Source organism: Rhinolophus hipposideros (assembly GCF_964194185.1).
Source record: "Rhinolophus hipposideros genome assembly, chromosome: 20".
Classification (NCBI taxonomy): domain Eukaryota; kingdom Metazoa; phylum Chordata; class Mammalia; order Chiroptera; family Rhinolophidae; genus Rhinolophus; species Rhinolophus hipposideros.
In genome coordinates this window covers 16,855,701-16,927,789 of record NC_138066.1, presented here as the reverse complement: position 1 = coordinate 16,927,789, position 72,089 = coordinate 16,855,701, and the positions used below count along the sequence as shown (strand labels likewise).

The 72,089-nt window shown below is 37.5% G+C and overlaps 2 protein-coding genes across 3 annotated transcripts; one reads left to right on the top strand and one right to left on the bottom strand.

Moving 5' to 3' along the window:
• Positions 1-3,511: 3,511 nt before the first annotated feature.
• CRYBA1 (crystallin beta A1) lies at positions 3,512-10,148 on the top strand (the record flags this gene model as incomplete). The annotated part of the gene is made up of 6 exons (XM_081027994.1): positions 3,512-3,640; positions 5,006-5,070; positions 6,049-6,167; positions 7,666-7,807; positions 9,215-9,357; positions 10,001-10,148. Exons 1-6 carry the CDS (start codon positions 3,610-3,612, stop codon positions 10,146-10,148), a joined length of 648 nt encoding a protein of 215 aa, XP_080884120.1. The 5' UTR covers positions 3,512-3,609.
• Positions 10,149-16,622: 6,474 nt separating this feature from the next.
• NUFIP2 (nuclear FMR1 interacting protein 2) lies at positions 16,623-40,137 on the bottom strand. 2 transcript variants are annotated; one of them, XR_013992048.1, is made up of 5 exons: positions 39,788-40,137; positions 33,399-35,117; positions 22,668-22,750; positions 21,971-22,003; positions 16,623-19,705 (listed from the first exon to the last, which is right to left on the bottom strand). XR_013992048.1 is itself a non-coding variant. In XM_081029812.1 (4 exons), the coding sequence occupies exons 1-4, from the start codon at positions 40,065-40,067 to the stop codon at positions 19,653-19,655; spliced, it is 2,085 nt and encodes a 694-aa protein (XP_080885938.1). In that variant the 5' UTR covers positions 40,068-40,137; the 3' UTR covers positions 16,623-19,652. The 2 variants fall into 2 exon arrangements, 1 of the variants encoding a protein (XP_080885938.1); XM_081029812.1 differs by lacking the exon at positions 22,668-22,750.
• Between the last annotated feature and the right edge of the window lie 31,952 nt (positions 40,138-72,089).

Here is a 72,089-nt window from a genome sequence, read left to right as displayed (position 1 = left end):
GGCCTGTGGTGCCTCCCGATACTTTCCCAGTGCTTGTGCCTTCTCAGGCCGCCCAGCGCTGGCTCTCCTGCTTGTTTAAAGGGGTAGCAAGGAACAGGGCAAAAATGGTTCCCCAGAAGCATTCCCTCGTGGGAGAGGTAGGTGATGGCTGCATGCTGACTAGGCCCTTTGCTTTGTACCGGTCCTGCTTATTCCCAAACAACAGAAGTGCTACTCAGCCGCCTGGTCAGCCTCATTCTGTTCTTGCCACAAAGTGCTGAGTCCAGGGGCTGTCCTGGCCTCATGATGACCTCGCCCTCCCACACTGGGCCTCATCCTGTGAGGCTCCCTGGGCCCAGAGGCAAGGCTGGCGGTTCAAGCCATCCATAAAATTCTACTGAGCATCTACCATGCTTTGCACATAGCCCAAGTGCTGAGGAGTCCAAGGTTCAAAGTGAATGTTACATTTGGGGGGTCTTCTCATTCCCCTTAATGTCAGTCATCACCTTCAAATCTAATAGCCCATCCCACTGGACAGCCAGTTGCCCCACCTGCTTACGCAATAAGTGTGTGGACTGAGAAGATGCTTTGAAATCCATGTTCCCAATAAACCAATGGCCTTTGGAGAATCAGGCTGACATCATGCACTGCTAACACTGAATAAAGAAAAATACTGGAAACAAAGAAAAACTGAATGAATGTGGTCTTTCCAGATTCAAAGCAAACCTTTTTTTTATCTGATTACTTTTCTAAAATCTTTGCTGCTTGCTCCCACTTGTCTCTATAAAAATCTGACAGAAGCTGGGTATCTATTTGGGATAATTAATAATGTAGTGACCATTTATTGAGCTCTAACTGAGTACTCATACTGCCCTAAACACCTTCATTTCCCTTCAGTGGTAGGTCAGGTAGATATTATCATCCTACTTTACACCAGAGAGACAAAGTGGCCCAGAGGAAAGAATACAGAGTTTAAGTCAGAAAAACATGCATTCAAGTCCCTGCTGAGTTTCCTAGGCCAGAACTTGGTCCCTCAAAACCTCAGTTAACTCATCTGTAAAATGGGTACGTTATAATGATCTACTTCACGGAGTTGTTGTGAGATTCTATCTGCTTCACAGTAAATGCTCAGTAGACAGTAGTTATTGTTATTATGGATGACCAGGAGAGACCCAAACTCAGCTTGGGAGAAGGGATTACAAGCTGGTTGCTCCCTTCATTGTCACTCCTGGAATAGCTGTATCCTGACCTTCCTGGGAAGAGATGGTGGTGGGGGCTGGAGCTTCAAGGCCAGAACCAACATAGGGCAGGCAGATGAAGCAACAGTTCCAGACAATGTCAGAAAGGGAATCCTCTAGAATTTGGTTAAAAACCATATTGAGGTGATATTTGGAACGCATGATGGTTAGGACTGGACATCTGATAATCCTCCAACTTCTTCAGACGTAAGGTAATTGAGGAAAATGGAGGGAAGACAGGCTGGTGCTGTGTATGACTCCAAGAATATTGGATGGATATTCGTAAATTGTTTTCACAATAACCCTGATTTCCTCCCCACAATAGTTTTGTGTATGTGTGTTTGGACTTCAAAATCAAACATAAAAAAGCTCTACTTTTCTGCAAAAATAAAAAACTGGCTCATCAATCTTCACCATACTAGGTAGGGTGTAAAGCTCCTAAATCAAAATGCTGAGAGTATATGAAGCACAAATACAACACAAGTAGGTCAATTGTGGGTAGGGTAACTATGGGCTATATCATGGTGACCTCTGTGCCTCCAGAGTCAAAAAACCCCATCATAAGATGGCATTCATTTATTCCAAACATATTTATTGAGCTAGAAGTTATGCCCAGAGATGAAGATATAACGATGTACAAGACAGACAAAGTCCCTGCCTTCGTAGAGCATGAAGTCTAGTGGAAGAAGAAGATAATTAAGCATCCCATTTCTTTATTTTCAAAGATGACGTTGTTTTCGTAGAAAATATGTCACATTGTTCAAAATTCAAAAAGTACAGAAAACAGTGAAAAGTTCTGTTCTATACCTGAGTCCCAAGTGCCTCAGTGCTCCTCCATGGAGCCCAATATTTCTAGTTTCTAAAGTAATTTCTGCAGGATGATCAATGCAATAATTGGAGAAGTACAGGGTTCTATGAGAGCTCATGGAGGGAGTACTTACGCCAGTCCAGGGGTTAGGGAATGAATGAATGAACAAATGAACAAATAAGTGTTTTCCTAAGACCCTAATTCTATGGAGGAAGAAAATGTGAAGAAGAACCACCAGCCATGGACAGCTGATGCCTTAAGCCCTTGCATAGCCACCAGCCGGCCAGAGCCAGTCATGATCAGGCGACTCTGTCCCTTGCCAGCCATTGATCCAGACATCACCAATTAATTAAGCAGCAGAAATGTCTTGGGGTGATGTATCATGCTTAGCATCAGTTCTGTATGTCTGAAATGTTCTGCCCACATCTACAAATACTTACGTACATGCCAGAACTCACCCTGTGATTTTTGGTTCTGAGAAAAGGGAACGCCAATGAATCTTGAGTCACCGGCTGGCGAGAGTGGCAGAGGGATTGAGAGAACTTCACGAGGAAAAGTTTCTTTCTCTCCCAGCTGCTAGGAGATTTTCTTCAGTATCTGTCACCAGAAAAAGCATAGGGTAACAAGTAATAATAAACCTACAATGTATCAGGCAGATATTATCTCCTTTTGGGGGATTAAGAGAGGTTGAATGACTTGCCTAAAGTCACCCAGCCAGGGGAGCTGGGATTTGAACCCAATCTGCCGGGCTCAAAGCCTTCCCCACTCACTGCACACTCCTGCTTCTCACAGTACTTGTGAGCCTCCCCTCACAGCCCCTGGAGAAGCCCATGATTCCCTTACCAAGTGCCCTGAACTTCCAGAGAGAAATCACTCTACCCTTTAGGGTACCACAGGTCCAGTACTTGGGCCTGTGAGACTACCAAGGGTCTAAAGCAGTAATTAAAAACCCCCAACATTTATTGATTCCAAATTTTAAAAAGAAAACTGCAAAATTAAAATGAGTAAATATTTAATAAAATAGCTACTGTGAGATTCATGTCTACTAGTCAACTGTAATTGAATTTTATATATACATATAAATATATATATATACACACACAAAGATTTCCAAGAATAGAGTGAACCATTATTTTTCTTAATAAAATTCAGAATTGTAATAATCCTTTATATTTTTTTAACAACAAAAAATGTTTTCTGTATGGGAAGCGAGGTGTCTTTCCATGTATTCAATATGACATGGGGTCTTAGGAAGGTCCTTGGGTGATGTCAGGACGCTGGAGAAGGACAGGAGACAAACACTCACACAGAGACCGGTCCTCACCTCCAAGCTGCTCTGAGATGGGACCACAGCAGCCAAGGCAGGCAGCAGCCGCCAGCCTCACCCACAGAAATCCTGTCTGGATTTCTGTTTCCGAGTTTAAACAAAGGCCAGACGGATGCCTGCCCAGCAGGCTGAGCCACCAAAGCTTTGGGGATCAAAACAAGAAAACAAAAGCAGAGAGAAAGAAGAGTGCTGACAGAGCCCGAGACCATCGGTCTGCAGAGCTATAAAGAGCAGGGCCACAGAGAAAGTGGCACCAGATGGAGACCCAGACTCTACAGCAGGAGCTGGGTGAGTAAGGTCCTGAGGGGCACTCTGGCCCTTCCTTTCTTTCCCCGGCAGAGACAGGCCCAGGAGGGGGCCTAATTCTCCTGCCTTGTGGTCAGAGCTTCCTAGGATGGCTGCAGAAGAGTGGGGAACTCTGTGAGGAGGCAGCCTTCTCTTGTCACCCCAAGAGGAGACAGTTATATGGCAGTAACCACTGCCCTAGTAATCACGGCTGGGAGGGGGAGTGGGGTCCCAAGAATGACAGGCTCCTGGGACACAAGGAGAACGTGTGGTGGGGGTGGGGGTAGGAGCTGGGAAATGCTTATTCAGAGGGTCAGAATGGAAAGATACATCACAGAATTTACATGCATCAGTCCCTGGGCCTGACAGCAGCTTGAGGAAAGGGCCATAAATGGCTGTTCTGAACCAAGACACCTGATGCACACCTGCCGGACATTCTTCCCTCCCCTCTCCCTTCCTGCTTTACTCTTCCTACCATCTTTTCTGTATACTCAACCTCTATGAGCCTCAGTATACTCATCTGTAAAATGGGGATGATGGTAGTACTTACCTCATAGGCTTGTTGTGAAGATTCAATGTATTAATGCGCATTAGATGTATTAGAACATTTAGAACAGGGCCTGGCATAGAGTGAGCCATTGTTAAGTGTTAGCCATTATTATCCTCTTTTTTCCCTCACTTTCCTTCAATAAGTCTTTTCCAATGGCGCCCATTCCCCTACTTCCAATGCACCACAGTCCCAACATGGGCTCAGCTGGCTGCTACATCAGTCACTCAGGAGACCCAGGCCCTGCCATTGAAATTTTCACCAGGACATATTCAATAGGAACACAGATAAGTCCTGTGATGAGCGCTAGAAATCGGGAAAGAAAGGCTGCAGGCTGGGGAAAGCAGCCAAGTTTCTGCGAGGAGGCAAGACCAAAGCTGGGTAGGTCTAGAAGACAGAGAAGTAGAAAGGGGGTGGCAGCATGGCCATACACAGCCGGTCAGGTTGAGGGCTTGGAGGAGTTTGCTGAGTAATATGAGGGGTCTGGATTAGATGGTTGCCAAGGAGTTAATATTGAGGTTGTGAGACAGAGGTAATGCTGCTACCTGTAGGGGGCGCCTGGAGGCAGGCCAGAGAACTACAGTCATCAAGAGGCTTGATGCTTGTGCCATGCTTTACCTGCAGTACTGTTTTTAATCCTTACAGCAACCCTGCACGTATAAGCTCTACCGATAGAAAACAACCGAGACTCGGCTAGTGAGAGGCAGAGCCAGGATCCCAACCAAAATCTATTACTTTCAAACCTCCTTTACTTTCCCCTGTGCTCCATCACCTCATCCCCCACCTGAGGCCACGCCATTGGTGTGTGTTCTGTCTTCCAGAAACCTTTCCGACCACCAAGATGGCTCAAACGAACCCCATGTCAGGGTCCGTGGGGCCTTGGAAGGTAAGCTCATGGAAAATTGAGGAATCCAATAGGGCAGGTGGTGAGATGCTGCAGGCTGTTTCTCCATGGGGCAGTGACCTACCAATGAAAACACGTTTGTAGGGGAAGGGGCCCATCCAGGTCCAGATGCTCTCTCCGGAGGGATCTCTCAGGATGCCCCATTTGGGCAGAAGAAGGATGACCCTGGAAGCTCATGATTAGTGGGAGATTATACCTATAGTTTTCTACTTCAGCATTCCTCTGCTAACATCATCTTGAAACAGAGCAGCCGAGTGGACTATGCCACGGAGAAGCCGAGGGCCCAGAAATGAGAGAAATTTGCTGCCAGATCCCAAATAAGTGATAGCACCCTGGTCTCCTCACCCCCGTCCTGACATTGGTTGTAACCATTGTCTAAAGTGGCTGCTCCTCAGGCTTTTCTGTTTTCCCCAACACCCCTACCTGCTTCATTGGGTCAACTTGGAAGGCAGTCCACAGCTTTGGGAGCTGTCTTCTAGCCAGGATCATGAGCCAAGTTCTAGTTCAAGGTATGAAAGGGGTTTATTACAACTCTCTCTCTACCTCTTAAGTTTCATAGCAAGTGTGGCTGAAGAAGCTAAGAAATAATTGACAGGGAGTCCCTGGGACTCCCAGAATCCTGGCCCCTGGGCCATACTTATGTAGGAAGCATAGTGAATAAGTGCATGAATCTTTGGTCTGTCTGCTGGGCCAGCTGTCGTCCGTGGCAGACTATTCCTGTCATAAACCAATCCCCCACACCTCATCCTTAGTATGGGCATATGAACACCACCAACCAGTGGTATTAATTCAAACCCCTTCCTACCATGTCTATACTGGAAGAGACCTCATCAGGCATCGTGGTCTACAACTAATGATGAAAAACATAGGGTCAGACACATGCTAAGCTGTTGACCAGGACCTCAGTTCTTCCTGATGTACCACATTCTAGCTCTCTTTTCCAATTTAATCCTATTTCAGATAACCATCTATGACCAGGAGAACTTCCAGGGCAAGAGGATGGAGTTCACCAGCTCCTGCCCAAATGTTTCTGAGCGCAGTTTTGATAATGTCCGATCTCTCAAGGTGGAATGTGGCGTGTGAGTATGGACCTCAGTAGAACCTCAGGCCTCTTATTTCCAGTCCCTTCAGACATGGGACCATAAAACTGGGGACCAGGGAAGAAAGGTGTTCCCCCAGACTCCAATCATTTCCAGGAGAGAGGCCTCCAGACTGGTGTAATCTCCAAAGAAATCACTACGTGTGTAATTTAGTAACTCAAAGTTAGAAGGAACATGAGGACCTTAGTGGCTTGGTACTAGATTTGGGGGGAATTGAAGAAATACATATCATGGGGTAGGGCAGTGACAGTTATCAGATCTGTGCTTCTGAAGCCCATAGGCTGCTACCTACCTCAGAACAGCCACAGGTCCCTGGAGATTTTCTTGCCTGCAGAAAAGAGAGGAAACTGTCAAGGGGCAGTCTCTTTCCAGCTAACTCCCCTCCTCCACCTCCCAGCGCAGACACCACTAACCAATGTCTGTGGAAAAAGGAACTCAGTCTCAGGACTTGAGAGCCATATAGGTTCCTAGCAAGTCTTCCAGGAGTTTTTTGTTGATGGTTAATCTCCTTGGTGAGGAAGACCTCTTGTTTTGTCTTTTGACTCTTGGCAGGGTGGTTGAGGCCTTTTTCATTAGCCTGAAAACGCAGAAAGGAAAGGACTCTCCTTTGGCCTAGGCAGAACTGGCTTTGCATGTAGATAGGGTCCCATAAGTTGCCCACCACCATTGAGCTCTTTAACCCTTTAAAAGGAGTAATACTTTAAGGTGTCACCAGTAACTGAGACCTGGTTGTGAAAAATTGATCTGAGATGTTTTAATAAATAAGGTATAGGTATGTAACAGCAGAAAGAAGCCACAAAGTGACAAGGAAAACAAGAGACTGGTAATCCATCAGCTGCCTATTCATCCCTTTGCTTCCTTAGGAAGAAGCCGGTAGGTTTGGCTGGAGGCAAAGCAATAGTCAGTCACTTTTATCCTGAACCTGGAGCTCCAAGTAAATAAGGTAACTTGGAAAGAAAGGAAATATAACTTTAGACTGCTAATACCATTACTCAGGCCAGTGAACTAGACCCTTTCAGTGGATAATCCCAAAACGAATATCACAACTACAAACCTGCTTAGTGCAGCTGCTGTGTTTCCCCGAAAAAAAAGCCCTAGCTGGATAATCAGCTCTAATGCATCTTTTGGAGCAAACATTAATATAAGACCCGGTATTATATTATCATGATGTTATATTTATTATACTGTTACTATTATATAAGACCTGGTCTTATCGTAAAATAAGACTGCGTCTTGTGTTAAATGTTTGCTCCAAAAGACGCATTAGAGCTGATTGTCCGGCTAGGTCTTATTTTCGGGGAAACATGGTGCCAGCTCATTCTCTACCTCTTGTGATAAATGCATTACTTTATATGGCTCTATTGGAATTGGCTTGATATTTTACCCACTATTAACATTTAAAACAGAAGATGCATTCTCCCTGAGACCACATAGGCTCTGAGCACTGCAAACACACACCACTACTTGTCTTTGGCAGCTGGATTGGTTATGAACATACCAGCTTCTGTGGGCAACAGTTTATCCTGGAAAGAGGAGAATACCCTCGCTGGGATGCCTGGAGTGGGAGCAATGCCTATCACATTGAGCGCCTCATGTCCTTTCGCCCCATCTGTTTATCTGTGAGTCTCTGAAATTTTCACTTCTGTGCATGTGGGGGGGAATGGGGCAAGAGAGGGTGCATATGGACTGACACTTAATGTTACTTCTCATCAGTTTTGCTGACATGTGGCAGCAAGAAGGCTAAAAGTAAAAAAGAGAAAAAACACTCCTCCCTGTGTCTAAATCTGCCATTTTTTTTTCTCCACTAATGGTATTTTCATTAAGCTAAAAGTAAAGGCCTTCTTATACGTAGCAGGAAATGGACACTCAAGAGCCCAAATCTTCAAAAGTGCAATAGGATAACTAGTGAGAGCACTTACCTTGTAGTCCAAGATAAATCTTTGGCAAAATTTAAATCTGTATAACATTTTACCTAGAAACAGGGAAATACTGAAGTAACCCTTGTTACTTCATGGGTTACTTCAAGGTTACTTCAAGTTAGAGGGATGACTGAAGATAAAGGCAAGTCTTCCAGTCTTATCTTTGATTCATAATAACCTTATTTATAATACCATGCACATTATTCAATTCTCCATCTGACTAGGATGCTTCTAAAGTCTTTAGATTGTTCAAGCAGAAGCAGGGTTCAAGGGTTTGTTGAAAATGATCCCTATATTGGGAGAGTAAGGCTAGGCTTCCAAATATTCATCTATATCGTGATTTCTTCAAGATTTTAGTTGTTAATGATCTCATTTTAAAGTCCTATCAAAATTCAAGTAGTGAAGAAGTTATAAAGTTATAGATCTAAACAGTTAAGGCCTAAAAAGTAGTCCTATCTGAATGTGTTCTCATCCCACTTGAACTCCACATTTTACCCTCTAATACAATGCACAGATCCTAAGTGTATATGCTCATGAGTTTTGAAAAATATGTACACCCATGTAACCAGCACCCTATTCAGATGTAAAACAATTCCATCACCCTGTTCAAGTTCCCTGGTGCCCCTTTCCAGTCAATTCTCCTCCCCACATTCTATCACCAGGGCTAGTTTGGACTGTTTTTGTACTTCAGATAGGTTAGTCTCTGCCTTCTTAATGTTTGTGTAGTATTCACTCCCCCTACTGGACTTTAGATTATTTCCAACACTGTACACACACTCACACACACACACACGCTTACTTTCCCTATTAATTTGCAGGATCTTTTTCTACATTAGTGAATATTAATCCCTTGGTTGGCTGTGTGTCCCAAGTATTTTCATTAGTCTTTCGTGTTCCAAAGTATTATATGTTATTTGTACATTTTAAGTGCTATGGTATTAAACTGGATTAAACAGGATTATGGGTAAATTTCTTATAAGTCTCTACATTGCCTGAAAAATTTGTATAATCAATATCATGTACTTCCTTCTGTATTTTTATTTTGAAAAATACAGTAATTAAAAAATTAAGATAGCCATAACAGTTAAAAAAATTTTGGGGTTATAGAATCAGAAGGAGTCCAAAATTACCATCTTTGAGAAAGAAAACTTTACTGGACGCCAATGGGAGATCTGTGATGACTACCCCTCCTTGCAAGCCATGGGTTGGTTCAACAACGAGGTCGGTTCCATGAAGATACAATATGGGGCGTAAGTACAAGAACAAGGTTGTAACTCATTCCAAAGTAACTCTTGCAGGTGTAAACCTTGTATTAGTATCAATGGTCACGTCTTACCAAGTTTCATACATCAACATCATATTGATATGGCTGTCCGACTCATTAGTAATTTTGAATCTCAAATTCTTGGTACCAACTACCACTTAAGGTCACTGTTTTTTCTCCTCCACATTCTTCTATGGAACCACGTACAATGTTACCTCGGTTTTCGAACGTAATCCACAAGTTCTGAAACGTTCAAAAACAGCCGACAGTTAGGCCTTAGGATCTTGCACTCAGCGGAAGCCGTGTGACATGTTCGACTTCTGAGTTGTGTTTGAAAACCGAAGCATTTACTTCTGGGTTTAGGGCATTCGTAAACCAAAATGTTCGTCAATGGAGATGTTTGAAAACTGAGGTACCACTGTATATTGATTAGTCTTGTACTTTTTCTCATGATCAAGGTTAAATTTCAATTAATTATAACCATATTATGCTCACAAATTATGCCTAGCACATTTTCTAAGCCTCAAAGAATTCCATACCAATTTTGTCGAGGAAAAAGGCCCAAGTTTTGGGGTGTTGACCAGGTTCCTCATTAGTTTCAATAATCCAATGTGTTTTGGATTTTCTAGCTGGGTTTGCTACCAGTATCCTGGATACCGTGGCTATCAGTATATCTTGGAATGTGACCATCATGGAGGAGACTATAAACACTGGAGAGAGTGGGGTTCTCATGCTCAGACTTCCCAGATTCAATCGATTCGCCGAATCCAGCAGTAGACTGAAAGCTCTAAGAGAATTCCTCAAGCATGAGACCTTGCGAAGCAATCTAGAATGAGTTTTATGTTCTGCTCAGACATTTCTTCCAAATGTTAGTTGCTGAAATCCACAATAAATGTCATTAAAAAAAAATTGTAGACTGAATTAACTACCATGCTTTATATGACTCACACTTATGTGGCTGAGAATTTTTAAAGACAAGCTTTAGTAAAACCCCCAATTCCCTTTATGTCCTTGAAAGTAACTTACCAGGCCACGGACATTTATTCCCCCTCAAATAACATTAAAGCATACACAACCCAAATGTATCAGTCTCTATAGTCACACTCTTGGTAAATGTTTCTGCATCTTTTATTCTAGTAATGTTGATGTCAGCATTGATTTTTCACCTTGTGACAAATCAATCCTCAACAAACTTAGGAAGATTCTCAAATATGCATTGCCACATATTTCTACATAAAAGTTATGAATAAATCCAGAATATTGGCAACTTATTCTAGTTGCTTAATTGCTTATCTCAGTTTTGGTTTCTTATTTCAACTGGAAGAACATTAAGGCTCAACATCATGTAAAAAGACAGCATAGCTGCTCACAGCTGATTTTTCAAAAAACATGCTATTCTAAGCCCCTTAATAACCTGTTCACCTCAGACCTACAGAATCAGACTTTTGGGGGGAAGGGCCTGGAATTGTATGTTAAACAAAGTTGCCAGGTTATTTTTATCATGCACATGGTTCTGTATTCAAATATTGACTTTTTCACATGTTAACTGGGTGATCTTGAGCAAGTCAATTAACCTAAGATTCAATATAACCATAATATGGGATCATAAAAACACACCAAACTCTTAGAGTTGCCATGAGTAATAAATGAAACAATCCATGCAGAGAGCTTAGCATGTGGCCTGGCAGTATCTTAGCACTTATAAAAAAAGTCATGACATATGACCATGGTACATTTAAGACTTAAATTGGTACATTTAACCCTTTGAAAGTGTATCATTATCAACGTCACAATATTAGTTTTCAGTAATTTTTGTTAATTAAAGCACACAAAAGATAACACAAACATCTCAGAAACTTTAAAATTTTTTATTCAACAATGTACACTTATTGTCTCTTAATTTGATCTACAAATTTCTTGTCTTTTTTTTCTGATAAAATAAGTAAATCTGGGTATGGATGTAGAGTGTTTGTAATTTGTATTTTTAAAACACTGAACATGAAGACATTAATAAAGGAAGATCATCACGTTAATTCACACTTCCTCAGAATCCATAACGTCAGAAACAGCTATGCAAATACCTAAGCATTTAGCAAAAGGGGAAATTTCTGGCCAGTGTTCTTTCACCTAGAAAAGGCCTATCTTTTTGACTGGGCAAAACAAACATTTTTTTTTTCTTAATTGGGAGAGGGAAGAAATGACATCCTCTAACATAACTGTAGTCCACTAATTATCCTTTTCTCCAGATTAAGAGGTAACGCAGCTCCTAAACGCCAATGCACAAAACACAGAAATTACTTTGCTCCTCCAACTACGTTCTAAGACTGAACATAAATGAACTGACAGATGCTGATAGATGGCCAGAGCCATCTCTCTACATTTATGCCTTTTAAGGCCATGCATGATGGCCACCTTTCGAGTCTTGACTAGCAGACTTCGTTCCTGTCACTTGCAATGAAGATACAGAAGGGTTTTGCTGTGTTTTCAAAGTCAACATACATCAAGAGCACACTTGATGAGCGAGAAGTAACCCTCGTCTATACACAGGAAAAAGCTATAAAACAAATATTTTTTATATCTAGAAGCATGGGGGAAATACCATTAGCATCATCTTCTACTTATTAGCCTCTTCTACAAAGGTCCTGAAGAGATTACAAAACAATCTTTAAACGATGATTGACAAAAAACTGGCCAGTACATCTACACAATCTTTTATGTATACATACATGTGAAGTAAGGCTATTTATTTAGTACATGCAGACTGCAGCAATTTAACCAAATTTGCCCAAATTCTATATTTGTTCTAACTGGGCAATTTTTAAAAGACATACATTAACATTAAAACAACCTGTGCTTAGATCTTTAAAGAACCTAATGATTCTAATCTCGTCATTCATTCATTAAACCAAATTTATGCTAAAGTGATAAAGGTAAAAAGGTTATCCTACCTTTAAAACAGGTTTAAGTCATAAAATTGTCACAGAACTCTATGTGGCAATGGTCCTTCCTTCATTTTAGTTTGAATTATTTCCCATTTCTATTTGAATAAACCAATAATTTCACTGAGGAAGAGTCCAACAGTTTGTAAAACTGATATAACTGCCCTGTTTCAAGAAAAGCCCTTTAGTAGATACAAATCAAGCTCTCATTTAAACTGAAGTTTACTAAAATAGGTGTCAGTTTTCCTCTTTTCTAGTTCCACTGATGAGCTAGCCCAGAACTATAAATTTGAGCCATGTATCTAAAGATGGTGAAGCCAAGAACAGCAAAATAATAATAGGTCACTTTTGGTAATGACACACAAATTAAACTTTCAAAACATGTGCATAGCTTTATTCATCTACTTAGATCTAACCTTTTCATGGAGCTTCAGCAAAATTCTAGTGTGCAAAATGCATTTCTAAAACGTAATGCAAGCAAAGCGTTTCACATTTACACTGGCAGAAAATACAGAAAAACTAACAAGTCACATTAGGGAGAGTTCAGATTTTTTTTTTTTTAATGACAAGAATTGCACAGTTCATTATTTTGAGACAATTGTTGCAGACATAAGTATTTAAAATTTTCTAAGCAAGGTGCTTTAACAATAAAAAATTTTAAAGTTGGAAAGAGCCAATAACTTGGATCAGAGCTCACATAGAATTTCAAATTAAAGCGGACTCCATTATCTCCCTAGATTTTGCAAACAATGCTTTTTATAACACTTTTTTTTTTTAACACTCAAGGAAACTGCAAGATGAAACTTTTTTCAAAGCACACAAGAAATGGTGTAATCACATTACTTGAAGAAGGTGCTGAGGGGGAAGGGAAAGGGAATGAAGAATCCTTTTTACTATTTCCCACTACAGAACAGCCACTAACAGACTAAGAAAAAAGAAACAACAAAAAAATGTAAATTAAATCACTTCCCCAGTTTATAAAATAGTTCCAGTTTGTGATAAGAGCTATAACTTTAAACAGAGAGCACCAGTTGGGCGATAGAATGAGCATTTCATACTGCATAAAAATCAGTGAGGTGGTAAGAACCATCAACTATCTCAGGCATTACTACATGGCCTTCCCAATGTTTATTTTTTTAATATACATGCAAGGCACATTGATATAAAAATAGATCTCTGGCCAACAAATATATTAAATAAGCAAATTAAAATTTTGGCTTTGCAATATTGGCAACATCAAAACATAACCAGATAGCTTTGGACCACATCTTTCTCATATTCCTCCACCCCATTTGGTGTTTTCTCCCTCCATTATTTTGGGTTTAATCTCCTTCAAGTTTGGGTATGTGCTTGAGAAATGACTTTCCTTTTGTCAAGTAGCATTCCTATTAAAGTTTAACTTGATTAAATAAAAATATACTAGAGAGAATAGTTGGAATTTTGATTGATTTGATTAAACTAAATATGACTGGCTTGGACATTATTTCTTCTGTATACAAACAAAAAAATAAGTTCCCAGCTTATATAGTAGACAATTGTTTTCTAAAATAGATCAGCAACAAACCAATGATACTACTCCCTTTAAGCCATTCTTCCCAACTCCTCTTTCTGAGGCAGAGAGGAAACAATAGAAATAAAACTAAGATTTAAAAGATTTTCAGTAGTAGAAGACATTTTAAGGCCAAAAAGTGTAATACTAACAAAATTTTTATTTTCCTAAGTTATTATCCTTCATAGGCCAATACCATAAAGTTATTTGTACTGATTCCCTCCCAAAGAGAATTTTTAAATTCATTCACTTGTTAGTGGCTGTGCTACAGGAAAGGTATCAAAGCAACCTATAAAGGTATGGTATATCGTAATGTAAAAAGTGCATCACATTCTTGATTTTCAGTTTCATAGCAGCAGCAGGATTAATCCAAGACAGAAAACAGTTGTATTTTCATTCTAAAAATGCAACAAATACCTAATGAAATGTATTCAAGATCATGAAAGGATCCTCCTGTATAGAGGATAAAAGACCAATAATAGACAAACAGGGGCAAACTAAAGGCATTCATTCATATTTACACATTATTAACCATTTTTGTTAACACCAAATCTTTACACAGAGCAAAAGAAATACTTTTAATAAAGCAGACATTACTAAAGCAGTATCCATTTTGGGGGCCTTTGTTTAGCACCTGAGGAAAATAAGGGTATATGGAAAGCTATCTAATTCACCTCAAGTTGGTTTGTTGGTCTGTAGAGTAAAACTTTGATATACAATGAAAGTGAAACTGAAATGGAAGATAAATGTTTGTAGCTATTTTAATAAGGCTGTAGAAAAGGGATACTGCATTGGAAAAAAAATGTAGCTATTTTAATAAGGCTGTAGAAAAGGGATACTGCAGTGTTATAAAATGGCTTTAGAACTCTGGACATAAACAAAATTGTATGGATAAATAGGGAAGTCTGTATCAGCAATCCCATCACACGGGGAAGGCTGTTCCATAGGTTTCTAGCCCATAACTGCTATTTGACACTTCCAGTAATGGAAAATCAACATACCACTCATGCTTCACTGGGTGTTTTGATTATACAGACAACTTAAAACACTATGCATTCATAAGACCTTTCTTGAGTAGCAAAACTGAAATTTAACTCATTAAAGCAATGCTTTTGAGTGGAGCCAATGATTCATCACTCTTTGTATCAACCCAGGGTGATGCTAGTTTTCACATCTGACCCAATTTAAGTATATTTAACAGAAACATTTTGATACTCAAAGCAGAAGCCCATCTTTCTCACCATAAAAGAATCCTGGTGCTGTCCATTAATTACATTAAAATAACATCGATATTAAAAACTAATAACCTATGTCTCTCTGCAAACGTTAAGAGCAGCTATACTTCTAGTCTTGTCCCCTCTCCTTTAAATATGAATACTTTGGGGGGTAGGGAACCCTTTTAAAACCCAGCTGTTAAGTTCTAAATCAGAATCTAAACTAACTGGTGCAGCATCAACATACCTGATCATAAAAACTACTGTCCAAAATATGTACTTATCCCACTATAGTGCTGCAGTTAGCATAGGTGTGCTAGAGGGATCATAGGTGTGTTATTTGAGAATACGGTCCAGTGGCATAACTATACTCATAATCCTTGGAAATAAGATTTTTAATCTATTTCTCTAAAGAAGAAAGCCTTGAAAGAACGACTCCCTTCTTATTCAGCGGAATTTAAAGTCAAGTCAAATCTTCTTACAGATTTCCTTGCCTGTGGCCATTTGGTACATGACGTATGACTTCACACTAAATGGCTTTTTCATGTTTAAAAAAGTTTATAGTGAAAGATAAACCATTAGATGCCTCCGATTGGGTTAGCAATAAGCCTAACAACCAGGTATGAAACTACCACTACTATGTAATGTTTTGCGAATAAACACATTTTGTATTATGGACAATACTCTTAACTGAGGTTTGTAATATTTTCCCTAGAAACTTATTGAAAAACCAATGCACTTTTTTTCCTTTTGATTAAGGAAAAGAGCAAAATCCTAAAATGGAGATAACCTCTCCAGCCATTTATTTCAAGAAAAAACAAACTGGCATTAACAAATTCCTAATTATCTATCCCCTCCTAGAAAGGTAGAGGAGGAAGGGTTAACTACAGATGCTGTAAATACACTTTATGTGAAAGTTCATTACTAGGTCAGAGGAAAGGCTATGCAATTAACTTTAGTTCAGCAAAGTGGGGGTGAATAAGGAGATAAATACACCCTGTCTTTTGTGGGGAAGGGGAATTATTCAAGACATCTACAAGAGAGTGGTATGTGACACAGAAGCCTACAATCAAGACAGATTTAAAAAGAAATCGTCACCCATAATTAGTATCCTCATAGCTATTAAAAAAATAGGTCATGATTTCATTCTTAGTGCCATTTTTCAACTACCCTTTTAAGGATTAAAACCACCTGACTTTATTCTGTGTAATGAAAACAAATGGCACAAAATAAATACAAGTTCATTCTCTGAACACTAATATAATGTCTTACACACATTCATTTACTCATTTTTAGTATCTGCTTTCCCACCACACACAAGCATTCAACAAACACAGACACACACCTTTTTCAGTCTTTATAATGGAGGGATGTTAAAAATCCCCTCTAGACTGTATTTGGTTTATGCTACAGTACTAATACTCTGAGTTGAAGGAAAATTCTTTATACCAAACAATAACACATTAATGTTATTTAAATGTGCTAAATTGATCACAGCTGAAGTTTGTTTAGAAGCTTACACAAAAATAATCAGAAAACAGATCAACTCTTAAGATTTTTGTTTTTTTAATAAGTGCTCTGTAAGGAATTGTGTGAGGACCTAAGGAGAAAGATTATGACAAGTAGAGTTAAATGTTACCAAACAGCACAAAGGATATCTGTCCCAAAGTCCTGCTTGTACCTAGGCAATTAAGTCCATTAACCCAATGCCCAAAAATACTGACAGTTAATATGATGGGGCACTAGGATTCCCAGAAGGTTAAGAGAAATTTCTAACTATATACCTCTAACCATATAATCAAGGAAATTTCAGTGGAAAAATCAAAATGAAATGTTGCATTGTTTCATTTAGAAATGAGACTCTCAAAAACCTTTGGACAAACAGAAGGGGTACATTCTCTTTTTGGCTTCTTTAAACATGGAGGCCTGAGGGATATGGAAGGGAAGTAGGAAAGCAACAACAGCTTTCTGGAGATAACTGTCTAAGTGTTGCTTCTAAATTTAAACCAGCCCCATTCGGACGGTGGCTGGTTTTTCTTTCTTTCTTTTTTAATATATATTCATTCAACCTCTGTATGTCACAGACCCAGAAAGTGTCTTATGAGTTGTGAGACGAAAGAGATTTAAAATTCCAGGCAAGCAAATTTGACATTTAAAAAAAGTAGTGGGGCTTGGGAGTAGGGTTGGAATCTGGCCCTAAGGCGACAAGTGGTTACACAAGGCAATTGAACACACAGCAGAACTTTAAAACCTATAAAACAAACTGGAGCCTTTTTTTTCCCTTTAATCAACCTTATATCTTTTTTTCAACTTTTTGAAAATTTTTATTTAAAAAAAGTAACACAAAAACACAGACTTCTTTCACTTCAGTATGTGGTATGTTGCATTTTCCAGTTTGTTCAATGCTTTAAAGCTCAAAGATGCCTCTACTTTTAATTGTACACGGGCCTGAAGCATCCTAGCTTTTGGCAAGCAGGCAGGAGACTCAACAAAAATCAAAATAGGAACAAGGCAGACTAAATGCAGGGCACATCTGTAAACATATTATACATTGGAAAATTACAATTATCAGTAAAAGTGATACAGTTTACAGGTGAAATGAAACTATCTGGAACTGGCCTACCACAAGTTTCTGAACCTGGACTGATACAATAAGTTATTTGTGTGTGTGTGTGTGTGTGTATATATATACACACACACATACATATATATATATATATATATATATATACACACATATATATGGTGTATAAAGTTTTGTTTACATCAAGTGGAATTGGCAATCCATGCTTATACTTTTAAAATCTAAGCAGGGCAGAAATCCAGACTATAAAGATAATTTTCTCTATTCTATGTTGAATCCAACAGCTTCTTTCACAAACTACTTGTTAAAAGCCTTAAATAGTCAACAAAACAAGAAAATTCATCCATACTACAGTCGCTCAAAACTGGGTATTTCTTAAGCAAAGGGGTTGAGCAAAAGTAGCTACTTTCTCCCCAAATACCCCAGGGGATCCAGTCTACTTTTATTAGAAGACTACTCTTCTCTATATAAATGCCCTGCTATTTTAACCTGTATTTGACATACATGGATATACTAATTTCTTCTCTCCGTGTGTGTGTGTGTGTGTGTGTGTGTGTGTGTGTGTATGTGATGCTACGTAAGGCCAGAGAACTTGTTTTTATGCCACTAACATCATCCAACCATAAATTGGACCCTTCAATTCTCCACACACACAAAAAGCTTATTTTAGCATGCTATATACAAGCTGCAGTGCAACAGGATGGCAATGTGATGATAAGACAGGGCTAATGCTCTTCTCTGCCCAAAAGGAAATTTCCAGAATTTCACATTATTTTCTTTAAAAAACCCATTTTGCTCTAGTAATAAAATATATTTATTAAGATATAATTAGAAGCTAATAAGCTCAGAAGTATAGTTTGCATGAAAACACACCCTCTATAGGCAGGGTTTATTACCTCCTCACTGGCTAAAAACATGAAAAGTTTTATAGTTTTCATGGACTTTTTTTCTTCCCCTTTTAGGCAATTCTGAAAAATTAAAAGAGAATTTACAGAAAGGTACAGAAGTTTCTCTTTAGATGTTTGATGAAAAACAAGGAAAACAGCACATTTAGTGTTAGTGACAGAGCAAGTCTGGAGCACCTACAGTTGAAAAGCAGAATATATTTTTGCTCCCACTTACACAATTACATTAAAATATGGGCATAGGAATATTTTTCCATATTAAATCTCTAAAGCCAATTATTTGTTCTGTAACTTTTAAAAAAATTACTCTCATGGATTCTTCACTTGTTAAGTCCAATATGTAACCAAACCCAAGTGAATTATGTACCACCAACTATTCCAGAATTGTAGAACTTCAATGCCCTCCCCTGTCCCCACCCCAGAAAAAAGAAAAAGAAAGAGAACATTTCCCCAATACCCCACAGAGGCTTCTTAACTCCTGGCAAGACATGCAAATCATATTCGCTAAAAAAATACACCCCTGCAAACTTCAAAGCATTTATCCAGCATTCTCGCAGGGCTCAAAGGATAACCAAAAGATCAAGGGAGGAATGGGGGAAAATGTTGAATCATTCTGGGTTCCCCGTGATTAGTGTATCACATTAGTCACAGAATAAGATACAGAGATCTTTTAAGTGGATTTGCCTTTCCAGTGGGTCATTTGTTGCCCAAGTTGATGACAGCAGAACTTTAGAACCACGCTTGTTAACAAGTCTATATTCATTAACCACTTGCATTCACACTTAAAAACAAAAATTAACAAAAGGAAAAAGAAAAAAAAACTATTCAGTACCGGAGATTAAATAACCATGTGTAGTCTCTTGAAATAAATTTGATTCCTTAAGAAGTCTAATTACTTTCAGTTGCCTTTTTTTAAATAACTATATATATATATGTATATATATATATATATATGTATATATATTATCCTGTGATTCTACTTATGGTTCCTCTGCTGCGTTGAAGAGATCTAGGAGCATAAAAGCCTTGTGTCCCCCATGAACGGTGGCTCTAATGCTGCAGAAAGGTTACAAATAGGCAGTCTGGTCCTTCATTGATCTGGACTATCCATGGCTTCATTGTAAGTGATTATCCTTTTGGGATCTGGAGGGAAGGTTAAAAAATAAATACATAAATAAAAATAAGATCTGGAATCCCCAAACGTCCACATTCTAATAATAAATTCCAAATAACCATCATCATTTAAAACTACCCACTTTTTAATGAAAATACAATTTAAAGACCATTTCCTCTCTGTATTAACACATGTGTGATCCACTTTTTCTCAACCCAACAGTCCAGCAACTCAATGGATTCCCAGCAACAGCCAATGAGGGCCTTAACTCCCACAGATTAGAGTGTTGAGTTCAGTTAACAAGGGTTTTTCTTTAAGAGTTTCTCCTGATTATGAAAGTAGTATACTTGAAAAAAGCAGACAAAGAAAAAAGCTTAAGTCATCATAATTCAATATTAAAATAAATACCTGGATTTATTTGTTCTTCTCAGCAAAATGAAGTCAAATTTTATTTTAACCAGTGTGGATTGCCTAGTAAGGAATTGTTCAAGTAACACCTAGCACCAAAAACTTCAGGTTAAGTCAATTTGGCCATACTACTAGTTTAGCCCTAATCATGACTTATTTCCTCCTTCTTCCTAATTTCCCATAGCACCACCAGCCTTTATTCTCAGAAATAGCAAAAGCCTGTGGTCCTCCTGCGTTCAAAGTATAAAAACAGAAAGTATCTGGACAAAGACTCCAGTGTTATTCTAAATTCCTACTATTTAGCTGTATGCTACCTTCTTCTCAAGAAGCAATGGTGGTTGTTTTTTTTTTGCATACTACTTCTACCTATCACAAGAACTTTTAAAAGCATACATGCTTTAATTAAAAAAAGGAAACCAAAAAAACTTGTCACCTAACAGAAAACTATAAAGGCCTGAAAATAATACTGAGGCACTCAAGCTCACCTAAGCCTAAGAATCAATCTAACTTAGTCCAGAGATATATAATATCCTTTCTAGCACTCCAAGGGCCATCCACTAGCAACCTGCCATGAAGATAATGCTCATTCTTAATAGTTAATAGCCATTTTACAGTAAAAACGGAGACCTACTTTTAAAGACACACAGAGCAACTCAAAATAATTTAAGAGCTTGCTAGTTATCTTCAGGTCACCACTGTGTTAGACAGAAAAAGACCTGGCCCTAGAACAAGAGTGTGTTGGAAGAAGGAGCAATGTTGGGAAATCAGGAAAACCTACATTCTAGTCCTGCCACTTTCTAGCTTATATAGTAACCTCTCTGGGCCTCAGTTTACTAACTGAAGAGAATTTGTAACATCCTTCAAGTTCTGAAATTTTACGAATTTCACATTCATCTAAAATCCACTCATATTAACTAGCAAAGTAGAGAGGGAGTGAAATACAATTCAGTTGCAGGGTTCTGAAAGCCCAAATCTATTAGTGTGATCACCTCTCCAAACAAAATCTCTCACTTCATTTCAGGTATTTCACAACTATTTTACCGTATTTAGAAAGAAGGCACACAATAATTAGGATAACCAATTTCAATTTTTTTTTTTTTTTGCTTTTTCATTAACATTGGATTTATTTATTTAGTAAAGTACACAATGTCATGTGATAATCAACGTAGTTATCTGAAAAACTATAAAGGTCTTTTTTTTGTTTGTTTGTTTTATTATTATTTATTTATTTATTTATTTATTTTTTATTTTATTTTATTTTTTTCATAAATTTATTTATTTATTAGTTTCAGGTGTACAAAACAAGGTAACCAATTTCAATTTTTTGAAAAATCTAAATAATCCAGATATGGATTATCCAGTCCCTCTGTCCTGCTGCTAGTCACGTCTTATTTATTAGGGATGGGAGGGTGTGTGTGTGTGTGAAGGAAGCTAATTTGCTATTCTTTAGATTTCTAACCATCTTTTCAGAGAATATACAGCCCAAATAAGGTTTCTAAAACAGGTAATTTTTTTTCAACTATGAATTTCACTTCCTAGGCTACCTCTGGTCACACAAATACAGATAAAGACTGGCCATACGTGGAAACACTTACTCATGTTGGTTTCCTGGCTTAAGAAAATATTTATGGTCTGCTTTACTTTCATCATCAAGAAAAATTTCATATTCTTCGTCTAGCAGATGAAGAATATTTTCATATTGTTTTCACTTACAGTGTTACCCCATCCTTAAGTAGTCCTGGTACAGTAGCTAGTGCCTTTTGATTGCAGTTATTAAATAACACAAAATACAAAATCTGTTTATTTCGTAGGCCACTACTCATATTTTGGCCACCCCAAAATAATGCATAGTAATTAGTACTAACATTTCAGGTAACCATTCTTACCTTGCTTCTGCAAATTCCAAACAGATTCCATTTCTGCAAAGAAAAAAAAAAGAATGACTTTATACACTAAGTTTTGTAGAGCAAATTTTAAAACTTTTCATTTTAAGTCTAAAAAACCCTTGTACTGGTTATTGCTGGGCTGAAGGCAGGGTTGAAAGCACAATTCTATGAAGCTCAGACAAAACAATTCTTATTTTCCTATAATTCAGATTGCCTTAAGTGTTCATGATGACAGAAAGTCAATTATCTGAAATCTAATTGCCAAGAGAACAATTTTGTCTACACAAACAGCACAGATATTAAGAAGCATGCTATTCATAAAATATTTCTCTATATCATCTCTAACAATAGCTCATTGTTATTTTAAAAAATCAAGTATATTTGGGGCAACCCACCACGCCTCCATAAGGTGCCTAAGTCTGCTGAATGAAGCATTCATCAAATGATTAAGCTTGATATTTAAAATGCCTTATTAAAATTTTACTTAACTCTTTACAACAAGCAAATGGTTCTGTTCTTCAAACCACATCTACTCTTATGCTTAACCATATCCATCAATAACATACAATTCCTCATTTGCTCCAATTACATCCAAATGTGATTATCCATAATGTGCTTACTCTGGTGTCTTACAATAAGGGAAATATGTACATGACCAAACAATAGTAACATACAGAAAGGAAGCAAGAAAAACTACCTGGAAGCACACTAGAAAGCTTCAGAGGGGATATTTGAAGTCTTGATGAATAAGACAGTAGATGACTATTATACCGCAAGAACCTAAGAATTGGACCACGAAAGGAAATATTCTATGAGGATATTAATATAAACAAAAACTACTTAGTAATAGGAACGAGCTAAAAATAACACTGAAAGTAAGTAAGTGCTCTTCCCGTGGCCATACAACTACCATTTTGAAAAGACAAAAAGCTGACGATTCTATATAACTGGATGCTGTGTAATTGTTTTCTGTATTTATCAGTAACCAATTATATTAAAAGAAAGCTGGAGCTCATTAAGATGGCATATATCTGGACATGGGTTGTAGTTTTAAGGTATAACATAATCCCTCCCCGAGGCTAAAAGAAAATAGGTGTATAGATCTAAGATTAAAATCACTCTCTCTGACCAAGTTCTCCCACCCCCATCAAAGTTACTTTCTAAAAAACTGCTAAGATTTTTTGAAAATTTGTAAGAACTGGATATTTGGAGCAATAGGTTAATTATTCAAAATGATCAAAGTAATTATCCAGATAAAATCCCATTAAAAGTATCACAGCAATTCTGATTAAACCAAGACTGGGAAATAATACACTGGTTGCTACTTGGTCCACCCAAGAGCTTAGTTGGATGTTATGGCCTTTAAACTGCTGGGCAGATGCCCACCACAGATTGCCAGGAAAATTCCCCTCTCCTATGGGGTCTGAGAAGGAGAGAGAATTGTAACCAATTTAATCTGGAAAAAAAGAAGACACACCAGAAAGGGAATTCTAATGAAGGCACTCATATTTAATCACTCCAAAATAATTTCTAATTCCATTAGTTTCAGACAGTTAGGAATAGTTGATCATTAGAGCTGTTATCCTACAAATTTCTGTATCTCAGAATGTCTTATTTTAAGAAATTCAAAGATAAGCATTTCCTTGGTTGACGTGACTGTAAAAAAATCAATCCAACACAACCAACATTTTTTCTTTTACTGAAAGTACAGAAATGTCACATTTTGCAACAAACACTGGAGTTCTGTACACACAGATTGCTTGATGCTCATCATTGTAAGTTTACTTAATGCAAAGATAAATCTATACTTAGTTGAATGTTGAGAAAAAAAGTAACAATCAAACTTTTCATTTTAGCCTGCCTATGCTATAACATTTCCTTTCCTCTTCCTCACAGCAAACCCCAACTAATCCCTGGGCTTTTTGCTGGGGTGGAGGTGGGGGGAACTATACTCAAGAGTCCCAAAAGCAACCAAACTACTTTAGGAATAAAGACAAAAGTATCTACAGTTGATCCTTGGAACAACGTGGGGGTTAGGGGAACCAGTCCCCTGTGAAGTCAAAAGTCTGAGTATAACTTTCGATTCCTCCAAAATCTAAGTTGCTCCTCAGTATCTGCAGGGGATCGGTTCTAGGACACCCTGCAGATGCCAAATTCTATGGATGCTCAAGTCCCTTATATAAAATGGCTCATATCAATGTACACAGTCAGCCCTCCACATCCATAGACTCCCAACTGTGGATGAAAAACAGTACAGTATTTATTGAAAAAAATCCACATAAATGGACCCGTGTAGTTCAAATTCATGTTATTCAAGGGTCAACTGAATTTGCAAACACCCATTTTCTTTAATGGATTGTAGACATTTCTTTAGCTCAAACTAGAACATTTCACCTTTAGGTTTTACTCTACTATTATAGATTTTAAATGATTTCTGGTAAGAAAGTTTTATTATCTTCAAATATGGGCTCTGAATTAGTAAATCTGATCATGACTTTTGAGGGAAAAGAGAAGTATGACCAAGCTAAAAAATTAGCCATTGGCCAGCCTAGTTTCTACCTAAGAAATAAATCGGCATTATCTGCGTAGTACAACGGGAATGCAATTTTCATTCCTGTTACTTAATAGTAATTACTTTTATAACTAGTAGCTAAATAATTTCCTTGATTAGAATTCAAGTTTCCATGAAACAAAGTTAAAATCAGAAGGAAAATTAATCAACTATTGTTTGCATGATTATATGCCATGTTTAAACAACCCTACTGAGACTAACAGAACCTAGGCTAGAGAACACTTAGGAAAAACATTTTTCCCTCTTTTAGGCTACAAAGTTTCAATTCAGATACTAAACATGAAATGAGTTACTTTGTATAATTTTAACTATCACAAGAGAAGCTGAACAGATGAAGAATATAAAGGCTACAGAAGGAACATTTAACTATACAAAATCATAACATAGTAATTAATTTTTCCTTTTACTACCTCCCTCTTCTACACACACAGTCTTTAACCTCCCAGTTCTTTTTAAAGACAGATCACAGCATCCAATTATGCAAATAATTACTGAGAAACGGCCACAGGGCTAAACCCGCTAATATAAATAAAAGTTTCTTTTCTTAAGCTATACTAAAGTACACAATTTGGTTAAAATTCTGTAATTTAGACCACCATCCAAATCTGAAATTTTACTGTATCAAAATTTTCAAATATTTAGTTATGCCTCTAACCCACTTAAATGAAGTTGAATATTCAATTTTTAAAAGAAGATTACTTTTTTACATAGCTCCCTATCATAATGCTTCTTGTAGTAAATGTCCAATTACCTGCAAATTCTTAATTCCCAGTGGATTAAAAAGTATTATCTAGGGGCTAGGGAGGAAGCAAAAACAGAAAGACTCTGCCTCTGTGAGCTTATTAGAGTAAGGCAGCTTTTCTAAAGAGAGAATAGCACAAAGGCATCTATGAAGAAGTTTATTATTTAATCATATAGGCAAAGGGAAACCACTGAAGAAATCTAAGGTTATTGTACTAATTATTAGTAATGAGTCCTTGAGGCAACTGAAGAAAATGGATACAATGACAATACAAAAAGCCCAGTAAACGTTACTGCAAAAGTAGTTAGGACAGTTGTACTAGATGGAAAATAAAAAAATGGAGATGTTGGAGACAGGGCATATATAACCTAATGATAAGGGTTATATGTTAATTCCCACCGAGAAAGGAAGGCAGGAAAGAGCAGGTTTTGGAAAACAATTCAGTTTTATATATGTATAACTGGAGTGGTGATACTGAAAATATGTGGTCTGAACTCAGTAACAGCAGATGAAGAAGTGGTAAATTTACTAGGGATAGAATTAGATGAGATAACCCAGAGGATAGAATATCATAAAAAGGGGGCTGAAGGAACATGAACATTTGAGGGAAAGAGAACGATACCAGAAAGATTATTATGCTGAAAATGTAGAAAGTAGGAGAATGGGTAAAATTAAAGAAATGCAAACTAGAGAATTTAGACAGGGAGTGTTACCCAAAGTTAAGACACTTGTAACTTTTTAGTCACTTATCCCTTTTTCTCTAGCCCAGTACCATTGCCCTGGTCTACCGAGTGGTATCTTATGAACATTTCTGTAGCTGTCTTTTAACTGGCCTCTTCTTCCATCAGTCGAGCCTCACTTTTGACACAGCGGTTGGTCTATCAATAAACTAGATGACCAAATTAAAGTTTAACCTTGTACCTTTTACCTTCCTTGAAACAAATTGAATTGGCAATCTTCAAACATTATTTCCTCTACCTAAAATATTCTGACTCTCCTTATACAATAAATAAGCCACTAATATATTTCTTTCCATCTAGATTTCCCTATTAGAGTTGTTTAATGACACGAACCCTCTTTTCATCTACTCATCACCAATGCTTCGCACAATGCTTGGTGAAATAAATAAATATTAAAGCCAAGTAGAGGCTTATTTTTTTTTTGCCTTTACAACTGAATAGAACATTAAAAAAAAAATCATTAAACATTTAAAAAACACATAATGGCTCTCTCCACTCCCCCCACAAAAAGAAACACAACAAATGCAAGGATAAACAAGCTGACTCCCACAATTGAGAACCTCAGATCAATTTTCCACTCATCATGTCTTCCAACCCTTTATTAAGCCATTTTACATCAAATTTTGTAAAACTCGGCAGGGGAGGTGGCACAAATTTAAATTGTTTTTTCCTCCTCCTAATCCAGATTTGCCGATCTTTTGATGATCACTAGCTTCACCGTGTTTTGCTATTCTGATTTCCTCTTTTTCAACCAGTTCATTGTACCTGCAAAGTTGTCAGTCAGAAATTTCTCCCCACCCTTTTCTTTTACATTTGACTATACCCATAGAGAAATGCAACATGTTTTTAGCAAATTTCATTAAGGTAGTTAGAAATGACAGCCTTTTCAGTAAATGCTTAACAAACTCTTCAGTTTATCAATTTCAATCCTATATTCCCAATTTGGAGCTACACAAAAGCAGACTAAACAGAAATGTCTGGACCACCTCTTAATACACACAATAGAAACTCAGAGCCCAAGGGTTTGTGCTTTTTTTGCTCATTTCTACTGCTATAATTCTACTGTTCTAATCCTGTTTACTTTTAATAAATAGACAATTTCTGTTTTATAGTATGGGTGGTTACTTCCCTCACCGTCAGGACTTACGCTAATGAAATCTGAGGATTAAATTTTAGCTTCCATAAATTCCTTACAAGCTACCTTTTAGACTAATACTGAAGTAAATTCATTATTATTGCACTCCTAAAGGAGACTTAATGAGAAATCAAGCACCCAGTATAGATGTTAAAATGGCAAGTCACTGGGGAAAAAAGGATCTTCTGTCATAAGAATTACTTGTTAGATACATTCCTATAATCTCAGAGGAAAAAAAAAAAAGGATCTTTCCCAAATCTAGTAAATTGAACTAGGGCTGAAACCAAACTCAAATCTGCAGGCACTTATTAATAAGATTATTAGAAAGACAGCGGTGAAGAAATCATGGAGCTAGTGTAATAAAATGAAGGTGAAAATACTTATTAAGCATTGTTAAAAAGGAGAAAATTTAATATTCAGATTCTTCTGTGAACTCTTGTCTCTTCATATCCTGAAATATTTATCAGTTTTTTGTGCCCTTACCCAACCTAAAAAAATAAATACATTCACATGACTGCAAATACAAAGGGGAAAATCTTGGTTATTTCTCTCCCTGAACTATTCCAAGAGTCTAAATCAGGGGTGTCAAAACTGCGGCCCACGGGCCAACTGCGGCCCGCAATCCTTTGTTAATTGGCCTGCAGCAAATTCCAAAAACATATTTAGTTTACTTAAATAAACCAGGTGAGGCAATACGCACTTCACCTCGAGTGAGTGGCCTGGCTGTTTGTGTATTTTATCGCATATGGCCCTTGGTAACAAACGGTGAAAAAAGTTTTGACACTCCTGGTCTAAATGATCTTCTATTTCTAGTCATCAGAAAAATGGCTTCCAATCTACCTACCAATTGGTAACACAGATCTACAAGCCAGTTGCTTAATACCAACTCATTTTTAAAGCACTTGACTACAATCTGATAGGACAAAACAAAGGCTGATACTTATTTTATAAAATCAGGAAAGCCAGGCTTAAAAATGATAAATGATTTCCCCAAGTACACAAGAATTGGGAAGAGCAGCATTAAAACCCCTATCTTCTGTTAGTTTAAATTACTTCCATTCCACCAGCCTAGCTCCCTGATATTCAATGACTCCCTCTGCCTCCAGACTGAAATTAAAAACCTCCAAGATCTGGCAGCAACTTATCTTCCTTCTCTTTTACATCCCCCTCAGCCCATCCAAAGAGGATCTCGTCCAATGTTCACATTTACTCATGATTCTCCAACTTTTCTATTCTTTATCTTCCTCTTTTCTGCATTTCTGTAAGTAAAAAATGTCCCCTATCCATCAACACCCAGTTTCAAGGCTGACTTTTCCCATGAAAACATACTGTGCACTTACTCCCTTTTTTACTCCATTAAATTCTTTCTCCACTGAAACCTTCTAGTTATTTGTATCCTTCCTTATGACATTTAAAATTTTACCATATAAACTTGTATATTGTTTTCTCCTCTACTTGATACAGTTCTTTAAAGGAAAAGGCTCACCCTGTCAAAGTAAGTCTTCCCTAACTAAAGTACTTTGCCTATGGTAGGTACATCATAAGGGAAAGGAAAACACACACACATTATAGCACAACTCCTTAGTAGTACAGAAAATTGTGGCAAAGGGAAAAGAAGATTAAACTGAGGAAAGTTCTCTAGACCTAGAGTTCTCAGTCCTAGATGAAAATTAGGACCATTTAGTGAGTTATTATTTTTAAATTCCAGGGCCCAACCCTGACCTAGTGAATCAAATCACTTATGCCAATAACCTGCCTACTGAGGAGGCAATAGAGAAACAAATGTTTAAAATTTCATGCAATAGCCTAGAGTTGCCTCAGGGATATTTTATGCTAAACAGCTTTCATGTTCACTCACCCCAACCATCAAGGATTAAATCTTATTTTATTCATCCCCCTTGAGTCACTATTTGCCGGGTAAAATTTACCATATCAAATTACCTTTAATGAATATTCCAAAATGTCAGCATTTTGAATGCTTGATATCCTTCAGTGCAATGTTAGCCAGGCAAGATAAATCAACCTGGTTTAAATTAACACTGACCAAACACACAACTCACACCAATTTACCTTATTTCAACAGACTTGGCTTCAAGTGACTTAAAACATTTCAAAACCAAAGATTCACCTCAGAAAGTTAGAATCTAATGCTATAAGCATGTAACAAATCAAAGAGTTCCACTAAACTAAGAATTCTGAGTAACTACTTTAAATGAGGCAACAGTTTTTATGTCCTGGGTATGTGCATTAAAAGTTATCGCTCTAACATACTCAAAGTATCATCTAGTCAAATGTTACGCCTGAATTTGCTTTTAAAAACTCCTACCAAAAAAAGTGTGAAGGCGGGGGGCCGGCCCAGTGGCTCAGGCGGTTAGAGCTCCATGCTCCTAACTGGGGCTGCCGGTTCGATTCCCACATGGACCAATGGGCTCTCAACCACAAGGTCGCCAGTTCAACTCCTCCAGTCCCGCAAGGGATGGTGGGCAGCGCCCCCTGCAACTAAGATTGAACAGGGCACCTTGAGCTGAGCTGCCGCTGAGCTCCCAGATGGCTGTTGGTTGCGGGTTCGACTCCCGCAAGGGATGGTGGGCTGCGCCCCCTGCAACTAGCAATGGCAGCTGGACCTGGAGCTGAGCTGTGCCCTCCACAACTAAGACTGAAAGGACAACAACTTGAAGCTGAACGGCACCCTCCACAACTAAGATTGAAAGGACAACAACCTGACTTGGGGGGAAAAAAAAAGTGTGAAAGTGGATAAGTGAAACAAGAATGACAATGCTTTTTAATGTCCAAGCTAGATGCTGGATACATTGTGGTTCATTGTACTATGTAAAATGGATTTTATGTATACTTAAATTACTTCATAATCAATTTAAAAAGATTATCACTTTTATTAAAGTTTTGCCTCTTAAGTGTCACTTTAGATAAATAAGATCTACCTCTCACCTCAAATAGTGGTACTGCTATTTAATGTTACTACATGCCCCTAGATAACAAAGATTAGCAGTCTTATTTCTTAAGTTAGTAGCATAATATATATCAAAAACTAAAAGAAAAATTCCAAGAAGCAGAATTCCCACTGAACCCTTTTTACACCTCGATGTACCTTCATTTCATACCCTCAATTATTAAAAATCTGCAGTACTTCCCTTCCAAGGCTGCAATTGTTTAATATAAAAGATGCACCATTCCTACTGAACATAAAGCACCCTCTTACCTATTTCCAAATAAAGTTGTTGAAGGGCTTATTTGTGAAGTTAAGAGGTATGCATAGAATTTCTAAGCCTAACTTCAAATCACTTAGTAAGAGATTACTTTTGAACATTTAAAGACTGCATTAAAGGTCCAAGAAAATAATACAGATGCTCTTTTAAAGAACCTTCCAAATATGCCCAAGTGATTATTACTTCTTTCAGAGTTTCAGAAAACTTTTGTTAAAAAACAAAATAACAACAAAAAAACGCAGGCCTTCACTTATGAAAAAGATCTGCAGATCTTCAAAAAGGTTGTGATTCAAAACAAATTCAAAGACAAATTAGTGACCTAATGAACCAATCTACACTTGGCAGGAATTCAAAGAACCTGCCACTCTGGGACCTAATTGAACTGATTTAATTATGTTATTGGGGGAAGGGGAGTGGTGTGAACAATCTATACCAATTTAATCTCAATAACATCCAACTACAAAACTTAAACTGACACACTTTAGTAAAGCAAATTTTTCAGTAACACCAGCAAAACTAAATAAAACTGCACCCATGTAGTTTATTTTATCTAAATAAATACCACTGATGTCATATTTAGCCTATCCATAGGGAGAATGCATACGGAATACTTAGAAGTTAATACTCCCATTTTAAAAGGCCTGCAGTTCTCCATAATAAAAATTACACACCAAACCACCAACCAACCACCTAATGGAACAAGCTGTCCCAGCATCTTTTGCAAGATGTGGGAGAACCTAATAACCAAATATCTTCTCAATCTCACACAATTACCACCAGTACAAAATACTTTGGTAAAGATTTTACAATTAATGGTCTCTAAAAGGCAGATAGCACAGAAAATAACACCAAAAACACCCAACAGAATTTACCAGAAACAACCCGGCAGAATTTAACTCATAATTAACCATGTGTCTTAAACTAAGCATCTTTCCCCCCCTAACTTTCCTAAAAACATCCAGCTAGCTCCTGGTTAACTCATATTTACTTCCAAAGAACAGTGCTGGAATAGTGAAGACAGGTGAATTTTGTCTGCCAAGATTTCTACTCCTAAACTCCCAAAAGGCAATTCTACTTACTCTCATGTTTTAAAGGAAGAAAAATAGAAAAAGGACATCTATTTATTTCACTGCCTTAGTTTGCAGATAAGGTATGCAGAATAGGTAATTTGCTTGAAAGTCACATAAACAATTTTGTTACTGATATCTGAGGTAGTTTCTTCAAGACAGTAATTACCTCAAACCCACTGTATGATTGATTATATGTTGCCCCTACCCTGCAGCTGCAAGTGACTGCCTAAATCAGCCACTGTTAAAACGGGAATGTGCATGAAACTAATATAATATTGTATGTTAATAGCAATTGGAAAATAATTTTCTAAAAATTGAAAACTTTTAAAAAGGGAATGTGCAGTACATACTAGGTGTGTGCGTGGGGGTATGCAGGAGGGGGTTGGGGGGGATGAAGGTGAAGACTGAAAACCACTGTTCTCAAAAGCATGGAGGTTGTAAACATTACTCATTAAACCTCATTATTAGCTTTATGGATTTAAATCAGTTTATGCCACACAGGAAATTTTTCTTTAGGAAACAAACCATATTTTAAGAAAGTTATTAGCATGGAACTCGAAACATATCTGGCTTCTTTTTAACATGGGCTTTGGGGCTATGAGAAGTACAGCCTCCCAAGAGCTTGGTCCCTACAATGCTAATTGTGCTTGCCATTGCAGTTTGTCTAAACTATTTTCTAGTTACCATTCGGCACCCATTATTCCTTCTTATAAAAGAAAAAAAAAATAGTTCGACACTCCATCTTTTTGGACTCCTCAAAAACACTGCTCCTACGCATTTTAAGCAAATTAAAACCATTAAGTGAGCTCACTAAAAAAAAGCATGATATAAAAAGCGAAAGAGCGGGAACATCTGTTCAAAGAAAAATTTTGAAAAGAACTTTTAAGAGTGTTCAAGAGAAAATATAACATCATCCCCTTAGGCACCCTTTCACCCCCACCCCCTTTATTCTTGGAACCAGGCAGGGGGTCAATTATACTTGTCTGTATAAAAAGAAATGTTTAAATTGGAAAAGTGAACATTCCTTCTAAACTTGAACCATACTATTTGCAAAGACCCTGATTAGTTTATCAGCTGCTTATTCACATTATTCTCAACTAAGCTCTGAAATTCTTAAAAGTCTCATAGTAATTTCCAAAATTCACCATTAACACAACAGTTAATAAATGTATAAAAATAAGAATGTTTGAAAGGAACCTTCATACACTGTTGGTGGGAATGTAGACTGGTGCAGCTGCTATGCAAGGCAGTGTGGAGGTTCCTCAAAAAATTAAGAATAGAATTACCACATGACCCAGCAATCCCTCTCCTGGGTATCTACCAAAAATTCTGAAAATGTTTATCCATAAAGATATATGTGCTCCGAAGTTCACTGCAACTTTATTCATGTTGGCCAAGACATGGAAAGAACCAAAGTGTCCTTTGATAGATGATTAGATAAAGAAGATGTGGTATATATACACAATGGAATACTATTCTACCATAAGAAAAGAGAAAATAATGTCATTTGCGACAACATGAATGGACCTTGAGATTATTATGCTACGCAAAATAAGTCAGACAGAAAAAGTAGAGAACCATATAATTTCACTGATATGTGGGATATAGAACTGAAAACAACAAACGAACAAGACAAACAAATGAAGAAACAAAAACTCATAGACAAAGACAATAGTGTAGTGGTTACAAGAGAGTAAGGGGGGAGGGGTGGTAGATGAGAGTAAAATTGATCAAATATATGGTGATGGAAGGAGAACTGACTCTGGGTGGTGAACACACAATGTTATATATAGATGATGTAATACAGAATTGTACACCTGAAACCTATGTAACTTTACTAACAATTGTCATCCCAATAAACTTTAATTTTAAAAAAGAAAAAAAAAAAAAAAAAAAAAAAAAAAAAAAAAAATAAGAATGTTTGCATAGGAAACAAATGAGTTACCTTTAGTGTGATATACAATAGCAGCCCTCAGGTCAAAAGAACCCCAGCTATCATTCCTTTCTAGGCCTCTCTGGTATCTCTGTTCTTTGGCGGAGCCTAACAAAGTGTTCGTAGGAGATGCCAGAGGATTTTGATTTTCTATCTCGTAGTCCTTTGAGAGAAACACTAAAGCACCTTGACTACTGGTGTCTGCTTTTTGCAGGTCACCTATATGACCAGGTTCCAAAGATAAGGCTCCACTCTCATTAGTCGTCCCAGATTTTAGAATGCTACCCAGAACTTGAGGACTAGTCCGTTTTTCCAGCTCATAAGCCTTGGGAAACACAGGATGCTCAGTTCCTGAGGGGATTATTTCAGCACCCTGTGAAACCAAAGTGGCAGGATATTCCCCTTGAAATGTCACCTCCATCACTTTATGATCTGATGACTTCCCAATAACAGTCTCAGGGCCAGCACTGGGCTCATTTATAAATGATAAACCCCACTGATTCTGGAAGATATCCCCCAGGTTTTGCTGATCTGTCTGAGAGGGTAGATCCACTTGTGCTGTGCTCAACAGCACAGTTTGCATATTTGATGGGTAGATAAAAAGGCTAGACTTAATTTGTTCAACAGCTGCTGAAGTCAGACTCATGTCCTGCAGGACTGAATCAGTCCCAGAAGAGACGGGAGTTAGTGTATTAGCAGCAGTGCTTAGCAGTGGCTGACCCCCTGGAGAATATACACTCGCATCAGTCCCTGCTAAAACAGGCCCATTAGAAAAGTTGGCTGAAGTAACAGATTTCAGCGCTGACATAGGGACCTGTGATAACCGACTTGAAGACTGGGTCTGAGTTTCCCCAGTAGACGATGAAGATGATGAAGATGAAGACGGTGACACAGAAGAGTTCTGTACACTTTTGTTGAGGTTTTCCTTAACTTTGCTTGCATAACTTATTTTAGGAACTATTTTAGCACTGCTATTGTCCACTGGAAAAACTGGGGGTGGTTTAAATAGGGTCCACGAATCCTCTTTGGAGGCAACAGCAGAAGCATGCTTTCCTTTGGGCCGATCATCAAACTTTTTGCTGCTCACACCAGGTTTAATATCAGAGCTTTTCCGCAGCATGTCACCCACAGCAGGTTTTCCTCGACTTGTTCCTCCAGGCCCAGTTTCATACTTCCAAATGGGCTTTGAACCATCCACTCGATTTCCCTTTTGTTCATTGTAGTCAGGCTTGAAAGTTTCAAGTCCCTGTTTTAAGGTTGGGACACTGGTCTCTTGCATTATTTTGTCCTGCACTAAGTTAAGGTTTTCACATCCCTTGGCACTATTGCGCCTAGCTTTCCTTTTTTTAGGAGTGGTATATCCGCTCTCAGATCCACTTCCATCATTATCTGCTCCTTTGCCCATATAACCATTAGTAATATAGCCAGAATTATTTGTTACACCATTTGGAATTGCTACAGCATCACTCTTATCTACAGACTGGTTCTCTCCAGATTTATTTTCATAAGCCTTTCCATTCTTTTTGTCCATACTGTTTTTCTGAATGAAATTCCTAGTTTTAATTCCTGCTTTCCCAAAGGTGCTGGTCTTTACAGTCTGCTTCAGATTAGTGTCTACAACTTGTTGGTTGCCATTGAGGACCCTGGAAATAGGGTTGGTAGCTTCATCAGAACTGAGGTTCTTTAAAGGTACTTCTCTTTCTCCAGCATTACCATTTAGTTCACCATAGCCTAGGGAGGAAAAAAAAGTCTTTTAAAAAAATTACAATATGAAAATTATAGTACCTAATATTTAAGGAATATTTACTGTGTGCTAGACACTATGCTATGAGCTTTAGCTTTGTATGTTATTATTTCACAGTTCATCAGAAGACTTTTTGTCAACCCCATTTTACAGATTAGGAAGTCCACTACGCAAGCGACAGAACTAAGCAGGCATTCAAATCAAAATCCAAGATCAGAAAGAACATGACCTCTTAAGGAGCATGCCTCTCATCTAACATAATCAACCTTCCCATCATTCTCAAAAGGCTGTTATAAAATTTCCTTTACAATAAAGAGCAGAGCTACCCTCTGGGCAAAATCAAGTTATATTGATAAAATCTCAGTATTACAGGGAAATTAAAGACTCCACTTCTATGAAACTATAAATAGCTTGTGATGACCATAGCAGTTCTATTGCATTCTATCAAACAAAAATCTAACACCTGTGAACTTTTTCTAAATTAGTTAAATTCATTTTGACATTTCCCAGACATTAGATCATATTGTTAGCGGTATAAAACCAAAACACCTATGTCCCAATGTCTCTAACTCATGAGATATATTTTCTTCATTTTACATTTAGGTAAACAGACTCTCAGAGAAATTAAGTAACTTGCCCAAGTCACGAAGTTGAAGAACTGGAAATCTGAACTCCAATCTGCCTGGAACATGGGTTCCTATCACTACATCATCCTGCCAACCTAATGATGCAGTAAGAAAACATTTACTAACAAAACTACAATGAAATGTAACTAATTTTAAGAACTGTTATAGTATTCAAGTTTAAGACTTTCAACTGCCATAAACAATTTATTACTATAGGTGATTTCAGTTGAGTTAACAACCTTTCCCATTTCCTTACTAGTAAAACAGTGATACTTGTTATCTTCTTTTTTATTAAATGTTTCCAAAATATCTCGAAGCACAATAGGTCTCTCTCTCTCTCTCAAGGAAGCTTTTTAGGGGCAAGGGGGGCATTCCATAGGAATACCAAGTAATTTGCCTTTGTCACTTTCATTCATTCTCTGGGGTCTTTAGCCTGTGAAGGTTGAAAGGTACATGAGCTTGTATATTCTTGTTTTGAAACTTTGTTTTAATTTCCAACATGGTAAATATCAATAGATATAACCCACATTAAAAGCTCTTTGCATATTTTAAGAGTATAAAGAATACTAAGAATTTTAATCACCCCAATAAACTTTCATTTAAAAAAGAATTTTTAAAAAGTTTGAACCACTGTTTTTAAAAACTTGGTGTGGAACAGAACATAGTCTGGGAAGATTCCCAACAAGACTTCCTGTAATTTTAAGTCACTCATTCTACATCAGAGAAAAGGTGGGACATTAAAAATGAGCAAATAAAGGCATTGTCTTCTACTGTACTGCCTTTCAGTAAATAATCCAAGGAAACATACTTAGGGCATAAGCAATCAGTCCTAAAATACAGTGTCACAAAACTTGTACCATGAGATAATATATTTTGTAAAAGTTTTTAACTTCTATAGAGTTACATTTCATTTTTTGGCTGCTGAAAAGGCTATATGACAGCCAATCAAGTCAAACTTTTGGTGGGAAAATTCTAACTATGAAACAGTAAAGATCACTGCTTAGGATGGTTTCTACAATGTTTTTCTTTTTTCTTTAGAAAAGCAGAAAGTTCTAATATAGAGGCTGTCAACAATTTTAAAAGATATTTACCCATGTACAACTCTAAATCCAAGAGAAGAACTACATATACCATTTAACATTGCTAACAGGCCAAACAAAGGTTTATACCCTTGGGACCATTTGTCAACTTTCCAGATCTCAAAGGTAAGCAGTCTTAAACACCAAAAAAATCCAATGTCTAAACTAAGCTGGACCAAAACCAAGACTTTTAAGTGAGCTAGAATAATTTTTCCTAAGATTACTAATATTTAGTGGCTCTGATATTAGAAATCACCAATTTAAAAACAGCTCAAAAGCCACTATATTTCCACTCCCAAGTTTTAATCACAAAATTTCTCTGTATAAAATTCTTTCCCATGGTAACCTTGTTGGTATGCAAAGTCTGCCAGAGAGACATTTTCTTTTTAAAACTCAGGTATTTTAAGAAAAATGTAAATTCTATAAAATTGAGAGAAATCAAAGGACTCCTAGTGCTTTTATTATTTAGGGCTGCCATGCTAAAGCATCTAATCCTACTTCAAACGGACCCAACAAAACTTGAGTCCTGTTAAATCTAGCTTTTGGATTAGAAACTGAAATTACCGAGCACATTTGACCCTCTCTTGCGCCCTCTACTGGATAAAGAAAATCTTCCTCTTTTATAGGTTTGTGGGTAATGGGTCAAAAAAGCCCACCTGAACATATTGGAAGATATATTTCAAAAAACCGGACCAAATGCTTAGTAAATTAGCATTATGCATGCTGAAGCAACAGTAATGTGATTGGGCCGCACATGAAAAACTGCTCATCCCAAATTGTTTATGTTTCTCAAAATTGCTAAACCCAGTCTGAAGGATGCCACCTTGAATGGTTCAGGATCTGCTTCTATGTGTAGAGGAGTCCTGCCGGGATGCATTAATACCTGGCCAACAAAACACAACTTTCCAACCTGATCAGTAATACTGCCTTATATTCCAAGCAACCATAAGGGAACATTTTCTCACCTTTAAATTGAAAAAAAATATTATGTTAAAAAGATCCAGTGTTGTAGTTTTTAAACTGTTCCAAATCCTCAGGGTTAAACACTCAACACATCTACATATTCATTTCTACTGCACACCATCAGTCCCTACCACCTTCAAAAACGGAAGGCCTGACATTCCAATTTCAGTCTTCAAATCACATTAAGTCTGCAACAGAAAAGCAGTGTTTCTCCCGCTCTCAGTACCAGCTTGTTATGCTAGGTTTAAGATTCATTTTCTTACCATTCCCTTCATTTCTCTCATTTTAAAACATTCGCATGGCTATAAACTTTTTAAGTTCATTTCTCCTCAAATATTTTTCTAAAACGACTTTTACCCTCAATTTAACATTTGTTAAAAAAAAACAAGAGTTTGGGGATCGGTACCGGTTTGAAAAGGGTTTAAACACCGTGCCTTTCAAAATGGAAACAAACCTCCCTCATCCGAGGCAAGATGGTAGTGAACCAACCTCACGGATGAGCCATCTCGGTTCACCCTTAAGGACAAGAAATAGGGGTCAAAACAACTCGCCCCGTACCCCATCCAATCCTTTTTGGAATCGCTCGCCTCAAAAATACTACCCATGCCCTGAAGGTAAATGTTGGAGGTGGGGGGGGAGTGGGGGGAGCGAGAACAAGCTTTTCTTGTAAAAACGAACTGCTGGAAGGAAAGGGCCCAAGTGAAAGCCTGAGAGCCGGAGTCGTGAGCGAACCTGGCAGAAGATGAGGTTCCTGTGGCAGAGAAACTCGTGACCCGGGAGCCGGGTTCCCGCTGCGGACCCCACCCGGCCTTCAGCACCGCCTCTACCCAAAATGTGCCCCCCCACCCCGAGCCCTCCCGCCCCCGAGGGGCGCCGAGGACGCTGCCCGCGACCCGCGGCCTCCTTCTCCCTCCGCTCTGCCTGGAGACCCGCGCCCCGACCGCCCGCGCCTCCCGCCTCACCCGGGAGCGGGAAACGCGACGGCCGGCGCGCGGGGCCCCGCGCAGGCCGCTCCCCTCGTGGCCGCTTCCCTCCCCCACCTCAACCGCCCCCGCCCCTCACCCCAGGGACCCGCCCGGGGCCGCGCGGCAGCCACCGGGTTACACAACCCAGCCGGCGACTGGGGGAGGGGGGCCACGGGCCAGCAGCGCCCCCGCAGCGCAGGGGGGCAAGGCGACTGCCGGGGGGGATCCTGAGCACTCGGCTCCGCCGCGCCGGGTGCCCCTCGACACCCTTCCCCCTCCGCCGCTCAGTGCGCCGGAGTCGGTGACAGGAATCGGCTTCCAACATGGCGGACAGGAAGCGGCCCCGCGAGGAGGAGAGAACATTCCAGCCGCGCCGGCTCTGGGGGGAGCGGGCCCGGAGAGCCGGCCTCGGGAGGAGCCGCGGGGTCCGGTGCTCCAAAGGGGCGTCTAGGGATGGAAATGACCCGGGAGACTAGGGGTCCCTACCGCCCCCCCAGATGGGAACCCCAAGGCCACAGGTGGGCTTGAGGTGGCGGTGAGAGGACACTTCTCAACTCTGCCCACCTATCCTCTCCTCGCCGCCTGCAAAAGGGTCTCGCGACACCACCAGAGTCGGGATTCTCTAGGCCTTCCTGAGTTACACCCCGAAGGACTGGGGGGGCTAGGTTCACCCCAACTAAGGGCCCCCAAATTAAGATCCCTCCAGGGCCGCAAGAAGGTAAACGGGAAAAGAAGAACAACGTTCGACTTCGAAGGCCGACCCTCCGGGTCTTCCTCCAGCCCGGGCGGGGGCCGGGAAGGTCACACTGGCCTGGTTGGGCCTCTCCCATGCCGAGGGGAAGGAGGGCGCTGCAAACCCCGCGGCCCAGCCCGAGATTTGGGAGAATGAAAGGGTCGCAGTACACACTGACACAGAACACTCAAGCACCCCGACCCGGTCCGCGCTTTCCGGATCCAGCCCCACCCCCATCGCCCCTACCCCCCACCCTCACTCCCCTTCCCCCACTCGTCCTCCCTCCCAGACCTGTTTTCTTCTTCGGCGTTTCCTGGTGCTGCTGGAGGGCGTGTTTCTGCTCATGTTTCAGCGGCTTTGACTGGGCCTTGGGGCTGCCATCGGCTCCATGCTGTAGGTATTGGTGAGGCTGCTGGTGATGGTGGTGGTGATGGTGGTTGTGGCTGTGGTTGTAGAAATAGTAATGGTGGTGGTGGTGCGACTGCTGCTGCTGCTGCTGCTGGGGGTGATGGTGTGGATGGTGGTGGTTGTGATGGTGCTGAGGCTGTAGCTGGCCGGGCTTCTCCTCCATTGAAAGCGGCTGGGACTCCCTGGCTGAGGCTGCGGGCTGCTGCACCGTCAGGATCTGAGACTGCTTCTTCGGGCTCACTCAGTATATCTGAGCGCGTCTCGCCTGCGCACTGGTTAACCGAGCGAGTCTGCGAGATTGGCAGGCGTGCTCCAGCAATCGAGAAGCACGCTGCGCCGCAGGCCCCGCCCTTAGCCCAAATCCTCTCTCCTCCCCCTTCGCCACAGCCTCCTGGCCAACGCCACTTACCCTGTGCAACCTCACAGGGCTGGGCCTTCAACGTCAGCACTATGGCTCTCTCTTCTGTCGCTTTCTCTCCTTCACCATGCAGTCTGCGAACAGCACTTTCTACACTCCTCTCCAACAAACAAGCTCATGTCGAATGTCGGCAGATTCTACGGGCGATTCTACTGGCTTTGGGAGCCATCTGTTGGTTTTGCACCTCGTAGACTCTGTTGGCTTTTTATTTTTAATCCTTTTCCGGGTAACCGGAGGGGAAGCTCAATTCCTTAACCCTGAGACCACTAAAGGAGCAATACAAAAAGAGGAAGTAAATAAATACATTTTTAAGAATACAAGAACTTCACAAATCTGCATATCATTTTGTATTCTGGATTCATTTTGCTTTGTATTCATATGCTAATCTCTTCCTTTCCAGGGAGGGATTATAGGGTTCCACAATGGGGTATCTGTGTAATTTTCTAAAAGGGCACAAAGGGTTTAAATCATTGTTTCTTTGTAGTTGGAGGCAATGGAGAACGGGAGGAATGAAAATCTAAAATTTACACAGAATTAGTTGTTTTTTTTTAACTGCAGGTAAGGTCAACTGTTGGAACCAAGATAGATTTTAGAATATGAAGAGTTTCAAGAGGAAAAGAGCACTTTAAAAGTTAAGTTTTTTATTCTCTTTTTGCATTTATGTAAAATACCGGAATTTGAAGAAATATTCTTGCGTTTTGTAATGTTGATTTAACTTATCCTGCATTATCACATCACAGCCAGGTTTTTAAAAGCAAACGTTAGAGTCAGGATAGTGGTTACTCAGTAAGGAAAAAAAGGGTTGGTTAGGGGCACAGGGGTACCTTCTAATATTTTATTTTTTTGCCTACGTGGCGATTATATTTATAATTACTTCTTAAATTGAATGTGTATGTATGTATAATACACATTTTTCAGTTCATGTTATATTGGGGCAATTTTCTTTAATTTACAAAAAATTACGTAAAATTTACCATTTTAGCCATTTCTAAGTATACAGTTCACTAGCAGTAAGTATATTCACATTGTTGTGGAACGATCACCACTGTCCATCTCCGTAATTTTCTCATCATCCCAAACTGAAACTCTGTGCCCATTAAACAATAACTCCCCTCACCTTCCTTTCTCCAGTCCGCTGGTACCCACTATTCTATATTCTGTCTTTTTGGAACTTTATAGAAGTAGAATCATACAATATTTGTCCTTTTGTGTCTGGCTTATTTCATTTAGCATAATATCTTCAAGGTTCATCCATGTTATGGTATATATCCAAATTTCCTTCCTCTTTAATGCTGAATAATATTCCATTTTATGTATATACCACATTTTACTTATCTATTCATTCAGAATGGGCATATGGATTGTTTCCTCAATTTATGTTATATTTTACAATTTTTTAAATGTGGCTTGCATTTCTCCAGCAGAACAACGTTAAAAGAAATGAAGCTTAAAAAAAAGGTTTGTACTCTGAAATCAATGAATCTCAACACAATAGCATAATTAAAAGGTAAAAGCCTATTTCCAATAGCAAATGTCACTGAATCCAGACAACCATGACCAGACTGTGACCTGTTCTAGATGTTGAGGATTCACATTTCCTTGCTAACTTTTAAAGAAAGATCCCTTTGGAGGGAGACTATGTTTATCCAGTTTTGAGAGCTAAAATCCCAATAATAATACACCGTGACAAATAAGTTTTTGCCTTTAAATAGTATTCCACCACTCTACATCTAATAAAGAAGAAATAAAATTGTATATAGCATTTAGGATTATATTGATAATGCTTTATATTCTTTTGCTGATTTAGACATTTAGTTGGAAGGTAAGAAATTACTGAGTTCTAACTTCTCTTTCTGCATTTTCTACATTATAGTTCCAGGCAAACCAGAAGCACTCACTTTGAGTTTCTGACTTATCACATCTTAGCCTGCCTTCATTTCTTCATATACAGTTGTATAAAGAAGTTTAGGAAACAGCCTTGATCTCAGATGCACCAGTTACTATGAATGTTGCATTAGTAGTATGTAGTAGTATGGAGAAAGGCTTGATATAAAGAGAAAAATGCTATTAAATTCTTTGTACACTAGGATCGTAATCTTGTAAAAATATAAAATTTTAATAAGTATGGAAATATAACAGTAGAATGTATACCTTTTCTTTCACCTGATTTTTAAAAATAGTTTTGTGTAAAACATATTTGAGATTTGCCACGTATTTGAAAATAACAATGCCATAATATCAAACCTCTGTGAAAAGAGAATAATTGAGTTTACTTATTTCAAGCATATTTTTATAAAATGGAATCTGCATAAAGGAAAAATATAACAAGGAAACAGCATAAGTTTGGCGAAATTATGGGTGCTTTTTTCTTTTCTCTATTTTCCGAATGTTCTGTTATGTAGCTATTACTTTTCATAATATTTAAAAAAAATAAAATTAAAAAATTGAATCTGCATATTCCTTTGAAATTCATTTTATACCGTATTTTATCTACAGTCAGTGTGGGAAGTTATAATGGAGAGATAGGAGGTTCCTATATGTGGTAGATTCATGTTTTAAACTGTTGCTGTACTCATAATAGCTACCGTATTTCCCCGAAAAGAAGACCGGGTTTTATATTAATTTTTGCTCCAAAAGACACATTAGGGCTATGTTCAGGGGATGTCATCCTGAAAAATCATGTTAGGGCTTATTTTCTGTTTAGGTCTTATTTTTGGGGAAACACAGTAATATATTTTTCTTTATTAGTTTCAGGTGTACAAAACAATGTAATAGTTAGACATTTATCATTTATATCCCTCACACAGTTGATAACCCCTCTCCTCCCATCAACTACCCCTCTGACGTCGCATACAGCCATTACATTTCTACTGTCTCTATTCCTAATGCTGTATTCAACTTCTTGTAACTATATATATATATATATATATATATATATATATATATATACACATATATATATACATATATATAATTATAGTTGACATTCATTATTCTTCAGCTTCAGGTGCACAGTGCAGTGATCAGGCATCTACATCATCCCTGAGGTGGTCTCTCTAATAAGACAAGTGTCCATTGGATACCCTACAAAATCTTTACAGCATTATTGATTACATTCCCAAAATTGACTTTTGTATACCCATGGCAATCTTGTGGTTACTGATTGTGCTTTCTAATTCCCTCACCTTCCCCCTTTTCCCGACGCCCCCCCTTCTATCTAGCAACCCTTAGTTTTTCCTCTGTGTCTCTGAGACTGTTTCTGATTAGTTCATTCATTTATTCTTTTCTTTAGATTCCACATGTAAGTGAGATCATACGTATTTGTCTTTCTCTGTCTGACTTATTTCACTTAGCATAATATTCTCTAGGTTCATCCATATTATTACAAATGGTAAGATTTCATTCTTCTTTATGGCTCGTAATACTCTATTTATAAATGTACCACAGTTTCTTAATCCAGTCGTCTACCGATGGGCATTGCGGTTGTTTCCATGTCTTGGCTGTTGTGTATAGTGCTGCAATAAACATAGGGGTGCATAAATTTTTTTGAATTAGAGTTTTGGATTTCTCCAGATAGATACCAAGGAGTGGAATTGCTGGGTCATAAGGTAGTTCCATTTTCAGTTTTTTGAGATACCTGTTTTCCATAGTGGCTGTATCAATCTGCAATCCCACCAACAGTGTGCAAAGGTTCCCTTTTCTCCATATCCTTGCCAACACTTGTTATTTGTTGATTTATTGATGATAAATCAACTTGTTGATTTATTTATTTGACTGGGGTGAGGTGGTATCTCATTGTGGTTTTTATTTGCATTTCTCTAATAATTAGTGAGGTTCAGCATTTTTTCATATGTCTGTTTGTCATCTATATGTCCTCTTTAGAAAAATGTCTCTTTATGTCCTCTACCCATTTTTTAATTGGGTTGTTTGTTTTTTTGGAGTTGAGTTGAATGAGTTTTCAAATAATTTTGGATATTAACCCCTTATCAGATATATCATTGGCAAATATCTTCTCCCATTCAGTAGGATCCCTTTTTGTTTTGTTGATGGTTTCCTTTGCTGTGAAAAAACTTTTTAGTTTGATGTAATCCCACATGTTTATTTTTTCTCTTACTTCTCTTGCCCAATGGGATATATCAGTAAAAATCTTACTCTGGGTAATGTCTGTAAACTTTCTTCCTATTTTTTCTTCTAGGAGTTTTATGGTTTCAGATCTTACATTTAAGTCTTTAATCCATTTTAAATTTATTCTTGTATATGGTGTAAGGAAGTGATCCAGCTTCATTTTTTTGCATATGTCTGTCCAGGTTTCCCAGCACCATTTATTGAACAGACTGTCTTTACCCTACTGTAAATTCTCGCTTCCATTGTCGTAGATTAAATGACCATGTAGGCATGGATTTATTTCTGGGCTCTCTATTCTGTTCCATTGATCTTTGTGTCTGTTTTTATGCCAGCACCATGCTGTTTTGATTACTGTAGCCTTGTAGTATAATTTGATGTCAGGTATCATTATACCTCCCACTTTGTTCTTATTTCTCGAGATTGCCGAGGCTATCTGGGGTCTTTTATGGTTCCATATAAATTTTAGGATTATATGTTCTATTTCTGTGAAAAATGTCCTTGATAGTTTGATAGGAATTGCGTTGAATCTGTATATTGCCTTAGGCAGTATGGACATTTTAAAGATATTAATTCTTCCTATCTATGAACATGGTATGTGTTTCCATCTATTTGTATCTTCTTTAATTTCTCTCTTTAGTGTCTTATAATTTTCTGAGTATAGATCTTTTACTTCTTTGGTTAAATTTATTCCCAGGTATTTTATAGTCTTTGAAGCAATTGTAAATGGGACTGTTTTTTTAATTTCTCCTTCTGATATTTTATTATTGGTATTTACAAATGCAACTGATTTCTGAATATTAATTTTGTATCCTGCTAATTTACTAAGTTCATTTATCAGTTCTAATAGTTTTTGGTGGAGTCTTTAGGGTTCTCTCTCTATATAGAGAACCCTATATATGTCATCTGCATATAATGACAGTTTTACTTCCTCCTTACCAATTTGGATGCCTTTTATTTCTTTTTCTTGTCTGTTTGCTGTGGCTAGAACTTCCAGAACAATGTTGAATAGAAGTGGAGAAAGTGGCAACCTTGCCTTGTTCCTGATCTTAAGGGAAATGGTTTTAGCTTTTCCCCATTGAGTATGATGTTAGCTGAAACACAGTTATATTTTCGATTGTGTTTTTTTGGGGGGAGGTCTTTTTGTTTTTATAGTTAAAGTTTATTGGGGTGACAATTGTTAGTAAAGTTACATAGATTTCAGATGTACAATTCTGTATTACATCTATAAGTCCCATTGTGTGTTCACCACCCAGAGTCAGTTCTCCTTCCATCACCATTTGTTTGATCCCTTTTAGAAACACGGCAATATTTAATGAGCATTTACTATTTGTCAGGAGCTCTACCAAGTATTTTATCTTTGTTTTCATTTGTAATTCTTTGAGATGGATATTAAGTCCATTCTACTGATGAGAAATTTGAGGCCTGAAGAAGTTAAGAGGCTTGCTTATAATGTAAAAGCCACCAAGTTTATAGTGGGGCCTGAAAAAGATTCCAGGTCAGCTGGATAGAAAGAATTTCTAACACTATTGAAGTGTGATATACTTTTCTAAAATTCTAGTAAACCTCTAAAAAAACATTCAAGCTATATCATAGCCACCATGAAGATGATGTCTGGTTATTAACAGAGGCGGGTATACTGTGAAGCTAATGAAAATTCAGGGTCCCTCAAAACACTGGCTCCTCCAAGGCTCTGGAGGGGCCCTGACAATGGTCTTTTGAAAGACTAGATATTTTTTCATTATTGTGAAAAAATTTTTAAAGTAACAATTTTGTAATTTTTCCTTAATGAGAGCCCCTCAAAACCTGGATTTACCCCTGTTAACAGTCATTTGGGAATCTGACTCAGAACTGTTGTAACTTCAATAGGTACTTTAAAAGGTTATAGTCATATTTTAAAATAACATAGAAAATTGTTGACACTATGACTCAAGTGCAAAAAGCAAAGTAAACTAGATGTATACATTATGATTGCATACAAAATATGAATTCAAGGATTGTGAGGAAACTTGAAAATGAAAGCAATAAATTCTTTTTATTCATTTGTTCATTCACAAATATTTATTAGTCATTTTTTATGTACCACATATTACATGTTTTGTTAGTTGGTTTTTTTTTTTTTTTTAAAAAAATCCATTTCTCTTATTGATACAGTTTGAAATTTGGTTAAATATATTTGCAAAATTGTCTTAATTATCAAGTGAAAATCACTTTTCACATACCTTTAATGTTATACTTGTGTACTATGACAAGTTAAGAGATACAGAAATATTTAACTATTTCGCCCTCAGTTTTCTCCTCTCTAAAATACGGAGAATGGACAGAAATCCAGATCATATTACCACTGCTCTTTCTTCCCAGACTACTACATCGTAATAAAACTGTACAAGAGCAGGAAATTAAGCTGATAAAAATTTAGTTTTTCAACTGTAATAATTAACTATAACTTTATAGAAATTATATTCAGAAACAGCATAATGTAGATTTATATAAATGGAAATCGGCTGTCTGATGATAGTTCCAGTTTCAAAATGAGGCAAATCGCTGGTAACATCCACCTTTTTATTTCAGCAGGGAAAGAATTTTATTCATGTATATTTCCTTTAGATCTTAATATTTTTGCCTAGAGACACTAACTTCAAAAAAACTCAAAGGAATTGAACAGAGGTATGGGTAAATTAGGTTAGTCTTTTAATAACTGGAATATGATGATTTTTCTAAGTACAAAAGTTTTCAAAAACGGCATTTTGCTTTTATGAAAAGTATTATGGGAAAAAGGGTGAGGGAGAAACTATAGCAGAGTAGTATAAGTTTTGTAGTCAGACAGAACTGGAATGGAATCTATTCTGAAGCTGCTTAGCTTTGTGACCTTGTTTGGACAAATTATTTAACGTCTCTAAGCTTTAGTTTACTCATCTGAAAAATGGAAGTAATATTAGTGCCTAACTCACAAGGTGTAGTGTAGTGAAGTTTAAATAAGATAATGTAACTAAAGTTGTTGAGTATAGTGCTTGTAATAGTCAGCACTATAAGTTGTAAGTTGTACTAAATATTACAACTAGTAAGTTGTACTAATTATTAAATATTATACAATTATTAAATATTGTACAATTAGTAAGTTGTACTAAATATTAAATATTAGTGATACTAAATTATTAAATATTAGATAATAAAGCTAAGTTTTCAGATATAAAATTTCATTAAGGAAATTGAGTTTTAGAGAAATCAATCGTCACATTAACTAAGAATAGAGTGTTTCCCCAATTTTTAAAAGGATATGCAAATAGCTTTATAGTCAAAAGACTCTCTGAGCAGCAAGTGCCATGACAGTCTGCAAGATGGCAAAGAAGTTGCTAGGAAGAAGGTGGTCAATCCATTTTCTATGAAAGGTTGATATGACGTGAAAGCACCAGCTATGTTCAATATAAGAAATACTGGAAAAATACTAGTCACTAGAACTCAAGGAATCAAACTTATATCTGATGGCCTCAAGGGTCGTGTTTTTGAGGTGAGCCTTATTGATCTACAGAATGATGAAGTTGCTTTTAGAAAATTCAAATTAATTACTCAGAATGTTCAGGGCAAAAACTGCCCAACTAACGTTCGCGGCATCTTACAAAATGGATCTTACCCATAACAAAATGTGCTTCAATGGCAGACCGTGATTGAAGATATGTTGATGTCAAGACTAGTGATGGTTATTTGCTTTGTCTATTCTGTGTTGATTTTACTTAAAAAACACAATAATCAGATTCGGGAGACTTCTTACACTAAGCACCTACAGATCCACCAAATCGAGAATAAGATGATAAAAATCATGACCCGAGAGGTGCAGACAAATGACTTGAAAAAAGTGGTCAATAAATTGATTGCAAATAAATAATTTGATTGATTGATTGATTGATTGATTGATTGCAGACAGCATTAGAAAAGACATAGAGAAGGCTTGACAATCTATTTATCTGCTCCATGATGTCTTTATTAGGAAAAAAAAATGTTGAAGAAACCTAAGTCTGAATTGGAAAAATTCATGGAGCTTCGTGGTGAAGGTAGTAATTCTGGAAAAGCTACTGGGGGTGAGATAGGTGCTAAAATTAAATGAGCTGATGAATATAAGCCACCAGTTCAAGAATTTGTCTAAAATTTAGACTTTTAATGGTGACAAATAAAAAGCCTTATTTGCAATGTTAAAAGAAATAAAAATGATAGGCAAATGCTATCAACTAAAATCAATAGTGCATTCAGTCTCAATAGCAGTCCTTTCTGAGTAGCAAATTCAAAGTTGACCTTCACGTTCTTCTTTTTTTGCTTCTGTTTTCTCTAAATATTGTACATCGAACATTTATTCCTTTTGTAAAAAGAAAGAAGTATTTTTTGAAAATGAATCAATTCAATATCCAACTATCCCGTTAACATTAATTCCAAAAAAAGACCAAGGAAATTAATATGCCATTTTGGATTCCTTTTTGAGTATCCAGTAGACAAAATGAATTTACGTGTGAATGAGTCAATATATACTTAGTTGTCAGTATGCATATGCAGTGTGTTGGAGTCCATAGTTAAATTCATCCAGAAGTTGGATAAAAGGTCACTTCCTGAGAATCAAACTATTACGACTCAACATAAACTGGATGAAATTAACCACTAAGAGGGAATCTAGTCAGTGTTATTAGAATTATAGACTAAGAAGCTATAATAGTGTAATTATGAAAACTACAACATATTAATTTTATTTCCCTTCCTATTCTCTTAACGTTGTTTGTAAATTAGTATAGTATTTCAAAAGTTCTATGATTGATATTGTGTTATTTATTGCTGTGTAACAATTTACCCCAAAACTTAGTGCCTTAATACAGCAAGCATTTATTATCTCACAGTTTCTGAGGGTCAGGAATCCAGATGCAGCTTAGCTGGGTGCCTCTAGCTCAAAGTGTCTCATGAGGTTGCTGGGGGCATCTGTTTTCAAGCTCACTCATGTGGTTGTTGGTAGGGTTCAGTTCCAGTGAGGTATTGCATTGAGGACTTCAGTTCCTCACTGGCTGTTGACTGGAGGCCTCTCTATAGGGTCCACAACATAGCAATTGTCTTCCCTCAGAGTGAGCAACAGAACAAGAGGGAGCGCTGGAGATGAAGCAGCAGTTCTTTTGTAACCTAATTTCAGAAACGACTCTCCACTGCTTCTGCTAGTTCTCTTCATTAGAAGTGAGTTCAACCTACACACAAGGGGAGGGATTCACAGGAGGGTATGAATACTATTCTCTCATTAAAGGGATCCTTGAAGGTCATCTCAGAGGCTGCCTAGTATAAAAACATTCATCAAACTTATTCCGCTTGCTCTGCTGTCATCACCTAGCTATATCCTAAATATAATCTCACATTATATAATCTTTCTTTGTCTATAAGGAGAGATAATGCACTAATCAACACATAAGTTCCTCATCATTTATTAAATTAGTAAATATTTTTAAACACTTGAATTTTGTCATTTGTTAGACTTGTGAGTTTGGTTAGTGCGATTCAGTGTCCCTAAAGCTCGTCAGTGTCCGAACTTAAACTTGTGATCAGGCCCAGGACTGTAGTCCTGACTTAAGAGGGCCCACCTGAGCTACCAGAAGGCCTCCTTGTGCAATAGGGATGGCACTATAAAATGCGTACATGGGCCAGGCAGGTAACTCAACTTGGGTGAAGTTACTTGGGTGTAAGCAAACTTGGATGTAAGAAACACTTCATTCAACAAAGCATCAAATTTTGTAGTAATAACTCTATTAAAATATATACATACTTACCTTAAGAACTGGTTAACTTCATTTCTCAGCCTAATATCTTCATTTAGTTTACTTAAAGATAATCCGACAAACACTCTCAAAATCATTCATCACATCTTTTTGCACAAGGTAATATTTACTCTTTTACCATATAAGGTAACATTCACAGTTCCAGGGATTAGGATGTGAATGTATCTTTTTGTGGGACACCATTTAGCACATGACAGGGGCATTGTCTGTAAAGAATTTTAAAATAATAGTAAAACTGGTTAAATGTCAGTCTACTTTTTATTATCATCATGTATGGGTAATTTTAAACAGTGCCTGTGATGAAATACTCCCCATGGGGGCAGAACATTCCAACACCTCCCCCATCCTCAGTCTGCCACTGCTGAATATTCCAATGTGAGCTATTCAGCCTGCCTTAACTTTCTAGAGCCAAAATCTTTCCAGGGCCATAAAATACAATTTGATGGTTCATCAATGGCCAGTCACACCCCCTAATCTTGGTATGACTAACTCCTCATTCTTCAGCAATCAGCTTAAATAGATGTTACCTCCTCAAGGAAGATTTCCCTAAATACCCTATCTAGACCCCAAGTGTCACCCCTAACTTATTTCCTGCATTTGTTCATTTCTTTCATAGCACTTGCCACACTTTGCAGTTATTTTATCTGTAGGTTAATTTTTTCCCCCATTTCCCTATTAGTCTGTAAGCTCCAAGTCTTGTCTGTCTTATTCTCTGAGTCATCCCCAGAGCCTAGCACATGGTAGATGCGAGATATACGTGTAGCATCATTGCATTCTCCTCAGCTTCTGTGCTACCAGTAAAGTGCATTTGCTCAACATTGGACAGATTATTCTTTCTTCATCTCATGTCCATGACTAAAAAGAAATAGCTACTTGTTGTATAAGACTAGTGACATAGAGAACCATTTATCTCCATAATTCAGAAACAGCTGCAGCATCATGGATCTTAGTAGAGTTTTCTCTTATTCCAAACTCCAACTCAGGCATGACGAGGAATGTTTTATTCTGAAAACTCAGGGACAGCACAAGACTGAACCATAAAATACAATATAGAGAGAGTGTTACCATTATGAAAAAGGACCTACACATTCTGTCCAGGCACCGCACTCGAAATGACAAGAGCGCAGTCAGAATCCCAAACTTAACAAGTTCCAAAGGTAAATTATCAACTTCCTCTCCAAACCACATACATGCTCCTCTTAATTTCCTTCCTGATTTCTTTCAGTAGCACAACTATTTACCTGGCTAGTTCCTTAGCACATTCTGTGTCTTCTGCGGTTATGTTTCTTCTCCAGCTCTTCCCATAGCAGGTTCTTTTTCATCCTAAACCTGAGTGGAAGTGTCACTTCGAAGACTTTTCCTCCCTGCCCTGGATAAGTAGATCTATCCTACTCTTATTTGCATTTATTGCATTCTATACATTTCGTTCATAGTCCCTTATCCTAATTAATATATTTGATTAGTCTTCTCCACTAGATTTGAAGCTACCTGAGGGCAGGAATGATGCCTTGTTTACTGATATATGTATCTAGCTCCGAATACAGCATCTGACACATGGCAGGTGATCAATTCGTTGTAGAACAAATTAAGGTGCCCTATTCTGTTTTGCCCTACGTGTAACCACGGTGAGCATTTACACAGAAGAGAGAAAGTCTTATCCTCCATTTCATGTCCATAGCTTTAAAAAGCCACTGGTTTAAGACTAATGACACAGAGAGTCATTTATTTTTCCCCATGATTAGGGAAATTTCATATTGAATCTTATAGGAATTTCATAAATAAATATTTTTCCCCATGATTAGGGAAATTTCATATTGAATCTTATAGGAATTTCATAAATAAATTGAATCAGAAAATATGGAATGGATGAATGGTATGAATGGGTAGAACCTGGAGAGTTTTTTCCTGGGGCAAAAAAAAATATTATAAGTTTCGAGATAAGCATACAGCTATTTCTTTTTGCACACTTTTCAAAACATCTCACAAAGATAGACAATGTCTGCTGCCCATGCTGGCCAAAAGCACAAAAGTTGTTTATTAAGGCATGATTCACCCACCCAAAGGCCTTCATTTCCGTGAAGAGGAGAGGCCAACTAATTTCAGTTAAGCCTGGCATAGTAATTTGACCTAAGAAAGGGGGGGGGTCCACATTACCACTCTCTTGGATCTTATGCCACATGACAGTGTCCAAAGTCGTGTCCCTTCTCAGCCACACTTCAGAACTGTTTTGCATATCTGGGATTCCAAGCAAGCAGGCCTCATTTGCTATCCCTCAAGCAGATACACTTTGGGCTAGCTTGGAAGTGCTCAAAGCTATAATAGCATTCAAACAATAGCAAAAAGTCTCAGATTTCCTTAGTGTCTACCTTTGAACAGTTCAAAGAGCTTCCACATTATTTTTCTGGTGCCTTCCCTGTCATGCTATGACGTAAGAGGATCTGAGATTAGAGAACCTGAAGTTCAAATAGTTTATTCAAAACCACAGTGAAATTACATATCACAATCAACCTCCATTATCGTGACTCCCACTAGACCATGTAGCTTCCCAAGGGGTATGTGACCTTTTATGAAAAAGTTCAAAACTACATGTAATTACAAGTCTTGAGCATTTTTTCTAATTCTCTTAACATAGAGAAAAATATTATGTTGTGGCTTTTAAATAAAATGTCTTTGTGAGGACAGGTTTCTAAATTGCCTCATTCTAAATTCACATAGAAAAGATCAAAGAAATAAACAAAGAGGAAAAACTTTCCGGATGCCAGAAACTTTGAGGTATTTCTACTAGTTGGAATGTAAAAGGGCTCAATTAGAAGGAAGGGCCAGTTCAAGATTCCACTTCTGTAAAGTATATTATCACCCCAATGGAATTCCCAGCATCCCCTTACTTGGAGTTGAAGACTATGTGAAGACAGATGGAGAGATACGTAGGACATACACTCATACGCATTTCAATTTCTAATAGAACCCATTGCAATTCCTACATAAGTATTAACCAAAGCTGGACACACATAGACCTCTCTATGTCAAGATGAGCCAAAAGAGAATACCACAGGACTATGAAAAGATGCTGCAGCCCAAAGGATGAGGTCCCCTTGAAAAATCAGAACAAAAGTGGGTGATATGTACAGAAGATTCAGAAGATCCAATACACAAAAATGTAAGCATTTATGTTCCCTAATGATGTATCCTCAATACCTAAACGAGTACCCAGCACAGAGTAGTTGCTCAATAAATATTTGTTGAATAAATTGACTGGCTATAGTAGGAATCTCAGAAGGGGGAAATGGTAGGAATAGAAGCAATAATTAAAGAATTCTCCTAAGACTTAAGCCTGCAGGCAAAATGAATGAAAAGAAACCAACATCTAGACTAGCCAGGTGACACTTTTTTACTATTTCAAGGATAAAGAAAAAAGTCTTCAAGAATCCAGTCAGGGAAAAACAACAAACAAAACAAAAACAAAATAGATGATCTCCAAAGGCACTAAACTCAAGCTGGCCTCAGAATTATGCAACTCTATAAAACACAAGTCAATAAAGCATACCTTACAGAATTCCGAGGATGTTTATAATTTAAGAATTTTGCACTCAGCCAAGTTGTCATGCAGCTGTGAAGGCCTCAGAAATAAGTCCTCAGATATAAAGGGGGCAAAAATGACACTGCCGAGGTTATCTGTTCTGAAAGAAGGAACTGCTCGCATATATACTGCTGAATAAGAACTCAAGAATAAAGAAGAAGAAAGTCATGGCATAAAAAGACTTAGGCACAAAAGAATTTTATATAAATATCTAAAACAACTCTCCTAAGAGAAAATACATAATGTAAGAAAAAGAAATTTCTTTTTCCAAGAGCAATAATCAAGGTTGAAAAGGTCAGACTGCATGAACAAAAACCAAGCTGGGAGGGGTGGGGAGTGGGAGATAAAGAATGAAGGGAAATAAAAGTGTGCTAAATACCTCATCTTGCACAGCAGAAATCAAGAGCTCTTATTTCATTGCGATATTGAAAATGAGATGTTTTTCTTTAATTTAAAAGTAAGTACTTTTAGAATAAAAACAGTATTTATAATTTCCAAAGCATTTATTGGAATTTGAAAAGCAAAGTATACATAGTTCACATTATAAGAGACAAGAAAAAGAAACAATCATGCAGAATATGAAAAAAAGATTAAGAAAATGAGATGATAGAAAGAGTCGGAAAATTCAGAGCATCTACCAGTCTGTCCTTTATCAGAGTCGTGTGTGATAAGCAATATTTCATTCATTTCATTATTATCTCAATAATCTTAAGAAATATCATAAAACTATTAAAATTAGGTTAGTAAAGGATATGAACTGTTATAGAAATATAATAAAAAAGCTGGTCAAAATTATTTCTATGATAATTCCAATTTGATTTAAGACATAGATTTAATGTATAGGCAGTCCTGTAAGGTAATGGTTGAGATTATAGATTTTAGAATTGTATCTAGTTTGTATCTCAGATCTATCATTTACTAATGACCTTAGGCAAACAAATTAATAACAAATTATAGCCTAATTTATTCATCTGTAAAGAGAGAATAGTAATATGTTTCTCACAAAACTATTCAGAGGATTACAAAAGACAATCATATATAAAAAGAAAATCAGGCTATCTCGCACACCAAGTAAATAATAACTATTGTATATGTGTGTGTTTATTATTTGTCTATATTACATATGTATGTACATATATTGTGTATATATACAAATATACACATTATATATATTATACATAATGAGTGTGTGTGCCTATGCACACATACTCGTACACACAGAAACAGGGCCCAGAGAAATTGTACCAATGGTTAACTCCAAATGGTGGAATTTTGAGTGATTTTTTTTTGTTTGTTTCTCTATACTTTTTGTTTCTCCTTTATGCTTTCCTGCATTTTCCAAAATTTCTACAAAGATATGCTTGCTTTTTCAATTAGGAAAGATTTATTAATTAAAATTAACATATGTAGTAAAAAGTTTGTAGGCTATCAATACAAATAGAAAGAATATATTATTTTATAACCATCAAAAAAAAATATCCATTCTTAGATTCCCAAAATGCACAAAATTGTCTATAAACGCAGTAGTGTCTTTCACATAGCTTGAGTTCAGTTTTAGCAAAACAAAACAAATGTCTTTTCCTCTGAATGGTGAATGTCTTGGAGTTGCTCCAGAATAATATTGAATTATTCACATTGAATGGTGAATGCCTGGAGTTATTCCAAAATGATATGAAATCAAACTTTATTTCAGTAAGAACTTTTAAGCCTAAAATCCTACAAATTGAATCAGTCTTGATGTATTTGTTCCAAAAACCAGTCTCCAATGTATAGAGACTAGGTCTGGCACTGGGAAATTAGATGTGCTAGACAAATGCTTCTACTTGATGGTGAGGGTAGAGGTTGTGGGAGTAAAGGATGATGAAACCAAACACTCATTATTAAAATATTGTTAGTAATATCCATTAGCACCCCAAGCTATCCTTCACCAGAGTATTGTGTGACAAGAATTTTGTTAATTCATTTATTCTTCTAATTAATATTTATTGAAGAGCCTATTATGCACACAGCACTGAGGTAGGCACTGGATTTACAGTAGAGAACAAAACAGATGGAGTCCCTGCTTGCATAGGGCTGAGAGCCTAATAGAGAAGACAGAAAAATACAAACACAAGTAGACACATGATTGCAAATAGTGATGAGTGCTACGGAGGAAAGTACAGAATGTTATGAAAGAAAATAGGGGACGGGATGTTTTAGGGCAGGAGAAGGGAGTGGTCAGGCATGACTTCTCTGAGTAAGCAACATTTTAGCCAGGACCCAAAAGATGAGTAAGAGTTAGGGAAGGGATGGACAAGAGTATTCCAGGAAGAGAAAATGACATATGCAAAATCCATACGGTAGAAAAAAAGCTTGGAGCCTTGGGGTAATTGAAAGAATACCAATACAATCTCTTATGGAAAAGCATGTCTAGGCTCCACTGTTCTCATCTCAGTAAGAACAAAGAACAATGCAGTGATACAATGCACAGTTGGTAGCAGACAGGTCTTGCTCAGGTCTGTCACTTAGCTGTTTAATTTATTGCTGGCTTGTTTCAGCATCTTTGAAATGAGAGTTATGGATTTTCTTCTTGGACTTCTTGTGAAAATTCATTATATTTCATCTGCAAAATACTTGCCCTTTTTATGTTACACCACATAGCATAGGTGTAATGTAATGATCAACAACTTATGGCATTTTTACTATTAAAATGTCCATTCTGAGGAAAAAGAGTAGGAGCTCCTTACCACTTTAGGAAAGTGAAAAGGGAGAGCTATATCACTCATTTGCAATTGTCATTCAATCCCAGAAGCCTAATTATGATCATGAGCAAAGTCATCTATTTTTGTGAAAGTAAACTGTTATTTGTAAGAAGAAGATGGTCTATATGAAGCTTTCTCAAGGGGAATCCAGTGGCTTAGCCTGAGAGATTTGTTGTGACGTTTCTGGATCTTCCCAGTTTTCAAACAACTATCCTCTTGCTTGAACCATGTGGAACTTAGATTCTAAGTATCAGAATCAAACTGTCTGACAAGAAGATAGCTAGAGTCTCATCCCCATCCCCACTCTGCCCTGGCCCGAACCCCCACGTGCCAGGCACAATGCTGAACACTTAGACGCAATAGCCCTGCTATAGACATGGTCCACTCTCATTATTTACAGTATTTATATTCCATAACGTGGCCATGAACACTGAATTAATGCATAACAAACCATTGCTCCTAAGGAAATAGAGGGTTAGTTTCTGGAGAGCTTCTAGTCATAATATGTTCATCAACTGGTCAATACATAACCTTGTTTTACGTGTTTCTGTTTAAAGACACCATATGGAATACATATTGTTGATTCCTTAACACTGAACTCATGGTCAACAGCACTATAACTCCATCTTTTCTCCACGGCAGCTTTCTTGCACTTAGGAACAGCGGACTGCACTTTGGCAATATGCATGGGAGCTATTTTAAAGAGTGAAATCGCCACCAGAAAGCACACAATTCAGAAAACATGGCACTAAGTAGACCACCAAAAGGACATTTGTTTACAGTAGGAGAGCTGAAACAAGAAGGCAAAGTGTTGCTTTGTTCAACCTCCCCTGAGGATGTGCAAGCTGGGCAACTCAAATTTTTCACTGTTGGGCACATGGCAGCAAAATTACAGACATTCTAGCAAAGAGGCAAATTCACAAATACGGAACCTGTAAATAATGAAGATCCACTGTAGGATTATGATTTTCATTATTTAGATAAAGAAATTGAAGATCAGAGAGATTAATTCACTTTCTCCAAAGGTCATTCTAATGAAAAGTGGTAGAGATGGGATTCAAACACAGTTCTGCTCAACTCCAAAATCAAATATGCTTAACCACTATCATCTTCCAAAGTCCATTAATAGGGAACATGTTAAACAAATTATAATAGTAATATTCTATGGAAAGTTACATAAGGTGATACATAGGTGACACTTTAGAATTACATTCCTATTATTTAATAAGAGTTACCAAATAAGCTTTTGGGTGCTATTAAAGGACCTTTCTATTTATTTTCTCACTTGAGTCTCACAATTACCCTATAAGGTAGGTGTTGTCTGAATCCCCATTTGATTGATTAGAAAATTGAGGCCCAGAGAAGTTATGTAACTTTTTAAAGATCACACAGCAAATAAGAAAAGCCTGGTCTCAAGCTTTTAACTACCATGTTATTCCAAATCCAAAAATGGGCATGTGACCAAAAGAATAAAAAAGGGACAGAAATTTAACATTAAGAAAAATATGATAAAACAAATGAAGATTATTAAAAATAAAGCAGAGGGGGTGGCCAGTTAGCTCAGTTGGGTACAGCGTGGTGTTGATAGCACCAAGGTTGTGGGTTCAATTCCTGCATGAGCCACTGTGAGCTGCACCCTTCTTTAAAATAAATAAATAAATAATAAAGCAAAATACTAAGTCTTTTCAAGCCCTTGTTGTATATAGTTAAGAAGGGAGGGGAGGAAAGGGATGTGCTTATTCAATGAGCATCTATTTAGTACACAATTAACAGAAAATGTAAGAAAGTTTTTATTTCTGACCCTTATATTAAAAATTGCTACTAGATAAAGGGATGAGAAAGAGTAAAGAATAGCATGTATCATTGGTATTATGCTAAAGAATGAAATATACCGTATAAATCTTTGAGGAAATTTTTGTAATCTTTCAAGCAGAACAGTCCAGATTGTGGGAAGTGTCATGTCAAAGGCTCAGAGTCCAGCCAGTGCAACACTGTTAAGTTTCTAGAAACATCATGTCAAGCTTCATGTGTGAGCTAAATACGTGTCACTATCTTCTCCATGAGCTCAAACTCCATCCAAGTTCGTGGAAATAGGGTACATGTTAGTTTATCTAGACAGGGGGCTATTTCTCTTAGGGGAACTTGGTCCTTTTCAGAAAATCTGTGGACTAAAAATTTCTTTCGGCTGTCTTTCTCAATTTGGCTGCTTTTGGTTGCAAGTAACAGAAAACTCTATCTCAAATGATTTAAATAAGGAAAATGTATTATTTCATATAATGGGCAGGAAAGAGGGTGGTTACTAGGGTGGTTAATTTAGCAGCAAATGAACTTATCAAGGATGTAGGATTGTTTTTCTATTTTTCTGCTCTGTCATCTTCACTGTGTTGGCTTTTATCCTCAGGCTTGTCTCCCATGGCTGCCGCAGTTCCAGGATATCACATGTACAGCAGTTCTCCCTTGTATGCAGGAGATATGTTCCAAGACCCTCACTGGTGGACTGAAACTGAGGATAGTACCGAAACCTATGTACTGTGCTTTTTTCTATATACACATACCCCTGATAAAGTTTAATTGGTAAATTAGGCACAGTAAGAGACAACCATAACTAATAATACAATAGAACAATTATAACAATATGCTGTAATAAAAGTTATGCAAATCGTCTCTTTCACTATCTCAAAATATATTATTGTACTGTCCTGACCCTTCTTGTGATGACGTGAGATGATATAAGGCCTATGTGGTGAGATGACGTGAGATGAATGATGTAGGCATTGTGACATAGCGTTAGGCTACTACTGCTCTTCTGACTCAGAAGGACGATTATCCGCTTTGAGTGGTCCTGGATCATCAAGCCATGACAAGCTACTAAGTGACTAACAGGCAGGTAGCATATACAGTGTGGATATACCGGACAAAAGTATGATTTATGTCCTGGGCAGGACGGTGTGAGATTTCAACACACTACTCAAAATGGCACTCAATTTAAAATTTATGAATTGTTTATTTCTGGAATTTTCCGTTTAATATTTTCAGAGTGTGGTTGACAGCAGGTACCTGAAACCATGGCAAGTGAAACCACAGATAAAGGGGGGGACTACTATAGATGTGACATCAAAAAGAGCCATTTCATTTTGTGAATGTCTCATTATCAAGGAAAATTGTTCCCCAAAAGTTTCTCCCCCTCACCCCAGCAGACCTGCTTTCATGTATCACTAGCTAGAATTACATTACCTGCCCACGCCTAAGCCATGATTGGCTTAGACCAATACAAATCCACCTCCTGGAGATAGGAAAGACCCAAATATCCACATCTCAATCAAATCGGGGTTCTGTTAGCAAGAAAGAACGGGAGAAGGGAACAACAGCTGGGTAGGCAAAATACAGGGTCTACCATACTGCTAAATAGTGATTATTTAATGTTATCATGCCTATAGGATAGAGTCAGAAAATATACTGCATGGATATTAATATCCTATACAGATAATAGATGTCATTGATTCATAATGGAGCTCTTTAATTAGTCACTTTTTCAACATCACAGGTTTACTTTTTTTGAGGGGGCAAAATTAATACAAATAACTCCAACTCCTCTCCAAGATCCCTTTGGGTGAAAGTTGCCAATATGATGTTCCATTGTCCATGAAGGCTTTAGAGTGTAATTTCTATAAACATGGATATTTTCCTATACAATCACAATACAGCCACCAAAACTGATATATGACTACTACCTAATACTCAGAAGCTATTCAAGTTTCAACCATTGTCCCAATAATGTCCTTTGTAGCTATACGATGCAATTCAAGATCATATGTTGCATTTAGTTGTGACCTTCAATCTGGTATAGTAGTTCCTTAATCTTTTCTTGACTTTTAATACCTTCAATACCTTGAAACCTAGAGGCCAATTATTTTGTAGACTATTTCTCCTTAGGGTTTGTCCGATGCTTCCTAATGATTAGATTCAGGTATTGCACTTTTGGCAGAATTATCACAGAAGCGATGCTATGTTTTCCTCATTGCATTTTATCGAGTGGTACATGATAATTTATCAAGTGGTAAGTTTTATCAATTTGTCCCATTACTAGTGATAGTAGCTATGATCATTTGATTAATGTGGTGCTCGCCAGCTTTCTCCACTGAAAAGTTACTCTTTTTCACTTTGTAATTAAAATTTTGTGGGAGATATTGTGAGACTATGTAAATATCCTGTTCCTCATCAAATTTTCGCCAACTAATTTTAGTATCCACAATGTTTCTTGGCTGAATTAACTATCACTGCAATGGTTGCCAAATGGTAACTTTCGCATTTCAGTATTCTTTCAAGTGTAAAGAAAATCTTCCTAGTCTTCCCATTTGTGTATTCATTTATTTATATCAATGGGGATCCATGGATTCCTATTTTATATAATCCATTCCTATCATTATTTAGTTTAATGCTCTAATTGTCTCAGATTTATCTCCTTTGAGCTGGCTTCTGTGTCCATTTGACATTCCCCACTATTCTTTAAGTACTATTTTATTTTTTGGCACAATAGGATGTTCCAAGAGGGAAAGAAGGGGGGCAGAGGACAAAGAGGGTAAAGGGAATCAAACATATGGTGACAGACGGAAACCAAATTTCACATGCACACAATAGACACAGAGCACACAATAGCGCATACAAATGTTGCACTATAAAGTTGTACACCTGAAATTTATATGGTATCAATCAATGTCACCCCAATAAGTTTAATTAAAAAAAGATGTTCCAAGCTTATTTTGTACTTTCCATATCCCAGCCTTGGAATAGCTATTTCTCCTAGCATCCCTGATACCTTTTAACAGAGAGTGCCATTTCGAAAACAAGATATGGGCACTTGTGTGCTGCTTCTAGGTAAAACATATATATATATGTTTTATAGGAAACATATATATATTACACACACATATATGTACATATATATGTCATATATATAACATATTATGTATATTATGTATTATAGGTAGCATATTTTATATATAATATATAATATGTTATATATACATATATAATTATATATGCATATATGATATATATCATATATAATATATGATATGTTGTATATAATATGTTATATATACATACATAAGTTTTGTGCATATATGTTGTGTACAATATTTAATATTGTATATATGTGTTGTGTGTATATATATATATGAGCATATGTATACACACATTCATATGTTTACATCTGTATTTCTTCTTCTTTTTTTTTAAGATTTTATTGGGGAAGGTGAACAGAACTTTATTGGGGAACAGTGTATACTTCCAGGACTTTTTTCTAAGTCAAGTTGTTGTCCTTCCAATCTTAGTTGTGGAGGGTGCCATTCAGCTTCAAGTTGTTGTCCTTTAAGTCTTAGTTGTGGAGGGCGCAGCTCAGCTCCAGGTCCAGTTGCCACTGCTAGTTGCAGGGGGCGCAGCCCACCATCCCTTGCAGGAGTCGAGGAATCAAACTGGCAACCTTGTGGTTGAGAGCCCACTGGCCCATGTGGGAATCGAACCGGCAGCCTTTGGCGTTAGGAGCACGGAGCTCCAACCGCCTGAGCAACCGGGAAGGCCCTGTATTTCTTTTTATTTCCATCTCTATATATTTTAAACCATGAGTTCACACTGGCAAGTCCAATTCTAATATCACATTAAAGGACCATTCTAGTTTTCTTCCTTTCCCTACTTGTAATTCCCATAGTGAAATATCCTCAATATTTGTTTATTGACTCAATTTCCCCATAATCTGCAAAGTGACTAATCCTCTGTATCCATGATGACCCCTCCCTGGCAAACACTCTCCTCACCCCACTCACACTCCAGCAACCTGCACCCAGTTGACACTGCCTTTCCTCCCTCTTTCCCGTGGACACCTTCCTTGCTCAGCCCCACCTAACAGATTTTGGACTGAATTATTCGGAGGAGAGGGAGTCAGGAGGGCAGCAAGGCAAGTGAGGAGGCAGTCAGATAGGCAGGCAGGCCCACATATTTACCTTTGCATAAAACTTTCAGGTAAGGATACTTTAACCTAAAGGAGAATGGTAAGAGTGAAACGTGTTGGATTCTATGACAAGCCAGGAGATTATCAAACCCTCATGACAATCTTTAAAGTATCAAGTAAACATAAATACATTCGAGTAAATACTTAGTTTCATATGAATTAGGTTTTTTTCTTCTAAATATTTATGTCCATAATTTTTAAATTCAAATAAATCACACCACTTAAGCTAGAGCCTTGCTATTCGAGGCATGATCCACAACCAGCTTCATCAGCATCTCCTGGGACCCTGACAGAAATACAGAATCTCAGTCCCCATCCTAGACGTACTGAATCAGAATCTGCATTTAACAACATCCCCAAGTGATTCATCTGCACAGTAACGTTTGAAAAGCCCTGAGTTCAAACATTCGCCAATTAGTAGCAAAATCCATCTTGGTCTCCTTTAGCTCCAGAAGTTGGATATAAAAGTAAATATTCCACCTATCGCACCTCCTATACTATTATTTTTATTCATTCACTTCCTTCTTCACTTCCTACCTACCTGTCTGCTTCCCTCTCCTCCTCCCTTCCTTCTCTCAGTTTTAAATGTATAGTTTCCCAAAATATGTGGTAAACACCTTTAGAATAGGAACAATTTGCCCCATAAACTTACAGTTTAGTAGTCAGATACCAAAAAAGTCTGGCTAGTGATTTACAAACTAACTTCTGAGGGAACCATATTTAAAGAGTACAAGAAAATAAAACCCAGTTATATTGCGCTGCTTTCCGAATCAGCTTCAGATGAGAAAACTAATTCTTTTCCATTGTTTTTCTCCAATATGACATTTCTGCAAAATGTCAACATGTCAGTTCTGAAATCAGATAGACCTGAATGCAGATATCAGTCTTCGACTTCCTGGCTGTGTAAACTTGAGCAAGCCGCTTCAAGTCTCTGAACTTCCATCTCTATTTCTGGAGGGCCTTAAGCACATGAGCTTCTGAGTGCGAGAGGTTGGTTTTGAACCCAGCTGCTTCTTCTTAGCTAGTATGCAGACTTGGGCGAGCTATTTAACTTCTTCGATCCCCAGTGAAAAATAGACCTCCCTCAGAGGTTCACCATGGGAGAATGCAGGTCAAAAGCCTAACACAGTGCTTTGGCACATAGTATGTGTTCAATAATTGTTAGGTCAATGTTCTTTTCTCAATTTTGAAATATGGATAATCATCTGTTGCCAAGGTTCTTACGAGAGTTTAGGTGAGCTAACACAGAGTCTAAAAAGTGGCACAAACTAAGCGCTCAGTAAATATGAGCTACGATAGGCTCATAGGGTTGTTGCGAGCATCTAGTGGGATAAAATAGCATGATACTCATAATCATTATTGTTCCCTCCAATTAGGGGGTAATTCTCACCTTGGGTTTCAGGGAATTTTGATTATACTGTAACCTGCAATTTTTTTTAAGCCATTCTACATCTTACTTAATCCCTATACTTATCACTTATTTATATGCTAGATTGCTACAGGAGGTAGCAGCTGGGCATTTCTACTTGGATCGTCTGATTATAAGATCCTGTTCCTGAAATGGCCAGCATCAACCAGCCCTTCCCAGATGAGTGGCTGGATTTGGACGGCAAAAGGGAAAAGGAGGAGCAAGTAGAAAGAAATGTTTCAAAATCTTCTTTAAGATAAACATCAAGGACTCCATCTGCCTAGGAAACGACTTCTTTAAAGGCCATGCAAAAGATAAAAGGAGGAACAGTAGAAAGAGCAGCATCCAATTGCTATGGCAACTGGAATTTTGCAAATAAATGCTTCAGCATAGCTTGTTTCTCAAACAAACTAACCTATTTTTTTCCATTATTTGGTCCCCCTCCTGTTTTCTCATCCTCCCATCCATTCAGATCATACCTTGGAATGAAAGGAAAAGTACTCTTTTTTCAGCCTTCTTATTGCCTTCCCTCCACCTCCAAATAAAATCAAATCTGGCAATGCATTGTTTGTTCATACATTGAGACAGGAAGTGTCCTTATTGTATATCAGGAACTCTGTCCCTTCATGAGTGCCATCATACCATGCTTCTGGGAGGTACGGTAAGTCAGAAACGAGCCTCTCCAAAATCCTGCCAGTCAAAGCGATAAAGTTCTGTGAGTCGCCAGATTTCTCTAAGCTTCCTTTTCCCAGTGTGCATAAGGGAAATGCTGCCCTAAATTATAGGAAATGTGGGCAAGATTTGGGTCATTTGTATTCATAGTCAACTGACCCAGTTTGGACGTGTTCTCCCTTTCCAGCCTCAGCTTTCACTGGTCTCCTGTGCTTTAGCCAAACACGTCTACTTGTTCTGGCACACACACTTCTGTGCCTTGGCTCTTGTCATTCTCTCTGCCTGGAATGCCCTCTCCCCTTCTCTCCATTTTCTCCTTCTATTTTATCAAGCTCTCGTCAGTCTTCTTATATCGCTCAAATAAAATAGCACTCCTTCCACAAAGCCTTCTCTGATTTCCATAGCGGCATAGTAGAGATCTTGCTTTTCTTATTTGTGTTCTTCTCTGATATTTGGAGTTGTTTGTGTGCATCTTTCATTACACCACACCACCCTTGAGGAAGAAATTATGCCCCTTGAGAGCAGAGAACATACATTTTCCTTGATTCCAGATAGCATCCCAAACTACAAGTGGGCTTTTTACTTACATGCATCCTTCCCCAACCAACCATTGACTTATAAGAGTTTTTTTTTTATACCTAGCACCTAGCTTATTGCTTGGCACGTAGCTGGTGCTCAGGAAATATTGGTTGAAGTAATGAATAAAAGTAAATGCTTTGTTTGAAATGAATTAGAATCATTTATAAAATGAAACTTTAAATTAGTGGGAAAAGTATAGTATTGAGTAGTTATAGGTGCATGGAATTCATTCATTCATTAATCAGCAGTGAACCAGGCAAATAAGAATCTTGACTTCATGGAGCTTATATTTTAGTAGGACATGCAGAGAATTAACAAACAAATAAATAAGATAAATTCAGATTGTGATAACTGTTATGAAGGCAATAAACAGGGCAAGGAAATAGAACCACTTAAAATAGGTGTTATTTAAAGTATTATTTGTAGGATTTCTTGACCTCTGTACTATTGTCATTTTGGAGTAGATAATTTTTTTCTTGCATGGAGCTGTACTGTGTGTGCATTATAGGGGGTTTAGTAACATCCCTGGCCTCTAAACTAGATGCCAGTTACATGTAATCCCTCCAGTTGTGACCATCAAAAATGTCTTTAGACCTTACTAAATCTCTGGGAGGCAAAATTACTCCCCAATTGAGAACCACTGTGTTAAAGTAATGCCTCTTTGAGCTTGTGACATGAGCTGAGACCTGAAGACAATACAAAAATAAATATTCAAAAGTAGTGAAGTGCATTCCAGGTGGGAAAGTAAGACTACAGCATGAAAAACAAACAAAATCCCGCTCCAGAAACTCAGTTTGCACTTACTGCTGGAGGCAATTGTGATCTGATCCTAAGAATTTCCAAGGGCTTCCTTTAAAATTTAAAAGTGCCCAAGACCCTATTAACCTAAAAACAAAAGGCCAACATGAGAGGCAACAAACATTTATTGAGATCAATAAAAATAGCTATTCAGGACTCACACACACACACACACACACACACACAAGAAAATCCCACGCAAGCTATAGTGGATGAAAATAATGAGTGAGGAGGGGAATGACATATGTTGTGATTGGAGAGGAAGGCAAGGGCTCACAATGTAGTTGTTTAAAATATAAGGAAGCGTAGATTTCATTTTAAAGCAATTGTAAATTGTTGTTAAATGGCTTATTGATTGCTAAGCAGTTCCTATTTTTATAGCATACTATCACGAAGCGGTCTAAATTTTCTCATAAAACAATAACACAATGTATTCCTGGGTATTTGACATAAATAAATTTAAAAACAAACAAACATTTCACTGACCATATATCATGACAGGAAAGATGAAATTATAAAATTTAAAATAATTTCTCAAGACATAGTTATGCTATATAGCTTATAAGAAATATTTTTAGGCAGAATTCTAATATGGTCCCCCAAATTCCTGGCGCCTGGTATATTTTCTTTTGGATAGGAGAGTAGAAAACCCAAGCTGTCATAAGCCTCTCGCTAGTAAGGTAGTTTAGAGACCTTCAATAGATCAGAGGGAGAGAAAAGCCTCAGAAACTTAGATATCTGGGCAGAGCAAATAATTTAAGCTGGAACAAAACGAGGACTAATGTCATCTTAAATAGACTATTAGATTTGGTAGAAAGATAATTTCCAGAAGGATATTAAAACTAGTGATAACCATATTTTAACTAGAAGTAAGTTTGAAGAGAAGAAGGGGTAGAAGTTAAGTTCAATTTAGAACATGGAACCAGAAATTATAAAACTCTCGGAGTAGCCATTAAGTGGAAAAGAGGAAATGACAAATGGGCAAAGAATTTTGACTCCTAAATTCATGAAGATCTTAATTATGAGTATATTTTTGAAATGTTATTTGCCTGCTTTTTATTGAGATGTATTTGACATATTACATTAGTTTCAGGTGTACAACATAACAATTCAATATTTGTATATATTACAAAATAATCAGCACAATATGTCTAGTTAACATCCATCACGACAGTTACTTTTTTGTGTGTGATGAGAACTTTTAAGATCTACTCTTTTAGCTACTTCCAAATATACAAAATAGTATTATTAACTATAGTCACCATGCTGTACATTATATCTCTGGGCTTATTTATTTTGTAACTGTGAGTTGTTTGTTTTTTTTAAAATAGTCCACATGTAAGTGAGATCATATGATATTTGTCTTTCTCTATTTTACTCATTTCACTTAACATAACACCCTCAAGTTCCATCCATATTGTTGCAAATGGCAAGATTTCTGTCTTTTTAATGGCTGAATAATACATTATATATATCTCTCTATATATAGATATACGTATATATCTATATCTATCTATCATCTATCTATCTATCTATCTATCTATCTATCTATCTATCTCACATTTTCTTTATCCATGGGTGAACAATTTAGGTTGCTTCCATACCTTGTCTATTGTAAATAATGCTGCAATGAATATGGGGGTGCAGATACTTTCTGAATTAATGTTTTCATTTCCTACTGATAAATACCCAGAAGTATAATTGCTGGATCATATGGTAGTTCTATTTTTAATTTTTTGAAAAATCTCCATACTGTTTTCCATAGTGACTGCATTAATTTACATTCCTACCTACAGTACACAAGGGCTCCCTTTTCTCTACATCCTTGCCAGCACTCCTTTTTTTTCCTTCCTTCCTTCCTTCCTTCCTTCCTTCCTTCCTTCCTTCCTTCCTTCCTTCCTTCCTTCCTTTCTTCCTTCTCTTTCTTTCTTTCTTTCTTTCTTTCTTTCTTTCTTTCTTTCTTTCTTTCTTTCTTTCTTTCTTTCTCTCTCTCTCTCTCTCTCTCTCTCTCTCTCTCTCTCTCTCTCTCTCTCTTTCTTTCTTTCTTTCTTTCTTTTTTTCAATAATAGCCATTCCAATAGGTATGAGGTAATAGATAGCTCATTGTGGTTTTGATTTGCATTTCCCTGATGCTTAGTGATGTTGAGCACTTTTTCCGTGTACCTATTGCCCATCTGTATGTCTTCCTTGGAAAAAAGATTTATTCAAATCCTTTGCCCATTCTAAAATTGGATTGTTTGGTTTTTCCTCTTGAGTTGTATGAGTTCTTTATATATTTTGGATATTGACCCCTTATCAGATACATGATTTGCAAGTATTTTCTCCCATTCCAAAGGTTGCCTTTTGATTTTGTTAATGGTTGCCTTTGCTATGCAGAAAATTTTTAGTATGATATAGTCCTACTTATTTATTTTTGCTTTTGTTGCCTTTACTTTTGCTGTCAAATCCAAAAAAATCATTGCCAAGTCTGAAATCAAAGAGCTTATCACCTACATTTTCTTCTAGGAGTTTCATTATTTCAGGTCTTACATTCAAATCTTTAATTCATTTTGAGTTAATTCTTGTGTATGGTGTAAGATACTGGTCCAGTTTCATTCTTTTGTATGTGGCTGTCCAGTTTTCCCAACACCATTTATTGAAAAGACTGTCCTTTCCTCATTGTATATTCTTGGCTCCTTTGTCATAAATTAATTGACCATATATGCAGGGGGTTATTTCTGGGCTTTCTATTGTGTTCCATTGATCTATGTGTCTGTTTTTTGCCAATCCCATACTATTTTCATTCATTACTATAGCTATGTAATATAGTTTAAAATCAGGAAGTGTGATGTCTCCAGCTTTGTTCTTTTTTCTCAAGATTACTTTGGCTAATTGTGGTTCCACACAAATTTTATAATTGTTTATTTTATTTATATGAAAAATGCCATTGGAATTATGATAGGGATGATACTGAATCTGTAGATTGCTTTGGGTAGTATGGGCATTTTAATGGTATTAATTCTTCTAATCCATGAGCATGAAATATCTTTTCATTTATTTGTGTCTTCAATTTCTTTCATCAATGTCTTATAGTTTTCAGTGGACAGGTCATTCACTTCCTTGGTTAAATTTTTTTGTTTTTTTAAAACTTTTGTTTATTTCGGTGTGTTTTTCCAGGAGCCATCAGCTCCAAGTCAAGCAGTTGTTTCAATCTGGTTGTGGAGGGCGCAGCTCACAGCGGCCTGTGTGGAGATTGAACCGGCAACCTTGTTGTTAAGAGCACCGCTCTCTAACCAACTGAGCTAACCGGCTGACACTTCCTTGATTAAATTTATTCATAGATATTTTTATTCTTTTTGATGTAATTGTAAATGGGATGATTTTATTAATTTCTCTCTCTGATAGTTTATTATTAGTGTATAGAAATGCAACAGATTTTTATATATTGATGTTGTATCCTGCAACTTTAATGAGTTCATTTATTAGTTTTCACAATTTTTTGGTGGTGTATTTAGGGTTTTAATATATATTTATTGAGGTATAACTTGATATCAAATGACCGATGGAAGTAGAAAATCCAAAGGCTTTAAATCTGTTAGTTTTGAGACATTTGAAGATGCCCATAAAGCCATCAAAGAAATGAATGGAAAAGTCCTTAATGGAAGTCAAATTTATGTTGCTAGAGCACAAAATGAAGTAGAGAGATGATCTGAATTAAAACAAAATCTGAGCACATAAAACAGCACAAACTCACCAGGTGCAAGGATGCTAATCTTTATGTAGAAAATCTTGCAGATGTTACCAATGGTAAATGATGGAGATTCCTACCTCTTTGGCACAATCAGTAGTGCCAGGGTCATGATGGACGTTGGCCAAAGCAAAGGCTTTGCCTTTATTTGCTTTACACCTCCTGAGGAACCTAATAAAGCTGTCATGGCAATAAATAGAATTGTGGTCACCAAACTTCCATATGTGGCTATTGCACCAAGCAAGGAGGAGCATCAGGCTCTCCTCACCAAGAGCTAAATGGAGAGAACGGTGATTATAAGAGCTGAAGGCAATCCTGTGCTCAAATCTCACAAGGCAGCAGCAACATCAGCAAGAAACTTCATGCCAATTCTTCCTCAGCTTTCACATGGAAGCACACAACTTTGTAAGCCTATAGTCAGGACCAAGCCTCATCTATCTCAGAATATACAGTGATGACACGGTATATGACATGGAGCGTTTCCTTTGTGATCAAACAATACGGTGAATGCTTCTGCCAAGTGCCATCCAACGGGAAAGGCAGAGATCTTCAATGTGGGAAGCAGAGAGTTGAACCTTAGCAACAGTGCATTGCAAGTTTCAACTCGTTTGGTGCCATCAGTCAGGTGTGAGCTATGGTTGAGAGAAGGTGTGTTTAAAGTATGTTATACATCATCCTCCATCATGACAGCGCTCTGTGTCACACATCGCTTCTGGTATATGGCAATTTCTGTCAAATAAAAACATTACAGTGTTTCCTCATCCACCTTATTCACTGGATCTGGCACCGTGCGACTTCTGGCTCTTCCCCAAAGTCAAAATGATTCAGGACATCGAAGCAGCCACGACAGTGCAACTAAAGACACTCATGTAAGAGGACTTCCAGAACTGCTTCAGAAAGTGGCAAGAACAATGGGATAAGTGTGTTCGAAGCGAGGGGGAGTATTTTGAGGGGGATTAATGGCAATATGTCTTTTACTGTAATAAATTTTTATTTAAACATTCACCATATTGTTTGATCACACATCGTATATTGTGCTCTCCACTCAACAGTAGCCGTACCTAAGTCACCATTTAACACCTGCAGACTACCACAAGTTCCAAGAGTCAAGTCAGCCTATCAGATCACCAGTGCAACAGTCTAGACCAAGGCTATTCACCCTCAAACTTCTGCCTCAGGACGATGACCAAATCAAAAATTCAAAAAGTTACAGGTGTTGCAGTTGTCGCAGCCTTTTACAATTTAAGGTAGCAAGGCCAGCATCCATCCAGAAACCTGTCCCTGTTTATATGCAAGGTCATGCACATATTGTGGAATGTAACTGTTTTTGGTATCAGCTACTACTCAGAAGAAGATCGTGGGTGAAAAGCTGATTCCTCTGGTTCAATCCATTCACCCACTTCTTGCCTCTTCTCTGGCATACTATTGGAGATGGGTGATGCTGAAATTCTTTATATGCTCAAATATCCTGAGTCTCTCCATGCCAAAGCTGATGAAGCCATCCTTAGTCTACAACCCAACCAAGCTCAAGATACTGCCCTGAAATCTACTAACAGCACTCCCAGTATTTCACTTGTGTAAGATGAAATTCCCACTTGTAGAAATGAAACTTCCAAACAATGAAAAATATAAACATTGAAGAAAATGATGGGAATAAAAACAATGTTAAAGAAAAAAGAAATTTTTAGTTTACCGAGAAACATCAAGACAATTATTGTCTTTTTTTTCTTAATAAATTTCCTTGTAGCAAGCAAGCAGGGGTGATAAAAATCAGTCTAAGGACCTTTAAGGTGTTTCTAAAATTAGGAGCTCCATAAACATTGTGGTTGATGATTATGGCACTTATCCTATGAAAAGCATATTTTAAAATAATGACTGATACGATATTTTTCCTTTCACTTTCATTTTCCTCCTTCTCTGTGTATGCAACTCTCAGATAACAATCGAAACCAATTACATCTCATATTCCTTTAACTCCCTCTCTTCTTGATTGGTTCAGGAATGGGCATGTGGCCCAAGAACAGATATTCAAGACTAATAGGACTAAGTTTTAGGACCTTTGTTCCAGCTATCAGGGAAATCTTTTCTACTGATTGGAAGCACATAACTCCAGGACCTGTTAGCCGCCAGCTTGGCACCAAGAAAGAGCCTGACTAAGAATGGAGTCATCACCAAGGAAGCAGATATCGTATGAGACCTGGATCAAGCTCCATCAGAAGCAAGAAACTGTTTGACTGATATGTGAATCTATAAACTTTTGTTTTTGTTTGTTTGTTTTTAATTTTTGGTTAGCCTGTTCTGGTGGGATTTGTTACCATTTGCAACATAAAGTGTCCTAACT

Bases quoted from the DNA above. Each gene is read 5' to 3' on its own strand.
- NUFIP2 (XM_081029812.1), bottom strand. From the start codon at position 40,067: ATGGAGGAGAAGCCCGGCCAGCTACAGCCTCAGCACCATCACAACCAC. The intron at 35,118-39,787 runs GTCTGGGAGGGA...TTTCCTCCCTAG, and splicing joins AACGCCGAAGAAGAAAACAG to GCTATGGTGAACTAAATGGT. The intron at 19,706-21,970 runs GTAAGAATGGTT...CCTTCCCTCCAG, and splicing joins TTGGAATTTGCAGAAGCAAG to ATCCCAAAAGGATAATCACT.